Source organism: Heteronotia binoei, chromosome 4, assembly GCF_032191835.1.
Source record: "Heteronotia binoei isolate CCM8104 ecotype False Entrance Well chromosome 4, APGP_CSIRO_Hbin_v1, whole genome shotgun sequence".
In the NCBI taxonomy this organism is placed as follows: Eukaryota; Metazoa; Chordata; class Lepidosauria; order Squamata; family Gekkonidae; genus Heteronotia; species Heteronotia binoei.
The window spans coordinates 28,477,341-28,549,429 of record NC_083226.1 but is presented as its reverse complement, the minus strand read 5'-3'; the positions used below and the strand labels follow the sequence as shown (position 1 = coordinate 28,549,429).

The following is a 72,089-nucleotide window of genomic DNA, read 5'->3' as shown; positions in this document are numbered from 1 at the left end:
GTGATTGCAATAAAAAAGGCCAATGCCATGCTGGGAATTATTAGGAAGGGAATTGAAAACAAATCAGCCAGTATCATAATGCCCCTGTATAAATCGATGGTGTGGTCTCATCTGGAATACTGTGTGCAATTCTGGTCACCGCACCTCAAAAAGTATATTATAGCATTGGAAAAAGTCCAGAAAAGGTCAATTAGAATGATTAAAGGTTTGGAACACTTTCCCTATGAAGAAAGGTTAAAATGCTTGGGGCTCTTTAGCTTGGGGAAATGTCGACTGCGGGGTGACATGATAGACGTTTACAAGATTATGCATGGGATAGAAAGTAGAGAAAGAAGTACTTTTCTCCCTTTCTCACAATATGAGAACTTGTGGGCGTTCAATGTAATTGCTGAGCAGTCAGGTTAAAATGGATAAAAGGAAGTACTTCTTCACCCAAAGGGTGATTAACATGTGGAATTCACTGCCACAGGAGGTGGTGGCGGCTACAAGTATAGCCAGCTTTAAGAGGGGATTGGATAAAAATATGGAGCAGAGGTCCATCAGTGGCTATTAGCCACAGTATATATATATATATTGGCCACTGTGTGACACAGAGTGTTGGACTGGATGGGCCATTGGCCTGATCCAACATGGCTTCTCCTATGTTCTTATGTTTAAATCAAGTACGTATGTCAACTGAGCTGATACAAGGAACACTCTATGGCAGGGATGGCCAAACTTGCTTAATATAAAAGCCACATAGACTAGATATCAGATGTTTGAGAACCACAAACCATGAACAACAAATATTACAAACATATCTTTATTGAAGCTCTTAATACTTCCTTTGCACAGAAACTTAAAATACATGTGTGCACTTTACAACATGACCTTGCTAGAAGTAGACTTTTAAAAAAACATAAATTGGGAATAACAGTCTCCATAAAACCAGCATAGGGAAAGGTTAGGGATATTTTTTTGCACAGTGGAAGAAGGGAACACACATGTGCCATATAAATCACTGACCACTGTTTGAATCATTATGCTTTTCTCTTTGCCTTGACACCAAGGTTAGTAAATACAGCTCCTACAAGATTTATGAAACTGAGAACCCTGCTCAGCCCTCTTTAATTCTGTCTCTGATTCCAGTGGCTCCCTCAGCTCTTGTGCTCTCTTTCCCCACTCTAGGACTCCAGGTGACGGTGGAAGAGAAGAGCTTGCAAGCATACTTCCCCCTCCTTCAAGGCTTCACACATGGCACAAATAGTTGCCCAACTATAGTCAGTGCTCAGAGGTTGAGTGGAAGTGACATCATCAAAATGGTGGTGCACATGCAGGCCACTCTAGGTGTTTCTGGGAAAACTCTATGGTTTTCTCAGATGCTCTAGCCATTTGGGAGGTTAAAACTCTATGGTACCTATTGCACCATAGAGTTTTCCCTCCCAAATGGCTAGAGTATCCAGGAAAACCATAGAGCAGCCTGCGTGCGCACCACTATTTTGATGATGTCACTTCTGGGTGATATCATTATGCCAGCGACGCAGGGGGAGGTTCTCCCCATTGGCCCAATGTTTTGATTCCCTGCTCAGACCGGATGCTTGGCAGCCCTAATCCAAGTCTATCTGTGGTGCTGGACCTATTTGTAACAGGATGATAAAGTCTTTGAGTGATGAAAACACATGCTCAAATTGATCCATAGTATCTTCTACTGATTCTTGAAAGCTTTCCTGGTCCCCAAGCTCATATATACCAAGATTTTTTTGTTGATACTGTGTGGGATAATTAGAACACAACCATCATTTTTATGTTCAGAGGATCTATTTTCATGATTGTTTTAAAGAATTCACGATGACCCAACCTTGCTTTATGTGCGCCATAAACTCTAATTAGCGTATCTCTGTTCTGTATTCATTATGCCTTAGTTTATTGTATAAGATCGCATATTTATTCTAATGTCAAAGTTAAAAAAAAGACTAAAGTTCATACTAGAGACAGTTAATCACTCCAATTACATTTAAGAATGCAACATGTCTAAATGGCACCATAAAACACATGTTGCTAGTTTAAAATGTGGGGAGCCATAAGTAATGGAACATCTGTTCAAATGGCAGATTATGCTGTGAATGCTTCTTTAAAGGACTGTGCTAGCATTCAAACAAAATTGTGAAAAATATGGTGTGAAATGATAGAATTATAAGGACTGGCAAAGAGGACTCTTGGAATAGGTTTATTGTCAAGAAGGCTGACAGTTGCCCCTCTTATGGGGACAGAGAACAAAAGAAGGACATCTTCTCCAGATGCTGTCGAATCCCTTTGAAAATTCATCTGCTGAAGACCATAGTGTCATCTGATCATGAAAGGAAGTGTGGTGGGTGGATGAACTTTGAAGCAGACCACTGTTCAAATTCCCACTCAGCTGTGATGATCACTGGGTGGTCTCAGGCTAATTAGCTAGCACTAATTACATCACATTTGCATGACTATAACACACAGTGCAGAGTAGTTCAGGACAGTGTGCATGGATTCAAGACAGGATAAACAGAGAGATAGAGAGAGATTTCAATCAGATTGCCCAATATCATGTTACCTAGCCCAGCAGGAACTTATTTGCATATTAGGCTACACCCTTGACATCACCATTGTTTCACACAGAGCTGTTTTGTAGGGGAAAACCCAGCAGGAACTCATTTGCGTATTAGGCCACACCCCTGATAGCATCATTGTTTCACATGGGGTTTTGTAGAAAAAACCCAGCAGGAACTCATTTGCATATTAGGCCACACTCCCTGACACCAAGTCATCTGGAACTGTATTCCTGTGTGTTCCTACTAAAAAAAAAAAAAGCCCTACCTAGTCCACCTAATCCAGTTTGTTGCTCATAGCAGAGACAGGATTTGAATCACGGAATGCCCAGTCCCCAGGGATTTCCTGTTTAAACCAGATCAAAAATTAAACCAAGTTCAATGGGGGAAATACAAGATGGCTGTGAGTGGAGCATCTGTCTGGATACTCCAACTGTCACCACTACAGGGAGGGGGTCCAAAATGGCATAGCTCTTTTTTAACCCTTTAAATGGCCTTTTCACTTTCCCTGTCTATAGTGATGGGAAAGGGATGGGGCTTTTGGGCTGTCAGGGGCCCCAGCAAATCCTTTTCACATTGCACTTTTGCCCAGGTGTGATAAAGAAAAGATGGGAAGACTGATTAGGAAGCACAAGTGGTTTGGACATGCATGTGTAGGAACCCCATTCCCACTTGTTCCGATGCATCTTGCAGCGGCTGCTGTCCTTGCAGGGGTGCATTTTTACACCTCTGTGTTGATGCAGCTGAAGTCCCATGTTCAGTTTCCAGCATCTCCAGTTAAAAAAACCAAGCAGTCAGCAAGGCAAAGGACTTTGACCCTGGAGAACCACAGCCTATCAAAGCAGACAATACCAGTCTTGAGAGGCCAACGGTCTGACTCAGTAGGAAGCATGTGCAGGTGTCACTTTTACTCTGTGGTCACACTAGAGGCTTGCCACGATCCGGCCTCGCCTCTATTTGTGGCATTTTAAATAGCTGCAGAAAGGTTTAATCAGACATCCCAACCTGAACCGGCTTCACTGTGCATTCATTCCATGGTCCATCATTCAGATTGTGCAACACCCTTCCCCCACCCCCTTTCACCCATGCACATAAGTGTGTTTCTGAAGCTCCTTTTTGACAACTCTAGAATGCTAAGTATTCTGGCCTCTCTCAGCCTCTTTCCCTTCACCTCTCTTCCTTGGAATACATTGGGGGGGGGGGGGGAATGCAGATTTACATGAGAGTTGTCCCATTGAATTCAGAACATTTACCCTTGTGCCAATCACGGGAGGCTCTTAAACAGAAATTCTGATGAGAGAGGCTTTTTGGCGGGGGGGGGGCTTCACTCAAAAACAACTCCCCCGGGGACTCCTAATCCAGAATAACTGCAGTGATTGAAAATGCCAGGGGTGATTATGCACACATCACTACCTGATCCAAAAGAGGGGGGGGGGAGGAGTTAGGAAGGAAAAGTTCAGACTTCCCAACAGCTTGACTTCAAAAAGGAGGAGTTCAAATATCTGGAAATGTGGGATGAATATGCATACATCCATAAGCACTGGACTTTCTCCAGTGTCTGCTTACTCTGCATCCAACTCAAAACACAAAGGGGTGAGTTGTTGGGGAATGGGCATCAGATGTGGCTGTGTGACTGAGCCCATTTAATTCATAAGAGAACAACAACTACGTTAGGCCAAACTGCCCATCTGACTGCAGCCTTACTGTCCCAGCAGTATTACGTTGGTGCTACAAGCAACAAGAACAACAATAAACCAACTGTGCCAGATGAATTTCATATACTGCTTCGACTGTAGGTTGCTAGGACTTTCTGCAGGCAAACTGTCTTTACCTTCTTATATTGTTTTTGCAATGCTAAACCCATTACATTAATATATCTCTTGAGACATAATGGATATAATTCAAGAGCCCCTTTGGGAGGTATTGCACATTGCTCTATAATGGTTGAGCTGATCCATGGGCCAGAAGGCTGGTTTTTGAAAGGTGATACATGAAAAGTAGCCTTTTTGCTGAAATGACTTGATGGAAACACATGGCACCTCATCCCAAATTCTTTATTGCAACTGAATTTAGCATTAACAAGGCAAGAAGAGACAGAGATTTCTGTGGATGGAAAACAGATTTTTGTTCAGCTCCAGAACAGGTGCTGACATTTAAAAAATTAATATTTCACTATAGGACCACTTTTCTTCCACAATGGTGATTTACATATCTGGTATAATACATTCTTCTGCACCATTGCAAGCTTGTGGAGCAAACGATACCTAAAACTTTTTGTGTTACCAAAAAGATAAAGTCTGTGGAGGCAATTTTCAAGATCTCTCCTCTCTCTCTCCCCATCTGTTTAGCTTCAGAATTTCTAAATTCATGATTAGGTTTCTGGTTCCTAACAACCCAGCTTTGGTTTAGGCATATCCCACAAAGCTAAACAAGCTTCCTCCCATGTGATCTGCCCTCTGTGATCTGCTATGGGCCCCCACACCTTTAGGGGCCCTGGCTGGCTCCCCCCCCCCCGGTTTCCCCCCTACTTGCAGCCCTCCCAGCCTGCATGTGCAGCCAGCAACTGAGCTACTCTTTGCCCAAGTTGCCTGGTGCGGCTGCTGCTGACATTGTCACCAAGTTTGCCTCTCTCTGCCTCTCCCCCCTTCTCTTAGTCAAAGGGGCTTTTACGAAGGTGGTTGCAGGCTGCAGTGGGGGCCATAGGTGGTGGGGCAAGTGTTCCGACTGTGAGATAATATGTGAGGGGGCTTCTGAGATTTTGACTGCCTAGGGGCCTCTACAGGGTTAAATCCAGCACTGCTGTTATGATCCTCACAGAGTGAGCACAGGCCAGTCATTCTCACCCCTTTAAGACTTTCCAAAAAACCCTGTACTTAAATGACGCTGAATTTGTTTGTTCTAATTGATGTTCTTTTAATGAAGTCATTAGCTATAACATTAAGATCAGTTTCCTGAGATCTGTCTATGTCCATGGAGAAGAGCTATGTAACTGAGCCTTGCCTCTCTCTTATGCTTGACCATAAAAAAGTCAACGAAGGCATGAGAATGACCTTTCTGAGGTGCAAGAGGAAACAGGTATGATAAGGCCTATTCTGATAAGTTTAGCTAATTCTGGTAGTAGCTGATACAGACTTTTTCCTTGTTCTCCACTCACTCACTGAATAGATCAATCATACCATGAAGAGCTAGAAGTTTAACTTCCCACTCTTGCAATATCCAGAAACATATCCCAATGAAGCTGTAGTCGGGCAGCATCAAAGTCAGTTTTATAAAAGTTTAGAATGTATGTACTATCGTCCTATCTTATGGCAAACTGCTGTAGGTATTATCAATTATTTCAGAAAAGATTTTCCTGTGGAAATCCTCAGGAAATTGAAACTGGTGAGGTTTTCTGCACCTAGGAATAGTAGGCTGCTCTAAGTCTTTTTGTGACCAGAACTGTTCAAAATTATTCCTCTTTCAAGCAAACCTGTGTCTCTGCTCCCCCTTTACATCACTCTCTCCAGGCCCTTTGACTCAGTCTGCCCCCAATACTCCTAATAGAGTCTTGTGAGCGAAAATTCTACTTCATGAGCTACTGACATTAAAGTTGAGCTACTGCATGAATAAATTTGCTCTGGGGCCATTTTTCCTGAGCTAAGACAAAAATGTGTGAGTTGGAGGCTAAAAAACCGGTGAGCTAGCCCACACTAACTCAGCTTAGAGAGAACACTGGTCACAGGTGCATCCTGGGAGCCTTCCTGGAAGGCATTCTGGGAAACCTGCATTCTTTCTCTGATTCCTGCTTGAAGGGAAGGGGGAGAAGGGAGAAGCTTGACCATTTGGCTTGCTCCATTACCTTTTGTATACAGATATGTTGGAAGGCACTTGGACTTCCTTTCTATTCTCTGACTGCAGGAAATAATTTTTTAAAACTTCCACCAGGAGAAAAAGGCATTCTGTTATACTTGCCAGTGTTCTCCCTGCGCTGCACACAAGGCAAAAGAAAATTTTAAAAAGGCATCTGAGGTCCATTCCCCACCCCCCACACACTCCCCAGTCCTGTGATTCAGTTGCCATCCATTGTAACTGTCCCTCATGTGAGTTTGTCAATATTGCCTGACACTGGTTGCCTGGAGGAGGCTCAGCACCCTGCCAGCCAAATCTGGAAGGGGGGTGCTTGAGCACCTCAGCACACCTAAAGTTTACACCAATATTAAGGCACTTCACAGAGGGTTTTGGGTTTTTTTTTGTGAGGTTAATATATAGGAAGTCATGTGTATACCACTGTGAGCTCTCTGGAGGAAGGATGGGATCTTTTTTTTTAAAAAAAAAGGCAAGAGGAACAACCTCTGTGATATCACAATCTTTTATCTCTGCTGACAGTTTTTGTGTATGATACCATGCCAAAGCTATGTTCCGCCCTGGGTCCTAACTTCCTCCTTTTCCTGCCAGCTCCAGAGGATTCAGTCATTCACTGCAGATAAGACAGCTTCTGACTACCATATGTGCCCTTTAGGGCTAGAATGAATTTGCCATATGATACGGAAGCAAATGTAACACATGTGCAGCCCGGCATGACTTTGTTTCATACCCGTCTGTTGTTCTTATACCTTCCCATTACCTTCTTCTTTATTTGTTCTTCTATCAAAGCTGCTGTAGAGCTGGTATTAATGTCAATCAGATTTTTTAAAAAATGAATTGTAAACGCCAATGAAGTCTTGTCAAAGAAGGGCATGAGGGAGGAACCTGAAATGTGAGCGGGTCATTTTACCTGTGTGGCAGGAGAAAATGCACACGAGACATGTTTCATAATGGCACATGACATTATTTTATTTACTTCATATATCTATCTATCCTAGAAGATAGACAGATGATAGCTGATAGATAGACAGATAGACAGATGGATGGACGGACCAATGATCCATCCAGTCTAGCATCCTGTATCACACAACAACAAAGCCAACAAGAAAACCAGACTGTGACAGAATAGCAATCCTCTTAAAGCAATACTACATTTATAAAGCAGAATAGAAGTACACACTATGTACATGCTCATAAGAATAATACATTATACAGCAACATATTTACCACCCAACAGGTAAAGAGAAAAAGTCTCAAAAAACTAAGTCCCAAGCACTCCCAACTAATAATACTGTCCAATGCCTCTCCATTTTAGATGCCTGCTGACTTCTCTGGACCTGGAGACTCTTCTCCAAAAAATTGGGGAACAAGAACCTTGAACACAATGATCGTTTTGTCTTTTTGTTGAGAGTCCTGGTCCACCCTTCTATACAGTCTCCTTGAAAATGTTTACAGGTATTTCAAAAACGGAACAAGATAAAGCTTTCACTGTTTTCAGATACTGCAGTGCACATCCTTCTAGCCGGCTCCTTGTTCATGTTGCCTTGTGGTTGAGTTTCTTTTGTATACAGAGTGTTAAAACCGCAGTACTGCAGTCCTAAGCTCTGCTCACGACCTAAGTTCAATCCCTGGCATAGCTGGGTTTTCAGGTACCTGGCTCAAGGTTGACTCAGCCTTCCATCCTTCTGAGGTCGGTAAAATGAGTACTCAGCTTGCTGGAGGGAAAGTGTAGAAGACGGGGAAAGGCAATGGCAAACCACCCCATAAAATGTCTGCCGTGAAAACATTGTGAAAGCAATGTCACCCCAGAGTTGGAAACGACTGGTGCTTGCATAGGGCACCTTTCCTTTTTTTCCTAGAAGCCACCAATGGACCTCTCCTCCATGCATTGGCCAAAGCCCCTATGGTCTGTGCTGCACTTTAGCATCTTCACTGCAGATGGCCAGATGATGGCATTGTAGCCACCAGCTTGGGAAGTAGAAGGAAACAGGAGTGGGGCTCTGGCCTGATTCTTCAAACAGAGAAATGCATTGCTCAGGTTCAAGTAGTGCTCACATTTTATTAAGGCTGCTACCTTGTTTGCAAGCCATAACACAATCTTTATTTCACTCCAGTTTGGCGTAGTGGTTAAGTGTGTGGACTCTTATCTGGGAGAATCAGGTTTGATTCCCCACTCCTCCACTTGCAGCTGCTGGAATGGCCTTGGGTCACCCATAGCTCTTGCAGAGCTGTCCTTGAAAGGGTAGCTTCTATGAGAGCTCTCTCAGCCCCACCTATCCACACAGGGTGTCTGCTGTGGGGAGGGGAAGGGAAAGAAAACTGTAAGCTTCTTTAAAACTCCAAGTGAAGGGTGGGGTATAAATCCTATCTCCTCCTCCTCTTCTTCTTCCTTATTCATTGCTCAAGGCTGCGCCATTGTCCTTCCCAGAGCTTTAGCATCACTTCCACAGCTGATCACATCCTTCTGGTTTCTTCCTGAGCTGTGCCTTTTCATATCATTATCGTACAAAGCCTTTTTGTGTCTATATCTAACCCACTGCTACATACCTCTCGTGAGTTTCTTTACTAAGACACAATGGATGAAGAAGAGATTTTCCTTCACTTGGTGACTGAGCCACCACACTGTCAGTCCATTTTTTTTGGGGGGGGGGGTGTTATTTGGTTTCCCTCAAGCTCCTTGGCCCTGTAGTCAAAATTTTTACTACTGTTTGCAAACTTTCTGGCCTTTAACCTTCCCAGCCTTTCATACTAAATTCTCTGTATGCAGAAAATCTCATAGGCGCTTGAGAGATGTCATAGTGTTCTTTGAATCTCTGCATCTCCAATGGCCAGACAGCTTTAAGAATTTCTAACTATTTGTAGGGCATAGCCTAGTTTCCCAGAAACCACACACCACTGATTCTTAATTAATTTTTAGATTTCCCTGCCACCAAATGATCTCCTTGTTGCATCGTCACTGCTGACTTCCTTCCTGATGAGATGGGCTGTAGTCTTCCTAATAAACCACATTTCATTATATTCAAATAATGCTCTATTGGATCCTTTGGGCTGGCAAAAAAAAAGGATGCCGCTCTGCTTAGGATGGTAATATTATAGCTGCCACAGTAGTGGCTGTTCCTAATATCTGACAGGAAATGTGTGTGTGTGTGATGGCAGTTTGATGTAGTGGTTAAGAGAGTGGACTCTTATCTGGGAGAACCAGGTTTGATTCCCCACTCCTCCACATGCAGCTGCTGGAGTGACATTGGGTTAGCCATAACTCTGTCAGAAGCTGTTCTGGAAAGAGCAGTTTCTGTCAGAGCTCACAGCCCCACACACCTTGCAAAAAAGAGCCTTGTAAACTCTTGCAGGATTGGCTACATCAGGGGTGTGTGGCCTAATATGCAAAGGAGCCCATGCTAGAATTCCACTCCTGCCCATAAATGAAATTGCAGTAGCATCTGACACCATTCCTGCCCACCCCCCCACCCCCATTTAAATTCTACTGTCCACTGAGCTACAGTAGAAAGCCATAGTGGGGAACCAGATCTCCCTAGTACCAATACTTCCTTGCTAGAAATATTGCATAATATATAGAGAAAGGAAATGGTCTTTCTTCGCAGCCACTTTATAGTGGTCACCGTGTCTACTTGTGATCAACAGAAGTCCAGAATACTCTCTGCTGTTTCCTTCAATTACTCCCTAGCTGTTAAAAACAAATGCTTCTTTTTGGTCCCCCAACGACATGACTTTGGGGCTGTTCAGATGCACAGTATAATCAGTTGTCGCTGCTGTTTCATACTAGATTAAAAGTGGCTGATCAGACAGCAGCATCTGCCTCCTGGTATTAACTCGTAGTAGACCCCCCTTCCAATCCTTCTCAGAACTGGAGTATTTTGTTGCCTGCTCCCTTGTAGTGTTTTTTGAGTTTTCCAGTTTCACCTCATAGTTTCCCCGTCTGGATAGTTCTCCACGAACTTCCGGATGTCTGAAGACTGTCCCGGAGCAAAAGGAGCCTCAGACATCTGGTTTACGGTCGGCATTTTTTTTACTACTTAGTGATATGCACATAACTGCATAACCACATAATGTTTTAACATATGTGCATGCACATATGCGCATGTAAGTGGAGAAAAAAGAACTGCATGGTGCCATCATGCGGACAGCAGAAGACGGTTTCACTGTGGAGTCATTCGAATTGCAGTAAGGCAGTCTGATCAATAATATCCAGAACAAAGATATTCAGAACAGATCCGGGTCAGTTTAACACGAACTCAACACACTGTGTGAACAGGGCCTTTATATTTAGCACTACTGAATTGTGTTCCGTTCCCTGTTTCTGTGGTTTATAAGATCATCCAATTCATCCTGAATAATGCTTATTTATCTACAGAATTCAATGGGTCAAGGGCGAACACACATCATGTTATTTGTGATGTATCATGAAAAACAAGAAGTTCAGATACAAACCAAAATAAAGGGTCTTCTTCTAATTAACTGGGCTGCCAAGGTTAAACCTTCTGGAAATAGTCTTGACCTTCACCCAGGAACATAGGCCCAATCCTCTTGCTCAGAGGAGAAGAAATCCTATGGAGCAATGTTCCAACCTTTTCAAGAACTCCCATTTATCTGTGCTGCTATTACCCCATTTGCTTTAATCAACTTGCCCGGCAGGTTCATATGAGTTTGCTGTCATCATTCATTTTTTGCTCTTATCTTTTTTCATCTCAGTCCAAGCCACAGCGACTACGTTTGCTGCTTAGATTCCCCTCCAGACGCAAGCATCTTCTTATATTCATCTCTCCACACCCTGATCTGCTTTCTATCAGAAATGGTCTTTCAGCCAAACTTTCTCTGCTGGTTTCCCAGGCTTCTGAACAAACCCTCTGCTCAGTTACACTGCAGCTTGAGACCAATGCCTGCAGAATCTTGCATGTGAACCTGTTCAAGGAAATGGGCACCTGCATTTTTCTGGGGTGGGGAGGGGTCCCACGGAGGACTGAACCTGCATAGCTGGTTTAGCATTTGGCCACCTCCTCCTTACATGGATCAGATGAACCTGTAAACTTCCTGGGATCCTTACTGCTGTTGGCCCTCCTGAGGCTTGTAGTTACATGAGATTTTGTCTTTGGCTGCTTCCACACTAGGGCTACCAAGTTCCCGGGATGGTCAGGAGTTCTCCCACCCTAGAGGTTCCCAACCTGCCAGCCCACAATGGGCCAGTGGGGGGATCCTCCCCCAACATCACCGGTACAATGATGTCACTCAGAAGTTATGTCATTGCACTGGCAACATCGCATGCCGGATGCTCTAGCAATCTGAGAGGAAAACTCTGTGGTGCCAGAGGCCGCGGGGGACTTGGCAACCTTATTCCACGCAGAGGTTTTTACTGAAGCTTGGCATCCAAACTGGAGTGGATTTTTTTAAAGCTTCCAGATAACATCATCCTCTTTCACCCTGCCTCTGTATTCCCCCCACTTTGCTGAAATCTCTCCCAGGTCTAGTTTGTTAGGATATTTTTGGAATGATCACAGCCAAAGCATGTGGGTGGGAAAGGGGAGATGTTTACACCATGGTCATTCTTCCCAACTAGCTGAACAACACTTACATTTTGGATCAGATCTTGGGGCTCCTGCAGGAAGTCCATAATATTCCTTCCTTCCTTGCATTTCATAGAATGTACAAGTCTGCCCCCTTTTCAGAGGGCAACTGAATGAAATATTCCAGTTAGGGAGGCTTTTGTTTCTCTCTGTGGGTGACTCAGTTGAACATTATGGGTTGTAAAGCTTGTTATACTTTCTTCTGTACATTGTGATGTGTGGGTTTTTGTAAGCTGCCCTGGAACTATTTTGGCAATATGGGATATACATTTTTAAATGAAAGAAAAATGTTTGAGAATAGAGAGAACAGTCTTTATAAGCTTGCTGAGTCATTACGTCTACCATGACAGTTCTTCCACTGCAACATTTAGCCATATGGCATGCAGCAAACACTTGGTGCCATCCAGCTACAGCCAACTTATGGCAACTCACAGGGTTTTCCAGGCAAGAGATGTTCAGAGGTGGTTTGCCATTGTCTGCCTCTGCGTCACAACCCTGGACTTCCTTGGTAGTTGCACACCCCAGTACTAACCAGGGCTGACCCTGCTGGTTTCCCCAAATCTTCTGGAGTTTCCTCAATCTGGATTTGGCAACCCTACTTCCCCCACCATTTCCCACCAGCGACTAGGGGGAATCTGGCAACCCTACAGGTACACAAGAATTTAATAAATAAATAAATAAAACACTAGAAAGACATTTGGAGGTATAGTGGGAATGTAATACTAAGATGCAAGGGAGCTGTGACTCAGTGCCAGAAAGCTTGCCATTTCCTTTTGTTATTGTTCCTGTTCATTCCTTGCCCAGGCACCAAGCTTTTGTGTTTTCCTCCAGTCCCATTTCCTCCCTTCCCCCTCCACTTAAGGAATATTGAGGCCGAACTGGCTTTTGCTTCTCTCCTCATCAAATTGTCAGCAGTTCCTCGAGAGATGGAGGGACGCTAAGAGTTTGCCTAGGATGCCAGGAATTCTTGGACCAGCTCTCATGGTCACCCATTTAAAAAGATTGACAGAAATGCAATGTGTGTCTTTGGCATGCCTAGCTAGCACATAGGCCCATCTAACTGTTTATAACAATTGTGTTTAGAGCCTGTAAGCTGGTCAGAAAACAATGCTTGTGAAGAATAACCACCTGTGATCTGAAACACAAGCTCTCTCTATGGTTTCTTAAAAACACCCTTAATCATTACATGTGGTAATGGTAACAACAACACATGATGTGTGTGGGGGGGGGGGAATCCCCACTTTGATTTATTGTCTTGATGGACTGTACCATTTCAAATAGCAGGTAGGTGGGGATATTTTCAAACACATGAGGAAATGTTTTCTTAACACACCTGTACCTGCTTTATACTGAGGCAGACAACTGATCTACCAAGGTCAATATGGTTTATGCTGATTGGCAAAACCTCTCCAGGTTCTTAGACAGAGGGTTCCCCAGCCCTTTTGAACCTGTGGGAACCTTTGGAATTCTGACATGGTGGTGAGTGCAGCCACAAAATGGCTGCTGCAGGAGGTGGAACCAGCCACAAAATGGCTGCCATAGATTAACTTTAATCACACAGCGGGGACTCTTGTGTTTTGGTGGCAGCTGCAGCCAAAGCTACATTTTAAAAAATCTGCATAGCCAACCAAACCTCCAGTGGCCAATCAGAAGCTTTACAGAGCAAAGCCTGGCCCTGCCCACTTTCTAAAAACACAAGATGTACACCAGAAAAGGTGTCAGCAGGCTCAATGGCACCCACAGGCACCATGTTGGTTGGGATGCCAGCCTCCAGATGGGGCCTGGGAATCCCCTGGAATTACAGGTCACCTTAATGTTGCCAGGTCCCCTTGCCCATCTGGCAGGGGGATTGGGAAGGGGGTGTTCCAGGGGTGGTCAGGGACATTGCACAACATCCTCAATGCAATGATCACCTGGGAGTGACATCATTGTGTCAAGATGCTCTGTTATTTGAGTAATACTCCATAGTTTCTTCACCCTCAAAGTCATAGAGTTTGCCCAAATACCAGAGCATCCCCACGCAATGTTCCAGAAATGACATCAATGTGTTGGGTACCTTGCACAACAACATCCCTGTTTGGAGTTGGGGTTTCCCCAGCCAGCCAGCCGGCCAGCAGCAGATTAAAACCCCCAAAGTAGGGGAACCCCCAAAGGGTCCTGGAGGCTGGCAACCCTAACTCTTCTCCAGACTACAGAGATCAGTTCCCCTGGGAAAAAATGGAGTCTTTGGAGGGTGGACTCTTTGGCATTGTACCACACTGAGGTCACTTTTCTTCCTGAGTTCGACCCCCCAGTCTCTAGGAGTTTCCAAACCTGGATCTGGCAACCCTACCCCCAACCCGCATTCCCTGCAGGTGGTCTGGCAGGACCTGGCAACCCTACACCTGGGGACCTATCTTAATCTTTTTTAGTTAGAGACACCAAGGATTGCACCTGGGAGCAGACACATGAAAATATACTCCACCACCAAGCCACTGTCCTCAGAATTGACATATAAGTTGTGATAGGTGAGTCACTTCTCTAACACAACACTTTCCATGGTAGCACCTTTAAATATTTGGCCTCCTACCTGCCGTTTCAAATGCAGCAGCCCAGTTAGAGAGTGAACAGGCTTTCGGCTCACAAACGACAAGATGCATGGACATGGTCATTTAATGGTGGTTATTTCAGCATTTCCAAGCTGTGTGAATTCTGAAATTGGCAGAAGAAAGCCAGAAAGGGGAGCTTCCAGTAAAACTGACTTGTTTTGAACTGTCCAGGCAGGTCATTGAAAGGCAGACTGAGAAATGATGTTATTCAGTCTGCCAGCATTAGGAAACAGAACTTGCCTCCGGTTTTGGAAAATGAAAGCCCATAATTCTCCTGAGTGTAGAGTTCTAACATAATACCGGAATCCACATAGATATCTTCCTACATGACCTCCATTCCTTCTGAGGAGGTGTTCAAAGCTTGTGCCTGGCCCCTGGGGCTCTCTAGGGAATGTTTACCACACTGGGAAGGGGGGATGCATGTTCTCTCTTCTTACCTAATATGACGGTAAACAGAGAGTAGCCTCAGGTGAATTTTGGGAACTTGAGACACCTGGCTCTAAACCGAAAGGGCTGGCTCTTTTCACACATACCCCCTCACACACCTTTGTTTCTAAGCTCCTGTTTCTAAGAGCCAGTTTGGTATAGTGCTTAAGTGTGTGGACTCTTATCTGGAAGAACGGGTTTGATTCCCCAGTCCTCCACTTGCACCTGCTGGAATGGTCTTGGGTTAGCCATAGCTCTGGCAGAGATTGTCCTTGAAAGGACAGCTGCTGTGAGAGCCCTCTCAGCCCCACCCACCTCACAGGGTGTCTGTTGTGAGGGGAGAAGATATAAGAGACTGTAAGCCGCTCTGATTCAGAGAGAAGGGCAGGATGTAAATCTGCAATTCTTCTTCATTTTCTGGGTACGGTTGCCAACCTCCACGTGGGGCCTCAAGGTCTTCTGGAAGCACAACTGATCTCCAGACTGCAGAAATCAGTTCTTCTGGAAAAAATGACTGTTTGGAGAGTAAACTGTATGATATTATACTTCTGTGAGGTCCCTCCCCTCCCCAAACTCTGCCCTTCCAAGGCTCCACTCCCCCCTCCCAATAGCCAGGAATTTCCAAACCTGGAGTTGGCAGCCCTAACTCTGGTAAATAAACCAACCTCACATCAAGACTAGTTTTAAGGGAAGGGGGTTCTTTCATGCATCCCCTGTAAAATTTTGGGAGTTAAGTACTATCTATGTATTTCAATGTACCTGGCACTTTACAAACTAACTTTTTAAAAAAAAAAAATGGATAGGTATTTGCCTTAGGAATTTAGAATCTAGACATGGGTTTAGAGATAACAGGAGGAGGAAAGTGAATTTGCAAGCTCTGGGTTGGGTAATTCCTGGAGATTTGGGGGTGGAGCCTAGGAAGGGCAGAGTCTAGGGAGGAGAGGGACTTCAGAGATACAATCCCAAAGAATCTACCATCCAAAGTTGCCATTTTTTTCAGGGCAACTAATCTCTGTTGTCTGGAGAGATCTCCAGCCCCCACCTGGAAGCTGGTAACCCTAGGAATAGGAGAATGGAAGGAGAGAGGTGAGAGTTTGAACAGGGAGGGAAAGGATATGAATAACTTGACTTATGGAGGCATTTTCATTTCAGCAGAGGATGACTTGGTTTCTCAATCCAACATTGTATTGAATATGAGTTCTCAGTAGAAAGTAGTTTTTGTCTCGGGAAGAAAAGGAAGAAAAATTACAAGCTGACTTTTGGTAGATTTCTGACAAGCGCAAGACATCTGAACGCAATTCCTTTGTGAGTTCACTGGCTTTCATCACAATGGCTTTCATTCCATTCCTCATCTAAGGAACGAACTGACTGGCTGAACTGTTAGCAAACACAAGTGCATATTTTGTACCACCTGAGAGAGGGCTAGGATGGGATAGACCTGTCAGGAGAAAAGGTCTTGAATTCATTCATTGTGCAAAAAACTAAGAAGGAACAGAAAGCTTCAGTGCTCACTGGCACAGAGGTGGAAGGAGAAATGACTGTAATATTCTGAAGCTCCACAAGAAAGCAGTTTGCCCTCTTGGATATGGGGACCATCATTTCTTAGGGACTCTTCAATTGCTAGGTACTGCTAGAGCTTGCAATGATTTTAAAAACAGAACATTTCAATCAACAGATTTAATTATTTAGACAAAAGACGTGGCATACTCAGGACTACACCATTTCAAAATGCAAATGGGGAGATCGTATATTTAAATATCCAACCATGTGAAAAAAAAAACCCCTAAGCATGTAGAAAATTAGTGTATCAAGATAAGTATCTTCACAACTTGCTAGTTTTCAATACTCAGGGTCATTTTACTATGGGGAAGTACTGAAACGTGAGATTCCCACTCCTTGCATTTTGAATCAGTACAATCCATACCGAGAAGATTATACCCGAATGATCAAGGGGTTAGAGGAATTGCCCTGCAAGGATCAATTTAAATGCTTAGGGCTGTTTAACTTAGAAAAAAGGCAAATGAGAGGAGACATGATAGATGTTTATAAAATTATGCATCGTGTGGAGAGAGTGAGCAGGGAGAGGCTTTCCCCCGTCTCATAACATTAGAATCCAAGGTCATCCTCTGAAGTGGAAGGGTGGGTGATTCAGGACAGAGAAAAAAAGGACTTCTTCATACAACACATAGTTAAATTGTGTAACTCTTCAGTGTGACTAAGTTTGTTAGTGATGTTTTTTTCAGATAAAAAGGTAAAGGTAGTCCCCTGTGCAAGCACCAGTCATTTTTGACTTTGGGGTGACGTTGCTTTTACATCATTTTCACAGCAGACTTTTTATGGGGTGGTTTGCCATTGCCTTCCCCAGTCATCTACACTTCCCCCCCAGCAAGCTGGGTACTCATTTTACCAACCTCAGAAGTATGGAAGACTGAGTCAACCTCGAGCCGGCTACCTGAACCAGCTTTCGCTGGAATCGAACTCAGATCATGAGCAGAGGGTTCCAACTGCAGTACTGCAGCTTTACCACTCTGCGCCACGGGGCTTTTAATAACTGTATAAACACTGAAATACAGTGATGTGATAATGAACTTTTCTGCATTCTCATGTAAGTTCCTGTTTCTTTGAGGGGGGTGGGGTTTGTTCCATACATGTATTGCTTCCACTGGTGATCTATTCGCTATTACACCAGTTTGTGTCAGGCATACAAACCGGTTTAAATTTGTAGGGAGATATGCTGGACATAAACTGTTATAATATTGAATCGACCACTAGAGGGAGCAAACCATGTTTGTGGAACAGAAACACCCCCTCCAGCCCTGCCCCACTCCCAAACCAGGAACTTACAAGCAAGGAAAATGAGAATGCAGAAAGATATCCTGACAGAGCCATACAGTATTCTGTTTAATGATATGGTGGGAAGTTTCTTCAGGTCACAGCCAACATGATGACCCCATAGGATTTTTAAGGTGGATCGTGATAATGGAGATATGCTGTGATAATATAATTATCAGATCACCTGGATTGAGGTATGATCCTTTGACCTACCACCTCACCAACATAGGATTGAAGGGGACTGCCTTACAATGTGTGTCACTGCACAAATGATCACTCAAAGATCATCATTTACAGGTAAGCAACCTGGTTTTTTTCTTTCTTCCTCCAGGGTCAGGGACAGAGGGTGGGAATAGGTGACACGGTCCCCCAGAGGTACCCATTAGAATGTGGAGTGCCGCAGGAAGCAATCCTGTCGCTAATGTTGTTTAACATTTATATGCACCCCCTTGCCTCATTAGTAAAGAGATATGGGTTGGGTTGCCATCAATATGCCTATGACACCCAGCTCTATCTGTTGATGGATGGCCACCCAGACTCTGCCTCAGAAAATCTTGGCTGTGCGCTCGAGGCTGTGGTAGGGTGGTTGCAACAGAGCTGACTGAAACTAAACCCATCTAAGACAGAGGTCCTGTGTCTGACCCAGGGTGGAATAGGAACAGGAATAAGGCTCCCAACCATTGGTGGGTACTTATGTAGCCAGTGCTGAGAGTTCAGAGCCTTGGGGTGATCCTGGATGCCTCATTGTCTATGGAGGCCCAGGTAACCACAGTATAGGGTTGCCAAGTCCAATTCCAGAAATATCTGGGGACTTTGGGGGTGGAGTGTGAGGAAAAGACCCCTCTTTCCCCAATATTATAATCACCAGCATGGTTGCCAGGGCGCTTGGAGAAGTGAGCTTGCACCCGTCTGGCCAGAGAGTGCGAGTAAAGCCATCCAGGAACCAAAAGGGACTCGTTTGTACAAACAGCCTAAGTGTGCAGGCATTCTAAACAGGTACAGAGAGCTTGCCAACATGCACGGACGTTTCCCCGTCATTGCGTGGGTCCGCCATGGTAGGGAAGAAGCTGCGCCGCCACGGAGCTTTCCAGGCGACCGGTGTTGAAGCGCTGAGCATGGAATCCACTGTGTCTCGCTAACACCACTCGTAGCCATCTTCCTGCCAGGCTGGATTCCATTCTTTCATAGTGGGAAACTCACGTACACACCCTGAGTCACTCCTAGCCCGCAAGCAACCCATTCGTTCTATGAATGGATTAACAGCTCAACTGTTAGTCCTAATTGCAGAGCAATACCCTCAACAATAACTCTTGCCCAGAAGATGATGAGAAAAGAGGAAGTACATCTCCTGTCACGACTAAGTCTTTTGTCCACACCGGGGATACCTAGGCCAATATTTGATTCCCTATTGTCACCTTCCCAGATAAACCCATTTAATCTTAAATACCCAGCCATTCCCATTCTTATCCCAGTCTAACTCCATGGAGCCGCCCCAGGCCATGTTGCAACTTGGAACTCTCCAGGTCCACAGGACTAAGGTGAAGTTCATTGGTCCGAACTGGCACCCAATTAGGAGCCACCAAGGAACCCACCATTGGCTCTGTTGATGTCCAGCCTTCGTGGTCATCGCAGAACCTCCCATCTCTCCTCCCCGTCACCTCCCATCCCCTCGGGACTTAGGTGACTCTTTATAACCTGTGGACTAGCTACCCACAGGTGTGCTTCTATTCAGCAACCCACCTTCCGCTGTATAGATCCATCCCCGATTCCTGATCAGTTTCGGGTCCTCCCCCATTCCCTCAACTGTCGCCATCGGAGCCTTCCTTGGAGTCTGCGAGAGGTAAATATCGCCCTGTCTACCCTTATATGTCCCCCTATCAATCTATCTGTATTTCTTAGACCTGTGTGAATGTGTGATTGTTTTGTATTTTTATCTTGTATGAAAGAACTATTATTCTAAATAAATTACAATTGGTTTTTATTAAATTAGAGTCCTTTTATTGAGCATTTACCTTCTGGATGGTTGAGCCTGGTATAAATTGATAAAAAGATTCCTAATGAGCCAGGTGCCCACCTAACTAATTCCCCAATCTCGTTTTGAGGGCATTTGGCTTAACAGGAGCCAGGAGACTTTGGGGGTGGAGCCAGGAGATACTGGGGTGGAGCTAGGAACAAGGGTGTGGCAATCCTAATTGAACTCCAAAGGGAGTTCTGGCCATTACATCTAAAGGGAAGGCACACCTTTTTAAATGTCTTCATTCCCTCCACCAGGCGCTCTCCTGGGCCTCGAAAGTGGCGGCTTCGGCATGGTGGGGGTGGTGGCCGAGCTGCTGCAGGCTGGGCTGGCGGAGGCGCGGGGGCGGCAGCTGGGGGTGGTGGGAGGCGGCCAGCTGCTTATGAACATATGATGCTGCCTTATACTGAATCAGACCCTTGGTCCAAGACCGCACTCTGCACATGCCCCAGAGCCTCCTCCTGCTCCCCAGCTGCCAAGCATGAGCCCTTCCCCAGCTCACGGGCCGCCCTGCTCCTTGCCTCCTCATCCCCCCACAGAGCCAAGTGGCGCGTCTTTGCGGGGCTGAGAACTGAGCACCCCAAACCGTGGGCATCTCCGCCCGCCCGCCCTTGCAGCCCCCCGTCCTCCACGGCAGGCCGCCCACCCCTGCGCCCCTGAGTGCGGCACTGCACGGCCCCCCCTCCCGCTTTCACTCCGCCGACCCCCCCTGCAGCTAGGCACAGCCCCCATCGCCCACCTGGCAGAAAGCAACGCCCGGCCGCCTCCCGGGCCAGCTCTCCGTTCCCCGGGCAGCCAGGGAGGGCTCAGCGGCCGGCAGCCCGCGAGGGGCTCACACTCCCGTCCCCGGCTGGCATGCTCCCGTGGGCGGGCGGGGGCGCTGAAGACGGGCTCGCCGGCCGTAGAGGGGGTGCTGCGGTGGCGGCGGCTGCAGGCTTGCCACGCTCCTGGCCTGCCTCCACCCTTCCCTTCTCTGAGCGGGCAACGCTGCTGAGGGTGAGACGGAGCGGGCGACGCTGCTGCGCTGCCGCCTCTTCTTCGCTTCCCAATCAGAGAAGAGGCGGTAGCCGCGCAGCGGCGTCGCCGGCTCCTAGATGGGGCGGCTCGCCACGCTTTTTGGCGCCCTTCCCCCCTCCCCCCACTTCCATTTTTGGGGGGAGCGGGGGAAGAGGCTGGAAACCCTGGTTTCCCCCGCCAGGGCGGGAGGGTTGGGAAGCCTACCACAGTAGCCAGGTCTGACTTTTACTATCTATGGCAGTCGAAACAACTGGCTCCCTATCTATCTGTCCAGGATCTGGCCACAGTCATCCATGCAACAGTCACTTCCAGACTAGATTACTGCAATTCATTCTACGTGAGCTTGCCCTTGAATCTGATCTGGAAACTCCAACTGGTGCAGAATGCTGCAGCATGCCTACTTGTTGCAGATCCTATATGGGTGCGCATGCAACCAGTGCTCTGCCTATTGTTTTTATGTAAGCTGCATTATTGTTCAATAATTCTGTTGAGAATTAAAAAAACCAGTTCTCTGCCAGCTGCACTGGTTACCAATTGATTACCAGATCCAGTTCAAGGTTTTGGCTCTGACTTTCAAAGCCCTGAATGGCCTGGGACCAGCATATCTGCGAGACTGCTTCTTCCTGTATACCCCCTGGAGAGCCTTACGCTCCATGGATCAACATCTGCTGGTAATCCCTGGCCCAAAAGAAGTCCACTTAGCCTCAACCCGGGCCACAGCATTCTCTGTGTTGGTCCCTACCAGTGGAGATTAGGGCCCTGCAGGGACTGTTGCATTCTGCAGGGCCTGTAAAACAGAGCTGTTCCACTAGGTGTTCAACTGAGGTGGTGGACATTTTGTTATTCTGTGGCCTCCCTGCTGGCAGGGACCCTGATGAAATAACTCTGTTGACCCATTTATCTTATACCAGCTGGGGGATGTATGGAAGAAGTGGAAGCAATTGATACCACTAATTGCAGAACTGGAGTTTGTTTTTAGAGTGTTACATTGCTTTTAGATTGTATATTGCTTTATTATATATATCTGATTTTAACCTTATATAATTGACTGTTGTAACCTGCTCAGAGCCCATTTGGGAAAGCGCAGGCTATAAATTGAAATGAATGAATGAATGAATGAATGAATGAATGAATGAATGAATGAATGAATGAATGAAGGTAAAAGGCAAACAGGTGGTTTCCCATTGCTTTTCTCTTCATAGCAACTCTGGTTTTCATTGGTGGTCTTCCATTCAAGTACTAACTAGGGCTGATCCTTCTTAGCTTCTGAGATTGTGCTAGCCTGGCCCATCCAGGTTAGGGTGTTTATTGATATAAGAACATATAAGTGGCTATGCATGTTCAGCTAAAGTTCACCTAATGCTGCTTTCTGTTTCCAACAGGAGCCAGCCAGATGGACGTTCATGACAGGTATGAAGGTAACAGCCATTCCCCACTGCTTGTCTCCAAAGCCAGCGTGTGGGAGTTGGCAAACGTGGTGATTGCCTAGGGTGCCAGCTCCCAGCAGGTGTGGGGGCAGGCACCCCTCCCCGCTCACGCTGTCCTTGAGCCTCCACCACTCTTTTGACTCTGAGGGCTCCGAACCCTCAGAACTGAAAGAGCCACGTTTCCCTCCCCTCGTGTCCTCTGAGGGCACAGGGGAAGGAAAAGGTCGAGCGTTCCCTCAGCTTTGAGGGATCAGAGGAGTTTCTCTCGATCCCTTAGAGCCAAAAGAGTCACGTTTCCCTTCCCTCACGTCCTCTGAGGGCGTAAGGGCGCAGGGGAAGGGAAATGCCGAGTGTTCCTTTGGCTTTGAGGGATCGGAGGAGTTTCTCCCCATCTGTCAGAGCCAAAAGAGTGGCACTGAGTGCCCAGCATGATGATGTCACACTGATGTTATCATGGCGTGTGTGCACTTTGCACGTGCAAAAGTTTTAACATGGGGAGTGCACGTTGAGATTATGCCTTGGGTGGCAGAACCCTACACACTGGGCCTGCTTGCCCTTGGCATCTTGTGTTCAAAGATATGCTGCTCTTATACATGGAGGTTTATTTAGTTAATAACTTTGGACTGGCTTATCCTCCACAACTCGAACTCTTTTAAAAGCAGTCGTCATAGGAGAGCCATTGTCTTACTTATGAGCTTTGAAGAAGATAGGTGGCTACCAGAAACAGAGATGTGGACAAGATAGAAATTGGAGTGCGATCCATCAAGACAAGTGTCACATTTTTGCCATTAAAAAAATATCTAGCAAACTTTCAAGGTGTTTTGAACATCCCCCAGCATTAAGTATTCACTAAAGAAAAGAGGGAAAAAATGGCTTGCAAGAGCATTTGATATGTTACTGAATAGGCTTCTTATGGCTTGCAAGAAGCCAATGTCAAACCACAGCCTTCACCTACAAGCCTTGGGTGTTATCCTCTAAGGATGAGATGCCAAGTGGTCTTTTGTTTGTGCCATTTGCTGCCGACACCAACAGAGCCAGGGGTTGCTCGCCTTCCGTTCACAGCACATCCATATTTAATGACTGTAACAAGAAATGCCCATATGAAAATGTGACACCAATTACTTGGAGATTTATTATCAGGAGTAAACAATGCCGCGGCAAATGGCGGGGAAAACACAATGACACAACACATTCCAAAGCATGAAATGCCTCCGACTTCCAACTTGTTTTTCTATTGGCAGAAATGTTATCTGTTTACATCAATCTAAAAATACAATTATTTTAAGCTAGCAAGATATTCATCAGGATTACATGGGGAGCCAGGGCAGGATCACCACAAGGCCCCTGAAGTAATAGAAGACCCCATGTTCAGCGGTGGCCAGGTGACACCAGCAGGGAATAGGGTGCTCTTGTAGTCAAGTTGCAGCCAGTTTATGGACAGAGATGGTTTGCCATTGCCTATTTCTTCATAGCAACCTTGGCTGCTATTGCTGGATTTTTTCAGCTCCATTAAACCTCCAGCTCCATTATAGTCACTGGTTTCCATAGGGTATAATGGATAATTGATCCAGGGTATCTGGAGCTCTGTGGAAACTGTTTTTTGAGGCAAAGGCACAAATTTGCAGTATAGCTGCTGGTGCTCTCCTTAAAAAAGACTCAAGTTTCAAAAAGATTGGACCAGGGGGTTCAATTTCAAGGGCCCCAGAAGAAGGTGTTCCCATCTTCCATAGTTTCCAATGGAAGGAGAAAAAGGCATTTAAAGGGAATGTGGTCCCTTTAAAACCCTTTTGCAAGCCACAGCTGAACATCAAAGGCATTTAAAGGGATCACAGTCCCTTTAAATGCCTTCTCCAAGCCACTGCTTCACCTGGAAAGTGTTTAAAGGGACTGCAATCCCTTTAAATACCCTTTAATGCTAGCTATCTGGAAGCCCTGAAAAATCCCAGATATTTTCAGGATTTTTCAGGCTCAGCCATATCTGATAGCTGGATAAATGCCCCATTCACATCCAGCATTCCCCATTCACATCCAGCATTCCCCTCCAGCTTTGGTAAACCAAATGCACATCCCTCATGCAGATGAAAATCCCCACACCCGCCAATAAGATCTGCACAAATCCTAGAATCACAAAATTTCAATCTAGAGAGTGAACAATCAAGAAAATGGATGCAATGAGTTCCACCTGATATCAAAACCAGATAAACACCAATGAGCGGCACACAGGATTTGACTTGCCATGTAAAGTATGAAAGACTGCTAATAGAATACAAACAGGCTTCGGCAGCTGTGGAGGCTTATTGTTGAAACGGGGCAAAATATCAGGACCTGAATCTGATTGTGCTGCAGCCCGCCAAACCATTTTCCAACTGTCACAGGAATGTGAGTGTCATGCTTTCCAGGAAGATGTGATGGAGCTCTTTGAATTCTCCCCAGGTGCGATTGAGTGGACTGAAAATTTAGACATTAGTATTTAGGAGGATTGGCCAGTTGGTCTGCATACTCATTGCAACAACTTGGTTACATATTTTGTATTATTATATGCTTCCTGTGTATAACTCGACCATACAATAAATATGTGTGTAACTCTGCCATACGAGGTCCTTTGGGCCACCTCTCCTGGTCTAACTCTGGAAGAGCATTATGCTCAACAGATCAGAATGTCCTGGTAGTCCCCAGCTTAAGAGACATCTGGCTGTCCTCAACCAGCGCCAGGGTATTTTCCGATGGAACTCTCTGCCAAGGAACATTTCTACCCCATGGGAAGTATTGCAGTTCCGCAAGGTGTGTAAAGCAGAGATGCTCCACCAAGTATTCAGCTGAGGACAGTGATGGTCCCGTCTTGTCTCTCGCACCTCCCTACCCTTTTCCCCATGAGATAATGGCATTGTTGGGCTTTTGCGCCATCTTTAGTTAGACTGCTGTGTTTTTCTATTTTTAATCTGCTTTATGTAATGTTTTTGTATGCTCATATTGTACACTGCCCTGAGCCCAGTTCTTCTGGGGAGGGCAGTTGATGAATTCAAAAATAAATAAATAATAAATAGCACAGAGTGCTAACCATTATACAATCACAGCAAGCTACAGGAGAGGTTTCTATTTACATTGTAGCATGTAAAACCTAGCAAGGCACAAGAGCCATTACTTTTCTGATTACCTGCTTGTAAATGGAGAGCAGGCAGGCATCCTGCTCACTGGACCTGAAATGAATTCTGGAGAGCTGGTGTAACAAGCTGACTGAGGATATGGGCCATGAGCCAGGAATTTCGTCCCTGGCTGAAAAATCAACTCGGGCATGAACTAAACTGATGGCTTTAGGAAAAATGATATTTTCTCTGCTCATTTGCAAGAGATGGGGGACATAGTACTACCTTACTCTTTAAGGCAGACCTCTTAGATAATTTTTGAAAAGCTTTGACCACTTGTCACATCTTCTATCAAGGGATCCCGTTGGGTTTTGAAGGCAAGAGAGATTCAGAGGTCATTTGCCATTTCCAGCCTGCACATAGCAAACTTCTTTGGTGATCTCATCCAGGGCTTTTTTTTGTAGCAGGAACTCCTTTGTATAACAGGCCACACACCCCTGATGTAGCCAATCCTCTTGGAGCTTACAGTAGGCCCTGTACTAAGAGCCCTGTAAGCTCTTGGAGGATTGGCTACATCAGGGGGTGTGGCCTAATATGCAAAGGAGTTCCTGCTAAAAAAAATAAAGCCTTGCTCAAATCCAAGTAGTAACTTGGGCCAACCCAGCTTAGTTTCTGAGATCTGATGAGATGGGGCTAACCTGGGCCATCCTGGCCAGCGTATATCAAAGGTACGCAATCTTTTCAGGTGGAGTGGTAAAAACATGACTACCTGTGAAAATGGTGGGGCATGGGCAGACAATGTTGGGGAAAGGAGATGAAGTATGAACTTGGTCAGATAAACTGGGATCCTACTGAGCCTCAGTGGCTGTGCCAGCAGTTCAGGGGCATGCCTCAGATCTGGAAGTCTATGAAAGCCCAGGAAGCGATAATGGGCATGAGCCATGTCAGTTGCCCTCTTGCACACTGCCAGGTCCAGCAGTACTGGCAGCATCTCAGACTTGTTTTGATTGCTTGAGCAGAGAAGCAGCCCTATCTGCCAAGGGAAATACTCCAGTGGAGTATGATTAGTCATCCATGTTGGGGGTAGCCTATCCTTCAGTTATAAAAATTCCATGTTTTTTTTAAAAAACAATAAAAAATAAAAACAATAAAAACTGCTCAAAATTTCCAGTTTCACCATTCAAAAATCAAATGAGACTTTTCAAACAGAACAGAAACCCAGCAGCACCTTGAAAATAAGGGGTAGAAAATGTCTAGTGCAAAATTTTGTGAGTCTGAAATCCCTTCATCAGATGCTCTGACTTGTAGAAGATACAGTCTTTTATGCATCTGGGTTTTATTGGCTGTCTTTAAATGATTCTTAATTATTTTACTTTTTTAAAAAATTATCTTGTTTTATTATAATTAGCCCCATATAAAATGTTTTTAGTCAATCAGCTGATCAGGTCAGATACCTGAGTCCACCTAACACCCAAACCCCAGCAGGAGAGAGGAGTTCATAACCAGGAGGATATAAAATGTGGGTTCTCAGTCAGTAGCTAAGCCCTACTACTCAGTGTGAGCAGAGAGATAGGGTGGCTCAGATCCCTGAGTTCACCTAACACCCGAACTCCAGCAGGAGAGAGAAGTTCACAATCAAAATGAAGGTCTTTAGCTGAGGACTCAGTATCTAAGCCCCTCTGCTGGCATAATCAGTGAGATGGGGCAGCTCAGAACCCTGAGTCCACCTAACATGCCCCAGCCAGGGAGAGGAGTTCACAATCAGGAAGGAATCAATGAATGTGCTCTGCTAATCTCCTTTTAACGTTCCCTGCCTCTCTGACAGAGGGGTAGATCTGAGCTGAGAGTATATATAGCATTCTTATCCCATACAGCAGAATAGGAACTATTATTGGCAGACAGCAGTACCTGTTAAGCTTTGGAGGGCTCCTATTGATGTTTCCAAGGCTTCAGAATTCTGCCTTTCCCATTGCTTTGGTGTTTAATTTAGCAGAGACTAGCTGGAAATGTATCCATTCACGAACTTCCATGAACTGTCATGAACAGCACCAAAGTTTGTGGAATGTTCATGTTGGTTGCCCTTCCATGAATATTGCTTTGCAAAGCATGAGGTGGCCAAAATTCATGATGAACTTTACTTCATGAGCTGGTTTGTGCCCATCCCTGAATGAGACATGGATATATCCTGCCCTTGGGAGCCCTAAGTGGATCCATAAAGTGATAAGGTGATGCAGATATCTTAGGTGACAGATGTAAGGCAATGGAATGAGATAATTAATTGGAGAAAAATCCACCAGGAAGGTTTGCTGAGTAAGTCCCCCTAAAAGAAATAGCAGCTGTAGAAGAAATAGTGCTCTTTTGCAAGGGTATACATGAACCTACGAAGCTGCTTTCTACTGAGTTCATTTCAAGACAGCCAGTGTGGTATAGTGGTTAAAAGTGGAAGACTCGAAGCCAGAGAACCGGGTTTGATCCCTCAGCTCTCCACATGAAGCCTGTTGGGTGACCTTGGGCTAGTCATAGTTCTCTTAGAATTCTCTCAGCCCCACCTACCTCAAGAAGTGCCTGTTGTGGAGAGAGGGAAGGAATGTGATTGTAAGCCACTTTGAGACTCCTTAGGGTAGAGAAAAGCGGGGTATCTTTTCTTCAAGGTCAGTATTATCTAACTGGCAGTAGCTCTCCTTGCCTTTCCCAACACTTACTAAATAGTCCTTTTTAAAATAGAGAAGTTGGGGATTGAATTTGGGCCCTTCTGCATGCAAAACAGACACTCTCCCACTGAGCCATGCCCCCCTCTCTTTACAATCATTTCAATAAGTCTTGTATAGCCTTCCTGGTGGATTGTACCCCATAGTTAGATTTTCTGCCTCAGACTCCAAAATATCTTGAGCCAAGCCTATATAATTGGTTAGATGGATACAGATTATTGGCATCACTTAGCTTTTGGAAGAAGTTTTCAAATGTGTAAATATTTATTTTGCTGCACAATTTCTGCCTTTCACCGCAGGAACAAGGCTGCTTGGAATTACACTATTTTGCTACCAACATGTCAAGTTTGGGTAATTATTGTGCCCTTGGAGAGCAACTCATTATGTGGGTATTGCTGTCTTCCAAAAAAAGAATTGTTATAAGAGCGGTAATAATGCTAGAGACCAGGATAAACAATCTTTGATTCATCTGGCAATGAACCTTAAAATGGTGATTATGAAGTAAATTTGTTAAAATAGCTTGACGCTTTCAAATGCAGTTGACTGATCATATGAGTTACAAAGCACGACAATCATCTGTTTGGTAGAAAAAGAGGAAAGAGGGGTGTACTAAATTCAGTCCCCCTCCTCCTCAAAAATGCTGCTATGTAGCCCAGGCAAACTCAGTTTCATCAGGTCTCAGAAGCTAAGCAGGATCTATCCTGGCAAGTACTTTGCTGGGAGACCTCCTTGGAATGCCAGATATGCTTTTTTGTAGCAGGAACTCCTTTGCATATTAGGCCACACACCCCAATGTAGCCAATCCACCAAGAGCTTACAGGCCTCTTCTTACAGGGCCTACTATAAGCTCCAGGAGGACTGGCTACATCAGGGATGCTACAAAATAAAGCCCTGGATATGGTTCTTTCACAAGAGTGTTCCGCAATCTACAAGCAAGAACCTTCACTTTTGGTGCAATCCCAACCGTGTTTATTCAGCAGCTCTAGTTTATTCAGTGGCACTTACTCCCAGATAAACACTTGTAAGATTAAACAGCCCTAGGCTTAACAATCTCCTAGGGATATGTCTCAATGAATAAAATGAATAAGCAGAGTTCTGAATAAACGTGGTTAGGATTGTCCTCCCTAGTCTTCGAAAGACATAAATATTCTTCAATGTGATACAGTTAGGATTGCCAGCTCTGGAGTGAGAAATACCTAGATATTGTGGTGGTAGATTCTGGGAAGTATGGTATTTAGGCAGGGGAGGGACCTCAGAAGGGTATAATGCCATACAGTTCACCTTCCAAAGCAGCCATTTTCTCTAGAGGAACTGATTTATGTTGTCTGGGAACCAGCTGTAATTCAAGGAGATCTCCAGCTACCCCATGGAGATTGGCAACCCTATTAAGTGATATTTTGATGCTAGCCCCATAAACAGAGAGCTGTCATTTCTTTCTGTCTCATCTCTTCCTTCCCTCCAAGTCAAAATCTGCCTAAATTCATAGTTAGAGTCAGCATTGCTGTCAGATGGCCATCTAGCCTCTGTTTGAAAACCTCCAAAGGACAGCCACTACCTCCCCTGTTCCACTGAGGAATCGCTCTATCTATCAGGAAGTTCTTCCGAATGTTTAGATGAAAGGTCTTTTTATTTAATTTTAATCCATTGGTTCTGGTTCAACTTTTTGGGGCAACAGAAAACAACTCTGCTCCATACTCTATATGACAGCCTTTCAGCTACTTGAAGATGGCTTTCATATCACCTCTCAATTGTCCCCCTCCAAGCTAAGCATGCCTAGCTCCTTCAACTTTTTCCTCATAGGACTTGGTTTCCAGACTTGTCACCATCTTTGTTGCCCTCCTCTGGACACGTTCCAGCTTAGCAACATGCTCTTTAAACTGTGGTGCTGCAAACTGAACACAGCTTTCCAAGTGAGGTCTAATTAGAGAAGAGTAAAGTGATATTGTCATTTTGTGTGATCTGGACACTATGGCTGCTAACAGACCGGCACTTTGGGTTGACTCAGAGATGCCTTTGAGATCAACCCAAAAAAACCCTTCAGACGGCAACATCTGCTGCCCGCCCCTGTCCTGTACTCACCCCATCCTCTAGGCAGATCCGCCTGGCTCAAAAAGGCACCACTTTTCGCTGGGGCGCCTCTGAGGCACCTCCCGGCTGTCTGGAAGACCGAGAAGCACCTGGAGAGCGCCCAGGGAGCCACGGATGGGACAAGTGAGCTTTCCTGATGCTCCCCGGGCACCCACAGTCCACCCCTTTCCCCGAGATCTATCCGGAAACTCCAGGGTGCTCTATTTCCCGCCGGCTAGTATCACCTTATATTTCTGTTGATGCAGCCCAAAACAGCATTTGCCTTTTAGCTACTGTATTTACTAGGGTTTCCAAGTCCAATTCAAGAAATATCTGTGGACTTTGGGGTGGAGCCAGGAGACATTGGGGCGGAGCCAGGAGCAAGGGTGTGACAAGCATAATTAAACTCCAAGGGAGTTCTGGCCATCACATTTAAAGGGACAGTACACCTTTTTAAATGCCTTCCTTCCATAGCAAAAAATGAAGGATAGGGGCATCTTCTTTTGGGGCTCATAGAATTGGACCCCCTGGTCCAATCGTTTTAAAACATGGGGGGTATTTTGGGGAGAGGCACTAGATGCTATACTGAAAATTTGGTGCCTCTACCTCAAAAAACAGCCCACCCAAAGCTCCTGATACCTCCAGATCAATTCCCCATTATGAGAATCGATCTCCACATAAGGAATAATGAAGCGCCCAGCAGACATTTCCCTCCCCCCCACCGCCCCCATTTCTGGCGACTCTGAAGCAAGGGATTGGCATCTCTACTAATGAGTTGCTGCCAACCTTCAAAGTAACACAGACACACCATCCCAAGAGGAAGCCTTTCCAATCGGAGACTGAAGCCTCTGGAGGTGGAAAGTCACATGGTGGCTGTAGGGGCAGGGCTTTTTCCCCGCCGGCCAGCTGACTGGGGGTGGGAAGGAGTCTGGGAAAGCAAGAGAATCCCCTCTGGGACCTGGGGATTGGCAAGCCTAGTATTTACTGATCTCACATTCAGGGTATGATTTCACACGCGCTACTACCAAGTCAAATCTCCACCCCCCCCCTAATCCTAAAGCTATTTTTCTTATCCAAATTTGATTTCCCTATCTAAATGCAGAACTTTACATTTATATCTGTTTCCAGCCTGTCAAGGTCATCCTGAATCATGATTCTGTCTTGTTCTGTGTTTGCAACCCCTCCCAGTTTGGCCTCATCTGCAAATTAACCTTTCTCCTGTCAAATGTTTGTTTTAATTTATTCATTCAAAACATGTTTATGGTACATTTCTCCCAAGCCACGGTCTCCAAACACTGTCAAATATGAAGATCAAATACCACAGAGAGATTAAATATTGGGAAGGTATTTAAGAACTTATGGTGAATATTCAGCACCATCATTTCCTGGAGACTCTGGTGGGAGCAAAGTTGAGTTCCAGCCCTAGTTGGTAAGGGTGCTGTTTGCTGCTGGGAAGAACCAGCTCCTTTGCATTCCACTTCCCAGGGTAACCACACACCACCAGCACAGGAAACTAGAGCTACTGGAACTGTGGGCTGCGAAAATAAAGCAAGGCCACTTAAGCAGCTGCCAGCCTGTCGCCTGAGCCGTGTATCAGGTAAGCTGCTCGAGAGTCCTAGAACTAAGCACTGCCAGGAAGGAGAAACAACAAAGGGAAGGTTTCTAGGCAACCATAAATTCTGAAGCAATAGGCTATTAGCCTTTTCTGCTCAGCTGCATACATCCATCAAGCCAGCATCCCAGGAGGGTAGGAGCTGGGGGCAGCCCATGTATATTCAATGTTGCTCTCTGGCAAAATATTTACCTGCTAAAATGTCACCTTCTCCTTTGATCTGCGGCCCTCAGAGGATCTGAGTTTGCTTCTCTCTGCTCAAAGCTCGACATGCCGTATAGGTGGGACTCTTTGGTTAGCAAGAAACGAGCTGTGCCAGACCATTGCTTCCTGTTTTTCATAGTTTGGCATATTTTGAGAAGGAAAGCTGAGGTGAGTGGATGCTGCTCTCTTCTACAAGCGTGTCAAGGCCCTTTCACCCATATTTTTCAGGTACATTCCTAAGATATTTTAAAGTGTATGCTAAAAATGCAAAGTCTGAATGTAATAAACATATATTTTTAATCAGGTGTCATAGATCTCCATTCTTGTTTGAGTCTGTGGACACACTGGGAATTTTGATAAAATATACGGGTGACACCACAAAAAAAGGCCATCATGGCAAGTAGGGTTTCCAGGTTCCTCCTAGCAACCCGTAGGGGATGGTGGGGGAGTTATCATAAGAAAGTAAGAGGTCCAGGCCACATTGCCAGCACCACACCAGAAGTGATGTCACCATGCCAGTGACCTCTTGGTGAACACTCTGGAATTTAGGCACAAACTCTATGGTAAAACTGGCCAGATACCAGAGCATCACCTGGAAGTTTCTGTTGTGATAGTGTGTGACACTGTGTGTGACACTGGCAATTGGAGTTTCTGCTACAAAAAAAGCCCTGCATATGGCATGCTCACATTCCGCCAATCTTGCATAGAGCAGGGCACTGGGCCAGCATTCACATTCTCCCTTTCCATGCATTGACTTCAGTGCTCAGTAGTCTCATTTGTCAGTTCTCTGAGAAGAAAATGCACAGTCTGTAAGTGTAGCCAGTCCTTCCTTCTTCTCTGACATCCTTAACTTTGGTCTCACCTTTCCATTTGCACACCCAATGGGAGAGCCAGGATGTGTCATAATGCTGAATAAATGGAAATAAATAAGAATCTATTAAGGGAGCTGTAGGAATGGCTGGCATCACTGAAATAGGAGGCTGGGTATCCAAGGGGGACTGACGGAAGAGAAAAAATTAGTCAGGAGTTCTGAGGAATCACAAAACTGGGACTTGAACTTGTGGCAATACCTTCATAAACAGGAAGTCCTCCATTCACTCCTCTACGTCAGCGTACTCATTTTCTTGAAAACAACCACAACATCCTGAGTCAAAAAGCAGAAGATGCATTACTGACACTGTGCCCCAGCCATGGTTTTCCTGTCAGTCCCGGTGAGCAGAAAGCTGTTTATTCTAACAGTGCTGACTTTTAAGCAGCGCCTGAGAGAAGACGAACAATGATTTCATATTGCCCTATGTGTGGAAAGCCGGTCTACTTTGGTAAGTTTATTTGGCTGAATCAAACAGGCTTTTAGGTTGGACTGAAGCATTTTTATATCTCCCACATAATAGAGTATTATGGTTGAGTGCTGCATGTGGGTATGTCAACGCCACAGACTTAATCCACTTCACTAATCCCTCTCTTCCCTCAGGGAACTGAGATTCTGGATGTTTGTGTGTGTGTTTTTTTTGGGGGGGGGTGAGGCCTCAGACATGGAGCTGATGAGCAAAAAGAACTGGGGGTGGAGTGTCACTCAGTAGTAGAATATCTGCTTTGTATCGCAGGAGGTCCCAGGTTCAATCCTTGGCATCACTACTTAGTCGTAGGCAATGTGCAAAGACTATCCCTGATACCTGGAGAAATGCTACTTGTCAGAATTGACAACACTCACCTTGATAGACTAAGGGCCTGAGTGAGTAGAAGGCAGCTTCATGTGTTCAAACTAAGCAGTGTTGCACATCAGCGTAGTCTAACAGTTAAGAGCCATTGGGGTCGGTGTAGTGGCTAAGAGTGGCAGACTCTAATCTGGAGAACTGGGTTTGATTTCCCACTCCTCCGCACATGAAGCCAGTTGGGCAGGGTAACCTTGGACCAGTCACAGTTATCTCAGAGCTCTTTCAGCCCCACCTGCCTCACAAGGTAACTGTCATGAGGAGAGAAAGAGATGGTGATTGTAAGCTGGTTTGAGATTCCTTAAGGTAGAGAAAAGAGGGGTATAAAAATACTCTTCATCTTGTTTCAAATTGCTAAACACACAATCCTATCAGCCCATCACTACAACACGCAGCTGAACTATGCATCTCTGAAACGATCACATTGCACATATAGTGACTGAGGACTTGGTTTAAATAGTCATATTTAATTTCATCTTGCCTGCCAGTATTATGCTTAACCAGTGTCTTAAAGAGAATTCTCAGCATTCTCAAAGCTACAATTATCAAGATTCTTTGAGTAAAGTTAAGAAACTCAGTGTCAATCCTTAACAGAGTTACTCCCCTCTAAGGTCATTAACTTCAATGGATTTAGGAGGGTCTAACTCAGTTCAGGACTGCATTGTTAAAGTACTGTAAAACTAACATAGGCTTGGGATACAGGAATATGCCTCAAAAGAAGATGTTTTGTATGTGGTGGTGGAGCTGTATCCTTGGCTGAATGTCCTTAAGGGTTCAAGGAAAGTAGGTGAATCTATTGGATCAAAACCATACAGCACAATGGAGCCAGAAAGCCCTAAGAGAGACAAGTTTGAGAGATAATGGTTAGAATGCTGGACTAGAGCCAGGCTAAGTGAGCAGGGGTCATGAGAGGGGGCTGTGGCTCAGTGGTAAAGCATCTGCTTGACATGCAGAAAATCACGGGTTCAATCCCTGTCATCTCCAATAAAAAGGACCAGGCAGTAGGTGATGTGAAAGACCTTCGCCTAAAACCCTGGAGAGCCGCTACAAGTCTGAGTACACAATACTGACCTTAATGAACCAATGTTCTGGTTCAGGCAGGCAGATTTGTGTGTGTTCAGGTTCAGGTTCGAATCCTGATTTACCCATTGTGCTCATTGGGTGGCCTTGGGGCAATCATTCTCTGTCAACCAAGCCTACCACTCTGGGATGTTGTGAAGATAAAATGGAAGGTGAAAGACCCACGTACAATGAAAAGGTGGGACGAAACTCAGATATGTCAAAAATAGGTATCTAAGTATTTTTAAGAATTGCAATCCAACCTTTTCTCTCTACATGCCAAATCAAGTAGGCTAACAAAAATCAAGATGTGAAAACGTAGTAAAAACAAGCAATATCAATTAAAAAACAACAGTAAGTAATCTTTCCAATTATAAGTATAAAAGTGTTGTAAATGTTTGCTTTATCCCGTAAGGTTTTCATTTGCTTTCAAAAACTGTAGCAAGGCAGGGCTTTTGCTGGCCTCCCTGGGAAGGTATCTCCAAATCTGGGGTGCCACAACAGTAAACTTAAAGTGCACCAGCCTAATAGAGAATGGTATTCCTATCAGGGCCTCAATAATAAGGGAGGGGGGGCGGTGGCTCAGTGGTAGAGCATCTGCTTGGGAAGCAGAAGGTCCCAGGTTCAATCCCTGGCAGCTCCAAAAAAGGGTCCAGGCAAATAGGTGCGAAAAACCTCAGCTTGAGACCCTGGAGAGCCGCTGCCAGTCTGAGAAGACAATACTGATTTTGATGGACCAAAGGTCTGATTCAGTATAAGGCAGCTTCATATGTTCATATATGTTCATAATTCCTTGATCATTCTTGATGTGTGGTTTTCAAAGAGTTGCTAAATGTTTAAAAGCTTGTTGCTGTACCCTATCAGAAACTGAACAGGTGTAACTTTTCCTGTCATGGAAAGAGACGGATGGAGAAAAGCTCCCTTTGTTTAACAAGCCTTTGCAATTTCTACTCCTCCTGAAACTGTAGGCCTTAGATGTTTGTGATAGGTAGGCTAAAGATTAAGCTCCCTGACCTGGATGGCCTCAGCTAGCTTAATCTCATCAGATCTTGGGAACTAAATGGGATTGGCCCTGGTTGGATGGGAGACCACCAAGGAAGTCCAGGGCTGCTAAGCAGGGGCAGCAGGCAATTGCAAACCACCTCTGAAGGTCTCTTGTTTTGAAAATCCTTCGGGGTTGTTGTTCGCAGCAACTTGATGACACTTTCCACCACCAAATTTAATTGTGTATATAACATCCATTTCTCTGTTTGTCGGTAGACTCTTTCCCACTTCTGCTTCTGTGGATTAAAGTTGAGACATTTCACACTGAGAACGTCTGAGCAAAAGAGCAAATTTCACATGACCATTCTTGTGAATTTCAGAGATCTAGATTGCGTTAGTAGAACTGCTTCAGTTTTCTCATGATCAGTGTACATCCTGTCGTAACTCTGAAGCATTTAGGATGGTTTTCATGGTCTCAAAAACAAGCTTCTTCCAGTTAGCCTCTTCTGCAGACTCTCTAGTGTCCCCAGTCTCCTGCTGGGGGTGGAGGGATCCACATCCTCAATGAGCTCCATCAGCACCCAATGTGCCCAGCATGATGACACCTGGAAGTGACATTGCACCAGGCACATCGTGCAGGGGATGCTCTAGCATTTGGGTAAAAACTCTATGGTACCAGAGTTTCTTACCCAAATAGTAGAGTGTCCCCTGCACAACGTGCCTGGTGGAATGATGTCAGTTCTGAGTGACATCATATGCGACGCACAGCTGCTGTGGGGAACACGAGTTACATCCAGGGAATCTGCACCCTTTAAAAAAAAATGTGATGCTTAGTTGGCCCTCAGTGCATGGCTGACATGGAATTTGAACCTGGCACTTTCCCAGAGCACTAGTGACTCTTTCTCTGTGTTGACCTGTTTAGCCCAGAGGGGAATTGAGACTAGGTGTGGCATTTGTGTAAAGTGTGGCTGAATGTTCAGGAAGCCAGGGCATGCAAAAGGTGATGAGTTATGAGAAGAGGAAGTGCCTAGCATGGTCAGAGGCTTTCAGTAGCTCAGGAAGCACATGGCAAATAAGCCACAGAGAATCAGCCAAAAGGAGAGCACTAAACACCCTGCAAGGTGTTGAAATGGTACAACTGGAAATGGAATTCGTAGGAAGTGTCTTGCAGTTGTTGCCTATTTCCTAATAATCAGGGCCTTTTTTGAGCAAGAATGTACAGGAATGCAGTTCCAGCTGGCTTGGTGTCAGAGGGTGTGGCCTAATATACAAATAAGTTCCTGCTGGACTTTTTCTACAAAAAAAAAGCCCTGCTAATGATCATTGTCTATGGATGCTCCTGAGATAGGGTTGCCTGCCAAGTCCAATTCAAGAAATATCTGTGGCCTTTGGGGGTGGAGTCAGGAGACTTTGGGGGTGGAGCCAGGAGGCACTGGAGATAGAGCCAGGAGCAAGGTTATAACAAGCATAACTGAACTCCAAAGGGAGTTCTGGCCATCACATTTAAAGGGACCACACACCTTTTCAATGCCTTCCTTCCATTGGAAATAATGAAGGATAGGGGCATCTTCTTTGGGGGCTCATAGAATTGGACCCTATGCTCCAGTTGTTTTGAATCTTGGAGGGCCTTTTGAGGAGAAGCATTGGATGGTATGCTGAAAATTTGGCCTCTAACTGCCTCTAACTCAAAAAATAGCCCCCCCCTCGAACCCGTGGATCAGTTCTCCATTGTACCCTATGGGAATCAGTCTCCTTAGGGAAAAATGGAGTGCCAAGCAGACATTTCCCTCCCTCCCTCTCCTTTCTGATGACCCTGAAGCAGGGGGAGGGCCTCCAAAGTGGGAGATCCCCTGCCCCCACCTGGGGATTGGCAACCCTATCCTGAGAACTTAGTCGTCATGTGGCAAAGGGAACTGTGTGGTTACACACAGATGGGGGTGACATTTGCTACCTTCCAGTCCTCAGGAACGGAGGCAGATTTCAATGAAAGATTACATATTTTTGTCAGGAGATCCACAAGTTCAACTTTGAGTTCTTTCAGAACTCTTGGATGTATGCCATCCAGACCTGGTAGATGAATTACAAACTAATAAGTCACCAGGTCCAGATGGCATACATCCAAGAGTTCTAAAAGAACTCAAAGTTGAACTTGTGCATCTTCTGACAAAAATATGTAATCTTTCATTGAAATCTGCCTCCGTTCCTGAGGACTGGAAGGTAGCAAATGTTACCCCCATCTTTAAAAAGGGTTCCAGAGGAGATCTGGGAAATTACAGGCCAGTCAGTCTGACTTCAATACTAGGAAAGTTGGTAGAAACCATTATCAAGGACAGAATGAGTAGGCACATTGATGAACACGGGTTATTGAGGAAGACTCAGCATGGGTTCTGTAAGGGAAGATCTTGCCTCACTAACCTGTTGCATTTCTTTGAGGGGGTGAACAAACATGTGGACAAAGGAGACCTAATAGATGTTGTTTACCTTGACTTCCAGAAAGCTTTTGATAAAGTTGCTCATCAAAGGCTCCTTAGAAAGCTTGAGAGTCATGGAATAAAAGAACAGGTGCTCTTGTGGATCAAAAACTGGCTAATTAATAGGAAGCAGAGAGCTAATTAATAGGAACAGTCTTCGCAGTGGAGGAGGGTAAGCAGTGGGGTGCTGCAGGGCTCGGTACTGGGTCAAATGCTCTTTAACTTGTTCATAAATGATTTGGAGTTGGGAGTGAGCAGTGAAGTGGCCAAGTTTGCAGATGACACTAAATTGTTCAGGGTGGTGAGAACCAGAGAGGATTGTGAGGAACTCCAAAGGGATCTTTTGAGGCTGGGTGAATGGGCGTCAATGTGGCAGATGGGGTTCAATGTGGCCAAGTGCAAAGTAATGCACATTGGGGCCAATAATCCCAGCTACAAATACAAGTTGACGGGGTGTGAACTGGCAGAGACTGACCAAGAGAGAGATCTTGGGGTCGTGGTAGATAACTCACTGAAAATGTCAAGACAGTGTGCGATTGCAATAAAAAAGGCCAACGCCATGCTGGGAATTATTAGGAAGGGAATTGAAAACAAATCAGCCAGTATCATAATGCCCCTGTATAAATTGATGGTGCGGTCTCATTTGCAATTCTGTGTGCAATTCTGGTCACTGCACCTCGAAAAGGATATTATAGCATTGGAAAAAGTCCAGAAAAGGGCAACTAGAATGATTAAAGGGTTGGAACATTGTCCCTATGAAGAAAGGCTAAAACGCTTGGGGCTGTTTAACTTGGAGAAACGTTGACTGCGGGGTGACATGATAGAGGTTTACAAGATAATGCATGGGATGGAGAAAGCAGAGAAAGAAGTACTTTTCTCCCTTTCTCACAATACAAGAACTCATGGGCATTCGATGAAATTGCTGAGCAGTCAGGTTAAAACAGATAAAAGGAAGTACTTCTTCACCCAAAGGGTGATTAACATGTGGAATTCACTGCCGCAGGAGGTGGTGGCAGCCACAAGCATGGCCGCCTTCGAGAGGGGGTTAGATAAAAATATGGAGCAGAGGCCCATCAGTGGCTATTAGCCACAGTGTGTGTATATATATATATATATATATGTGTGTGTGTGTGTGTGTGTGTGTGTGTATAACTTTATTTTTTGGCCACTGTGTGAAACAGAGTGTTGGACTGGATGGGCCATTGGCCTGATCCAACATGGCTTCTCTTATGTTCTTATGTAACCTTTCAGTTGATCCACTCCCATTTGAGGTTTATATCATACATACAGGAAGAGCTGGTAGCTCAGCTTCCTGTTTGGCAAGATGGTTGGCATGGCAGATAGGTGTCATCAGGATTTTTTTTTTTTAGCAGGAACTCCTTTGTATATTAGGTTACACAACCCTGATGTAGCCAATCCTCCTGGAGCTTAAAGTAGGCCCTGCACTAAAACCCTGTAAGCTCTTAGAGGATTGGCTACAACAGGGGTGTGTGGAGTTCCTGCTACAAAAAAAAGCCCTGGGTGTCATATATGTGAATGATACTTGCATCTGTATATTATGGCTCACATTCCATGGGGATTGGGTCCAGACACACTGAAACAGGATATGTTCTTATGCAGCCCCCCAGATCTCTAGCTCTCTCCCTCTTTCCCCCATCCATTCCAGTCTGAAAGGCTCATATTTTATTATGAGATCATGCAATGCTTAATGAACTACAGCAACAACAATAACAAGAATTGACATTTATATAGCACCAGAGAGTGTTCAAGGCAGTTTGCCTACCTGTCTCAATAATCCTTAAAACAACCTTGTATGTTAAAATTATAACTAGGTAGAGAAAAGGACAAGAGATCAGACTCCCTAGTGAACTGATGGTAAACTCAGCATTTGGGCTGAGTTGCTCCTGGTATATGATATTATCCTTACAACCTCTTCATAAACTTGCTCTGCCCAATGGACATTGACCTATAGAGTTCCACAGGATTCAATCTTATCCCCCATGCTATTTAATATTGATGTAAAGCCACTGGAAGACATCACCAGGAGGCTTGGGCTGCAGTGTCATCAATATGCGGATGAAACCCAGCTCTACCTTCCTTTTCCACATAATTTCAAAGATGCTATTAATATTCTGAACCTGTGCTTGGAATCAGTAATGGGCTGAATGAGGGTGAATAAGCTGAAACTTTTAATCCTGACAAGACACAGGTTCTCTGGGTTAGTAGAAAGTCAGACCTGAGACAAGTCAGACCTCTCCTGTCTTGGGTGGGTTTATATTCCCCTTGAAAAGCCATGTTCACAACTTATGAGGTTGTTGAGATAAAATAATATATCTGTAGCACTGTTCGCATTTAAGAAAGTACTGCATAAAAGTTGTTTTCCCCCAACAGGCAAATATGCTGACACTGTAGTGGAGCACCTGGTAGAATGTATATTAGCTAGTTTTCCATAGTCTAATTTTAATGAAGAAACTTTTTGATTCACTGAGTTCCAGTTAAAGGATAACACTCAATTGGCTTTCTTTCTTTCTTTCTTTCTTTCTTTCTTTCTTTCTTTCTTTCTTTCTTTCTTTCTTTCTTTCTTTCTTTCTTTCTTTCTTTCTTTCTTTCTTTCTTTCTTTCTTCCTCCCTTCCTCCCTTCCTCCCTTCCTTCCCTTCCTTCCCTTCCTTCTGAAAAAGACAAGCTGTAACAAAAGAGAGTATGGCTAAACAGAAGGATATGTGTACCATCAAGTAGTTTCTGATGTATGATGACTCCATAAACAAATGTTCTCCAAAACATCCTATCACGGTCATTCTCAGGTCTTGCAGATGGAGGGCCATGGCTTCCTTGATTGAGTCAACCACCCATTTAATGTTCAGTCTTCCAAAGTATGATAGCCTCAGCTGAGTCATTTTAACTTCTAGGGAGAGTTCAGGCTTGATTTGATCTAATCCCACTGAATTGTTTTTTTGGTGGTTCACAGTATCTGCAAAACTATCCTCCAACACAGGGACCGGTTTCATGGAAGACAATTTTTCCACAGACTATTGGGGGGAGCAGCACCGGGGGTTTTTGCCACCCCAGGCTCCCTCATCCCTGCCCCCCATGGGGGTCTTTAAATGGGGAGGAGACTGGGGCTGTTTCTGCCTCCCCCTCCCATTTAAAGAAGATGATGATATTGGATTTATATCCCGCCCTCCACTCCAAATCTCAGAGTGGCTCACATTCTCCTTTATCTTCTTCCCCACAATAGACACCCTGTGAGGTGGGTGGGGCTGAGAGGACTCTCACAGCAACTGCCTTTTCAAGGACAACTCCTACAAGAGCTATGGCTGACCCAAGGCCATTCCAGCGGGTGCAAGTGGAGGAGTGGGAAACCAAACCCGGTTCTCCCAGATAAGAGTCCACACACTTAACCACTACACCAAACTGGCTCTCAGCTGAACGGTGGAGGTCTATAAATGAGGGGTAGGCTAAGGTCACAGCAGTGCTGCCCCTTCTGCCGGCCCAGGACCTGGGTGGATGAAAGAGGCAGTGTGGCGTCACTCTGAGGTTGCCTTCCCTGCAAGGGCTGTGCCTCCCCTTTAGTCCAGGGTTGCTCTGCCTCACTCTGCGGCTCGGTTGCTAGCAGGTCACGGCCCGGTACCGGTCCATGGCCCAGTGGTTGGGGACCCCTGCTCCAACACTACATTTCAAAGGAACCTACTTTCTTCCTGTTAACTTTCTTCATTGTCCAACTTTCATACCCATACATGGTAATGGGGAACATTGTGGCATGAATTTAACTTGCTCTTGGTCAGCAGTGACATATCCTTAGGATCTTTTCTAGCTCCTTTATGGCTGCCCTCCCCAATTTCAATCTTCTTCTGATTACTTGGGTGGAGTCTCCCTTTTGGTTGATGATGGATGTATCCCGATCTCTAGAGACTTTACCCCAACGTTTATCCAACTTTTTAGCCTGCTTGGTGTAGTGGTTAAGTGCGCAGACTCTAATCTGGAGAACCGGGTTTGATTCCCTACTCCTCCACTTGCAGCTGCCAGGTGAACTTGGGTCAGTCACATTTCTCTCGGAACTCTCTCACCCTATCTACCTCACAGAGTGTCTGTTGTGGGGAGACAATGGGAAAGAGATCGTAAGCTGCTCTGAGTTTCTGAGTGAAGGGTGGGATATAAATCTAATCTCTCTTCTCTTCTTCCTCTTCATTCTGGCATCCATGAGTGAGCTGGAATGTTTTCATAACCAGAACTGGCACATATATACCACTTCCTCAAAACTGTGACCAGTTTATAGGTGAATCCAGCCAGCTTTGTTTCCCAGTCTCATCCCATTCTCCTCCTTACTACAGCTCCTCTCCCTCATGGCTTTTGTCTAGGTAGGTCCTGTAACCTCCAGCATAGACCTTTTTGAATGGCCCAGGGGGAACCCTCTTTTTCATTTTTCTTTGGTTATGAAAATATAGGCTTAAAGTTTTCCCACACCACATATATCTGATGGAGTGAGATTTGAATGCTTATGCTGGAATAAACTTGGCTAGTCTTTAAGGTGCCACTGGTTTACTTTGCTGCAGTAGACTGAGAGCCAAACTAAAAGTTATATTTTACTGAAGAAGAAGAAAGAAGAAGAAGAAGAAGATGATAATGATAATGATATTGGATTTATATTCCACCCTATACTCTGAATCTTAGAGTCTCAGAATGGTCACAATCTCCTTTACCTTCCCTCCCCGCACCCACAACAGACACCCTGTGAGGTAGGTGGGGCTGAGAGATAGCTGCTGCCCTTTCAAGGACAACTCCTATGAAAGCTATGGCTGACCCAAGGTCATTCCAGCAGGTGCAAGTGGAGGAGTGGGGAATCAAACCTGGTTCTCCCAGATAAGAGTCCGCACACTTAACCACTACAACAAACTGGCTCTCAGCTTGAGAAGGTGGGTTCAACTCACTTTCCTTGCAGTCACAAACAGCCAAGGAGAAAGGCATTTTTAAGTCCCAAGGAGCCCAACTGGGCTTGATACAATGGTGCCTTCTTCCTGGGCCGTTTTCTCAAATTGAAACAACTGCAAAGAGCAGTATTTCCACCCCCCCCCCCCCCATTTGCACATATGCAGAATACTGTGGGGAAAGTGAGTTGAGCCCAGGAACCTCAACCAAACTAATCAAAAAACGTAACATGTTGTTTGGCTCTAATACAGCTATCCCTCCGGAATGATTACCAAAGGACAAACTGTTTGGCTCCCCCTGAATGTTTGTACATGGCCATCCACTGCTGGCAAAATGTGATGAGAAGACAGTTAGTGATTATTGCTAACAAGGTTGAGTGCTCTACACAGGACAGAGAGCCAGGAAACGGGGAAGTCATGTAGACTAAGGGCAGAGTATTCGGAGAGCCAGTCAGGACCAAGGACCGTAGATGATACTCCAGTGAAGATCATTAATTTAATAAACCCTAAAGTATTCCTCAGTGGCACAGAGTGGTAAAGCTGCAGTACTGCAGCCCTAAGCCTCTGCTCATGACCTGAGTTCGATCCCGGCAAAAGCTGGGTTCAAGTAGCCAGCTCAAAGTTGACTCAGCCTTCCATCCTTCTGAGGTTGGTAAAATGAGTACCCAGCTTGCTGGGGGTAAAGTGTAGATGACTTGGGAAGGCAATGGCAAACCACCCCGTAAGAAGTCTGCCATGAAAACGTTGTGAAGCAGCATCACCACAGAGTCGTTAACTACTAGTGCTTGCACAGGTGACTTTTACCTTAAAGTATTCCTGCAGACAGGTTGATGAAGCAAATTTCACATGGTTAGTGAAAGGCAGCTTCAAGCAACACTACTTTGGTCATGAGCCATATGCTCTGATATATATGAGATAATAAGAAATGATCTCTTGAGCAATCTACTGTCCTTTCTGGATATCATACTGAAGTTGAATATGAAGAATTCTAGACCATGATGAGATCTTCTGAAAGGAAAAGTTGCCAAGTCTTGGAAAATGCAAGTGGAGACATATTTCTGGGAATCTGTGAGGGGTGCATGCCCATCATGGCTTTCAGCCGTTATGAACATCTCCGCACACACCCCAGTACACAAAACCAAGTAAGACCCAGCAAAGATCTCCCTTCAACGAGTAGTTCCAGAGCACACCTCTTGAGCTGATGTTTGAGTTATGACATTCACTATGTGTGTAAAGTGCTGCTAAGTCACAGCTGACTTATGTGACTCCGGCAAGGGCTTTAAAGGCAAGCGAGAAGCAGAGGTGGTTTTCCATTGGTTTCCTCAGGAGAATCTTCTTTGATGGTGTCCCTTCTAAGTGCTGACCCTCCTTTGTTTCTGAGTTCTGATGAGTATGGGCCAGGGGTGGAATTCTAGCAGGAGCTCCTTTGCATATTAGACCACACACCCCTGATGTAGCCAATCCTCCTGGAGCTTACAAAAAAAGAGCCTTGTAAGCTCTTGGAGGATTGGCTACATCAGGGGTGTATAGCTTAATATGCAAAGAAGTTCCTGCTAGAATTCCACCCCGGTATGGGCTATTCCATGCTGCCTTCCTTTTCCATGACATTCACTGCAGGTGTAAGAACTAATGGAATGTGCCCATTTTCAGGTACATTTCTAAAAATAAATAAATAAGGATGGGGTATAAATCGGCAGTCTTCTATAAAAAATAAATATTTATTCAATACATTTAAAAGATGCACATAATAAAATGAGTATACATAATAGGTACAAGGCATGTTCAGGTACAGAAATTAAAGACACTGTTGCTTAATAGTGGTGGTAATTAAGTTCTGATGGCTATGGAAATGCCTACTTGTAGTGATATCCCTATATCAGTAATCACATATATGAGTTTCCCACTAACACAATAGTTATTACCACTGCTAATAATTGCTGTGGTGTTTGGTCAAGTAAATACTCCTGACAGGTGTAATTAATACTGATGGCATACTAACAGGGCAAACAGCGTTGTAAATGCTGTCAGAAATGACTGTGTATTTGAGTCCTGGCTGTGAAATCCCTTCCACTAATGAGTGTTTATGGGCACAACGTGACCTTGAGAAGCTTGTTTGCTTGCCAATATTTTGAGTTTGCCAGGAGGGAATGTGGCAGGAGAATATTTAGGGTGATGGAGAGGAGCAAAAGGAGGAAGAAATAAACTAAACTGACCGTTGATATTGGCCATTTAGGCTCGGATATTTGTGCCGCTGGAATATTTGCCTTTTCTCCTCTTGTAAACATTGGATTTGTTTCCTCTTTCACTTTACCTCTTTGTTCTTTCCATATTATATTTGCTTGGATGCACTTTTCTGTTGCAAGTTAACTAATCATCGGCTTGCAGTTTTTAAAAAAGCATAATGTGAGAAGGAGAACATTGAAATAAAATGGCCGCTCTGCAATTATACATTCCAAAGAGCTCAATCACACATTCCAAAGAGCTCAAGAAAAGAGGGTGCTGATTTCTGCCAATACCCCATTTCCACTGAAGACTCTCTCATTTTGCCCCCAATGCTGTTCCTAGGGTCCCATTGACTCCTAGGAACATATATGCCCTTTACAAAACTGTGTGGCTGAATACAGGCCTATATCTAACAGCAGTCTTTCCTTATTGCAGACTTCAGCAAAACATGCCCCAACTATACTGTCAGGGCATGTTCAGTTTTACATTTAAAGATACAGTGACTGTATCTGATTCAACAATGGTAAAATACTTGTCAGGAGTTCAGCCAAGTACATGTGAAACTAAGAGGGTCTGAAATGAAAGACAGAGAGAGAATAAATCTAGTTAACTCTAGAAACAGGAAGAGTTCCTTCAGTTTTTTCTAATCTGTAGCAATAAATTCTGATCATGCATAGCACTTCTTCACCCAGAGAGTAATTAAATTAAGGAATTTGCTACAGTACATGTACTGATGGCCACTAGCAAAGATGGCTTTAAAAGGAGATTTTGGCAGATTCATGTCAGTGGAAGAAAGGTCCATCAATGTTGCTAGGAGTCAATGGAAGAAACGTCCATCAATGTTCCTAGGAGACAACATCAGGGAAGGCTTTAGCATCTATGCATTGTTTCTTGGCCGTATGCAAAATAGGCTGTTGAACTGCTCTGCTCTAAGCGGCCTTCTCTCATGTTCATACAGTTTACATTTCTTCAGCATGCCCTGGTCCCTAGATCATTTTGACAGTGATCATGTGAAGCAGAGGAGAGAAACATTCCTGGGAGAATCTGTTTTTTTCCTGGGATACTTAATTTCTTGTTTTATGACAGGGTTGCCGGACCCAATGGTCTCGGCAGGGGCTTCTCACTTTCAGGTGCTCCTCTATCGCCCCTGAATTGCCCCCTCATAACCTCAGAGAAGCTGGAAATAACCACAATGTGCCTACACGTCTACAACCACAATTTGTAGCTAACTCTACCACAGAGTTTTGCCCAAAAACCAGAGCATTGCCACCTGACGTCCCAGACACGCCTACCTCACTTCCAGATGACAAAGACACATTGCAGCACTCCTATATTCTGATGTTTACGAGTGGAAGTGGAGTTTTTCTGGCCCCAGATGGTCAGACAAGAACCAATGGGTTGAAATTAAATCAGAAGAGTTTTCAACTAAACCTTAGGAAGAACTTCCTGACAGAATGGTTTCTCAGTGGAACAGGCTTCCTTAAGAGGTGGTGGGCTCTCCTTCTTTGGAGGTTTTTAAACAGAGGCTAGATGGCCATCTGACAGCAATGCTGATTCTGTGAACTTAGGCAGATCATGAGAAGGAGGGCAGGAAAGGTTGCACCAGTGTTTAGTTCTTATGGCTCTTTCTTACACACCCAGAGAATGCTATTTTATTCAATAGTTTTTGCTTTTGACTTGTACTGGTCACTGGGTGAATAAATTGATTGAATCACCACTGCAGCAATTTTTCTCTAGGCCAGTTTTGCTAGGGATCCTGACATTTCCTCTGTGGAACAGGCTTCCTTAGAAGGTGGTGGGCTTTCCTTCTTTGGAGTTTTTTAAACAGAGGCTAGATGGCCATCTGACAGCAATGCTGATTCTGTGAACTTGAGGGCAGGAAGAGATGCATCAGTGGTTAGTTCTCGTGGCCCTTTCATATACAGCCAGGGAAACGTTCTTTGCTCCTTTGGCTACAGGAAGCAATTTTTCTCCAGACCGGTTTGGCCAGGGATTCTGGAGATTTTTTTTTTTTTTTGCTATATTCTGGGTGCAGAACAAGTGTCATTTGAGGGGTTGGGGGTAGGGAGGTATTGTTGAATTTCCTGCATTGTGCAGGGGGTTGGACTAGATGACCCTGAAGATCCCTTCCACCTCTGATTCTAAGTAAAAGTTAGATTTCGCCTCTCCCATTTTCTCCTATCCCCACCAAAAGTTGACTATTAGGATTCCCTTTCCATTTATCACACTACCTACAGACTTGGTTGGATTGGGGCCAACAGATTCACATGGAAAATAAAATTTAAATTTGATAAGTGTAATACATTTCCACTTCTCCACAAAATATTTCTGTTTCCCCTCTTGCTGAAAAAAGGGGAACATTCCTTTCACCTAGCTTCAAAAAAGCCAGAAATGTTGCCCTTTTAATCTCAGCTCAGCCTAAACAAAACCTGGACATTCTGTTTGGATCCTATTTGGATTTCTCTTTTTTCATGGAGAGAATTGTATGGGACTCTGTGGACTTGGCCAAACTGAGAATCAATATCTTTCTGTGCAAGATGTTTATTCGATAGGTCGTGGAGCCCTCTACAGCTTCCTGATGTGAATGAGCAGCCAGTGAGGGAAGCACTCACATGCTTACTAATGCTTCACCTCAGGAAGGACACCGTAGCATCCAGCTTGTTTGGAACTGCCTTTTCCCTCCGGCTGGGAGAACGTCCTGTGCTGAGAGCAGAGGGCCGCAGCATGCCTCACAATTGAGCTAACGAAGGGAATGTGGTTTTAGTGTGACTGATGTGTTGTGCATTTAATAAGTCCCAGTGCATCCTGCTGGAAAGGGAATGGGACAAAAACGCTGACAGATTTATTTTCTGGTATCAGATGACTCCATTATTAATCAGAGAAGGTACATACCAAGGGAACAAAGGAGACAAACGATAAAATAATCTGGAGAACTGAGGAAAGTTTTTTCTGCCTTTCTCTCTGAGTTTTCAAACATTAAATAAAAAGCAATTTTAAAAACTCACTTATGTGCACCATGTATACCTTTGTATTTAACATGGCCCTAGAGTGTCGATTAAAAAATACAGATACCAGTGTGTGTGTGAGAAAGTCTGGAGGAATCCCCAGGTTTGCAGAAAAATATTCAAACCTTTAAAAAGTGGAGGTTTAAAACCTCCCCAAACTGAAGAACACAGACCAAGAGCTTGTGAAATATCACAAGAGCATTGTTGGCATAGAGGGGTTGCCTAGCAACCAAAGCACAAGAGCCTTGGCCTATGCCACCCCCAGCATAACTTCTAGTTTGGGGGGGAAGGAGGAGCAGAGGGTGAGGAATGGAGACAAATGGAGAGGGAAGGGGAGAGAAATTGGCAACCTGCGAGGAAGGGGAAAGGGAGAGAGGGAGAGACATATTTTGTTTTTAAAATGTTTCAGCCACACAAATTTTTACTCCAGGAAGTGGGTTGCTCAGGAACCCATCCAAGATTGGAGCTGACAACCATCCTCCTTTTATTTATTTATTTGCACTTCTAAGAGCCCTAAAGCCACCAGGATTTTTTAATTGGAAACAATAGTAGAAGGTGAAGAATGTACATTTTTAAATTGGGGACCCAAATTCATACAAAGAACATCTGTTGGACTGGAGCACAACATTTTAGATTCTGGTTGGAAGGAGAGAGAAAGGACACTGCTGCAAGTTGGCCAAAGCCCTTGAGAGGCTGGGCTGACCTAGGGCGCCCAAATTGGGGACCAAATTGGGCTGGTCAAGGGTTGCCTTAGGGGACCAAATTGGGCACTTCCCCCTCCTGGTGCCCTAGGCAGATACCCAGGTTGCACAGCGACCAGTAGCTTTGCTTCACCTCCCTCCCAATCGAAAGGGAGGTGAAGCGAAGCCAGCCAGCTACTGCACAGCTGCTGGCTTTGCTCCACCTCCCTTCTGATTGGATTACAGGAGGCCAGCTAGATGACTTGCGCACCTTCACCTCCATTCCCGGGTGCCCTCCCTGCCTTACTTCACCATGTGGACAGTAGAGGCGTGGTGCCACAGAGTAGCACTGTGGAAAAGGGGACAGTGAATCTGCCTGGAGTGCTGCAAGCTCTAGGGCCAGCCCTGTTGAGAGGTGTAGGATCTCTGTCCAGGGACAGGATATGTGTAGGGTTTCTAACACTGCTGTGGAGCGGCCAGTTCAGGAGGGTGGGCACAGTGGAGAGTACACACTACAGATTACCGACCACCACGCTTGGGATGTGGTTCTGGTGCACCACTTGCCCTGGAAGCTGCCTGCAGGTGACAGCTTGAGGATCAGGAACTAGCAAATTGCTGTAGACCAGCTGAGTCAGTGCAAATAGCTGCTGAGTCACCACTGGGAATATTTTAGTTCATGTGCAACCACTGGAACTCTGACAAATTGCCAAAGATTTGCAATGAGGTTTGTTTCTTACTTTATCATAATGAAGTTCTAAACATATATATGCCTAGAAGTAAATCCCATTGAGTTCAGAGGTACTTACTCCCTAGTAAGGGTCTAAAGTAGCAGCAGTAATTTATAATATATTAAAAGCATGAATGATAACAGTAACCAAATTTAACCATTAGAAATTTCTGTAATGAAATTTGACTTGTTTCTGTTTTCACTTGTAATATTTAAATCATTCTTAAACAACAGCTTAAAGAATTTGTTCTGAAATTTTGACAAGGCTATGGTAATAATCTTCTAAAAAGCTAATTTACGCACTAGTCAAATGTAGACTCTGTCACAACCTTAATGCTATTAGCTCTTTTGGCCCATGAAGTTGAATTTTTGCTCACAGCACTCCACAGCTTAGAGAAGGAATGTTGAACTCATTTGTCGAGGGCCAGATCTGACATAAATGAGAGCTTGTCAGGCCAGGCCTTGTGTGCTGTAAAATGTAAAGAGATATAAACTTTACAAAGGACACAGACAAACAATACAATTATTTTTTTTAAAAAAAACCCTTAAAACATGCTTAAAACATTAGCACTTGGTCTTAAAGGTGCTTCTTTTGTATCTCTCCCATGGGATCCAGGGAACTGGACAAAGGAAGCTCTGGTTCTTTCCTTCCTTCCTCAGGGGACCAGGAGGGGGAGGAGCCTCAGCCAACAGAAGGAAGAGAGGCTTGACTCAGTAGCTCTGCTGTGTAACTGAGAGAGCCTGGCAATGCAACCTTTCTTGCTCTGTAGCTCCTGCGTGATTAAGAGAGCCTGGCAAAGCAAGTTCTCCCTTCCCCCCTTCCTCCCCAAGAGATGAATCTCAGCCAATGGAGAAAATAGAGGTTTTGCTCTGTAACTCCTATGCAATTGAGCAAGCCTGGTAAAGCAAGCTGTGATCCAGAAGGAAGCAAGAGAGAGGGAGAAAGAAACAAATGACAGCCAGTTGCTGGCGGGCCTGATAGGAGCCCTCTGGGGGCCTGATTTGTCCCCCAGGTCATATGTTTAACCCCCCTGGCTTAGAGGGAACATCAGTCCCTGTCCTTCCAGGCTCCACCCCCAAATATCCAGGAAGTTCCCAAGCTGAAGCTGGCAGCTCTGCGTTGCCAGGGAGACCTGGCAACCCTGCAGCAGCCCTGGCTCAGAATAAATGAGGAGTAAGGAGAAAAGAAAATGAAGTACTTCTTTGTGAACTTTTGCAACCTCAACCCACATTTCAGTAGCAGTGGTATATTATTCTGCTGCATAAATTAATTTTTAAATATTGTGTCGGAGACCATGAGATGACTTCATGCTTTTAAAAATATTGCACTTCCTGGGGAGAGAGAGAGACTGAGTGGGGGAGGGGGGAGAGAGAGACAAAGAGAGGTGGGAATATCTGATTTACTAACAATACAGTCCTAGGCAGAGTTCCTTAGACTAAGCTCAGTGATTTCTGTGTAGTACGACTTTGCGTTAAGTGCAACAGTTGGGATATTTCAACTGAGTAGATAGGGATGAAGAGAAGGAACTGATGCCTGCTTATGCGTCTTGCTGAAACGTGGAATCGCAGGCCTTGTCAGTCTCAGTGGTTGTAACAACAACAGGTAGAAACAGGCCCCCAAAGACTCATTGTTAACAACATCCCACGTCATCATGATGTCATTTCTGGCTTAGAGCTGTGAACACACACACACACACACACACACGAAGGCTGAATTCAGACAGCAAATCTGAGCCAATCTAGGCACGGCCCCTAGGCGGATTAAAAAAGCAAGGTCAGACAGGCACAGCTGCCGCTGGTCCTTCTCTCACACACCCACCCTGTCCTCTGAAGTCTCTAAGACTGATCAAATAACTACCACATGGGAATTTGTAGCAAAGTCTTCTGCCACACTCCATCCGTCTTTCTGGGCGTCTGAATGTGGAAGCGCAGGAGCACCGGTTTTCTTTTTAAAAAAAGAACTGCCCAGAGCAGATCTGCACACGAGTGCACGAGCACATGGCTACTAAAAGTGTAAGGGAAAAAAGAAACCCACACTGCACTAAGGGGATGGCACATAACCACCATGTGAATGCACCAAAGAGCCCCCCTGTGTGATATATGGGTGCATCACGCAGGAGCATCTTTTTGGGATTTGACTGTTCCAGCTTGGGGTAGCACAGTTTTGGGACACCTCTAGTGTTCAGGAAGCTGCCCATCTGTACCCAGCCTAAATAATGAAGAAGAAGAATTGCAGATTTATACCCCGCCCTTCTCCCTGAATCAGAGACTCAGAGCGGCTTACAATCTCCTATGTCTTCTCCCCCCACAACAGACACCCTGTGAGGTGGGTAGAGCTGAAAGGGCTCTCACAGCAGCTGCCCTTTCGAGGACAACTCCTGCGATAGCTATGGCTAACCCAAGGCCATTTCAGCAGCTGCAAGTGGAGGAGTGGGGAATCAAACTTGGTTCTCCCAGGTAAGAGTCCGCACACTTAACCTCTACACCAAACTGAATGCACTTTCGATCCACTTTCAGCACACTTTCCAACTTGATTTTACATTGGGCGTTTTCGCACTCACCTTCAGCCGGCGCGACCCCCCTCTTCACCGCGCAGGATCTGCGCGGATTTCGCACTAAACGCCGTGGAGCAGCCGGAAGAGCCGGAAACTCCCGGCGCTTTTGCGGCGCAAACCGAAACCGCCAAAAAGCAGTTTGGCGTTTGCGCCGCAAAAGCGCCGGGAGTTTCCGGCTCTTCCGGCTGCTCCGCGGCGTTTAGTGCGAAATCCGCGCAGATCCTGCGCGGTGAAGAGGGGGGTCGCGCCGGCTGAAGGTGAGTGTGAAAACGCCCATTGTGAACTAGGAAAGTCCCGTTGGAAAGTACATTGGAAGTGGATTGAAAGTGCATTATTTAGTGTTTGTGACTGCAGTCCAAAAGTGATGGCACTGCATTTCCAGAGTTTCTAACATTTACTTGAAACTCAATGGAAAACCAGGCGAATGCTAGAGCATCAGAGAATGTGGTGATGTCACTTCCACAAGGGTGGACAATGGGGGTGAGGCAGTAGTACTTCTGGGACTTTTTAAGGCTGGGGAAATAGTGCAAAGAACAAGGCCTCTCCACAGGCACCACAGTCTTGATCCTAACTGGCTCCCTGAATGGATCCTTGACTTGACTGATAAATGTTTGGGCCTCCAGTGATTATGGCAAGGGGAGGTCAAGTGTCCCAGAGCTTGAACTGGGACTCGTACAGGTCAGGTCTGAATCCTCCCTGCTCTGTGCATCACTGTGCAACCTTCAGGCAGTTCAGTCAAGAACACAAATCCCTTGGACCCAATTTGCCTAGATCCTGAGAATCAGGTGACCCTGAACAGCCAGTTCTGTGGCATTGCTTAGCTCCAAGATCTGCTGCAGTCCCCTAACGGAAAAGGAAGTCACAAGATTGATTTCCCAGGGTTTCTCTGTGCCTGCTTCCTTCCCAGGGCTTGTGTCATTGGCTTGGATTCCTCTTTGGCTGGGTACAGATGGGCAGCTTCACATGCACCAGAGGCGTCCCAAACTGTGCTGCCCCGAAATGGAGCAGCCAGATACCAGATGATCTCATGCGATGCACCCATATATGGCACGGGGTGTGGGGGGCTTTGGTACATTCACATGGTTATTGAACGCCATCCCTGTAGTGCAGTTTAGGTTGCTTTTCCCCCCTTATATTTTAGTAGCCATGCACTCATGTGCTCTGGGCAGTTTAAAAAAAAGAATACCAGTGAGCATCTAAAGTGGATTGGTGGGTTCACACCACCAATCTGCCTCACTTGCGCACTCTTGCATTCAGACATCCAGAAAGACAAATGGAGTGCAGCAGAAGAATTTGCTACCACTTCCCCCTATTTGATCATCTCTCAGAAATGTGGAAGGACGGGGCGAATGCGAGAGTGGGATGGGCGGCAGCTGTGCCTGTCTGACCTTGGTTTTTAAAATCCGCCTGAGAGCTGTGCCTATGTTGGCTCCAATTGGCTGTCTGCAGGACTTTTTTGTAGAAAAAGCCCAGCAGGAACTCATTTGCATATTAGGCCACACACCCCCGGATGTCACCATTGTTTCACACAGAGCTTTTTTGTAGGAAAAGCCCAGCAGGAATCATTTGCATTTTAGACCACACCCCCTGACACCAAGCCAGCCAGAACTGCGTTCCTGTGCGTTCCTGATCAAAAAAAAGCCTTGGCTGTCTGAATCCAGCCTTTGAGTGGCAAACCATCCTGGCTCACTTCCACTTCTCTCAGGTTTTGACATCCTTTCTGGTCATTGGGATCTGATGAGGGATGCCAGTCTTCAGGTGGGACCTGAGGAGCCCCCCGAATTACAGTTTATCTCCAGACCACAGAGATCAGTTCCCCTGGAGAAAATGGATGCTTTTGAGGGTGGACTCTGAGACATCGTGTCCCGCTGAGATCACTGTCCTCCCCATGTGCTATCCTAAATCTACAGGAGTTTCCCAATCTGAGGCTGGCAACCCCACCCTAAATCTAACCCCAGCTGTACTCAAAACTGGGCATTGGACAGCTGAAAAGAAGAAACCTCTCCTTAATGGGGCAGCTAGCTGGAATTTGAGAGTGCTTTGTGGCCGTCTTAGAAACAGTCTTCCAGTGGTGGCTGGAAATCCTCTGAGATAAATGCATTCTCCAAGCTGCCAGCTTGCTTGACTTGGAGAAATGGTTTAAAGAGAGAGATGCTTTCTCCAAGGCAGTCAACAGGGTGGTGGGGGCTTCAAGAGTCACATAATACATGTGAAAGAACCACATGTGGCTCCTGAGCCACAGTTTGGCTACCCCTGCTGTAGGTGTTTCCTAACCCAGAGCTGGAAACCCTACTTAGAAATGATGTAAGCCACCGAGAGAACTGCTGCCTTCTCAGGAACCAACTATCTAAAATATCTGTCCAAAGGTGTAAAATTTGGTGCTTTTGACACCCACTTCTAATTTTCACTTTCCATCCCAGAAGGCCAGTGTTTACAGCTTGGAAGCATGCCTCTAGTAGAACACTCTGGGGCTCTGAGGAATTCCCTAGACAATAAGGTGCTAAGTGGCCTCTGATTGAAAACTCAGGTCATAGGAAACCAGCCAGGTACTGACAGTCTTGGGGTGGGTGTCTCCTTCCCAGGTTCAGGTTCAGCTGTATAGACAGACACGCATATCACGTATAATAACATCATCTGATTTAGGATAAAGAAAATCTTGCAGAAGATGGCCAAATATAAAAGTAAAAAAAAATATGTTTGATTGAAGTTCAGATGAAAGCTTCTGGCAAGGTTTGAAATTCAATTTTGAATAGGTAAAGTTTGAGCAAACTTCAAAAGGATGTATGTTGGGAAAAAATTGAGGTGCAAAACAGGAGGAGGGGGAAGAATGCCAAATTGTTCCTGCATTAAAAGATTCAACGACTCCTTTTCTTCTGAAAATTACTTTGGCAAGGAACTCCGGTGGATCAAAGCAGCATTCCACATATGCTTCTCTATTAATGAGGTGCTCGGAGCATAATTACTCATACCTTTCCCGTCTCTTAACAGCTGAGCGGAAGCGTTCTCTCGGCAAAGACTACCATCCCCTTTGTCTGAAGTGCTACCACTGCAAACGGCAACTCAGCCCTGGCCAGCATGCTGAGGTAGGGGGGAAAAACACAAACCCCATCACCCCATCTGTCTCCTTCAGTGACTTCCTACAAGCTGACAGCCATCAGAGGACCTTCCAGCTTTTCAAAGGCTCCTCTTAGGGATTAGGTTGCACCAAAGACTGCTTAGAAATGCTCTAATGTGATGGCAGGGGAGAGAGGTGGGAGGGGAAGTGGAGAGAAGAACACGGCTGGTTTAAGGCTGCCTGGAAGCTAGCAAAATGGCTGTCCCAAGAATGGGTGGAGTGCATGGGAAAGGGAGAGCTGGATATAGCTAGACTGCCAGATCGGAACATGGGCCTGTCGGAAAAGATAGGTATTTTGAGGCACTGAGCCACACACTGTTCTTTTTAAAACAGGAAATTTTGGGAACTAGGGTTGCCAATTCCCAGTTGGGGCAGGGGATCCCCAAGTTTGGAGGCCCTCCCCCCACTTCAAGGTCATCAGAAAGTGGGGGTCAGGGAGGGAAATGTCTGTTGGGCACCCCATTATTCCCTATGGAGACCGATTCCCATAGGGTATAATGAAGAATTGATCCATGGGTATCTGGGGCTTGGGGGGGGGGGAGACTGTTTTTTTAGGAAAAGGCACCAAATTTAGGAGTTGGGGGGGGAGACTGTTTTTTTTAGGAAAAGGCACCAAATAGCATCTGGTGCCTCTCATCAAAACATACACACACATGCAGTTTCAAAAAGATTGCCCCAGTGAGATTGCAAAAGTGTGGGATTGTGAACTGTTTATTTTGGCTGCTTTTCAGTTTGTCTTTGTGTGTGTGCATTCATTTCATTTAGTGAAAGTGCAGCTACTGGGGAACAAGAAAGTGCAGCTGCTGAGAGACAGGGAAATGAAGGGGAACTGCTCTGCTGTTTATTTATTTATTTATTTTGGGGAATGGGACAGTCTCCTGGTTCCACCCCAAACTCTCCAGGCTCCACTCCCCAAAGACCCCAGATATTTTCTGAGTTGGACCTGGCAACCCTGATTGGTGCATGACAGAAAAAGACAATACAGGGTTACTAGGTCCTCTCTGGCCACCAGCAAGGGACTGAAGGAGGGGGAGGGGGGGAGGTAGGGTTGCCAGATACAGGGAAAAGCCTTAAGATTTGGGAATGGAGCCTGGAGAGGACAGGGATTTAAGTGGGGTACAAAGCCAGAGAATCCATTGTCCAAAGCTGCCATTTTCTCTAGAGGGAGTGATCTCTGTAGTCTGAAGATGAGCTGTAATTTTGGGGAATTTCCAGATCCCACCTGGAGGCTGGCATCCCTATGAGAAACCACAATATGCTCAAACAATCTGGGATGAAGGGTTAGGGCTTCTGTACTGCCCAGAGGGTGTGGAAGATGTGGCATATAAACACATTAGACAACATTGCCTCTGCTTCTGCTGCTGTGATTTGCCAGACTTCAGATCTGGCAGTTCCCACCCACTGTTAGAAATTAAGCACTCCGTCTGACTGGCGTGAGGGTTGTTCATCTGAATAAAGTTCCTCCACCCACTCCTAGTCCAGAATACAGTTCAGGCTGCCCTCTTGCCCTTTCAGTTTTGGAAACCAGGTCTCCCTGGCCTGGCCAAGCGAGAGAACTTTAAGGGCCATGCCCAAAGAGTAGGGTTGCCAAGTCTAACTCAGAAAATATCTGGGGACATTGGGGGTGGAGCCAGGAGACTTTCACATCCCCTAAAATAAATAAACAAAAATACAGCATTGCAGTTCCCCTGAATACAGTCTTCATTTCCTCATCCCCCCAGCTGCTGCACGTCCACTCTCCCCACCTCACATGCACACATACACAAAGCATCCAAAATAAACAGTGTGCAATCCCACACTTTTGTGATTTCACTGGGGCAATTTACTCATCATGAGAATTGTTGAATGTCTGCTGTATTCAACCAAGTTCTTCAGTCTAACACAGGAAAACCAAAGGTTCTAGTTTACTCGTTACTCTCTATTTTACTGTGCAACAACTTCTGAAAGGAATGTAACACAAACCCTCCGTTTGTTGTGCTGCTTTCCCTTCCTTTCTAGCACTTAAGTAGGAACAGCCACATTGAACTGCTGGCTCGCCCTGCCCCTATTCAGCCTGGCTCTTACAGATTTAAAGGCACACACACCTTCCAGAAAGCAAGCAGTTTCCAAGCTTTTTCTAAGCCTTCCAATGTGGAAAGGCATATGGTGGCTGTTGGAGCAGGGCTTCCCCCCACAGGCTAGCTGACTGGGGGTGGGAAGGAGCCTTCAAAACTGGGGGATCCCCTGCTGGGACCTGGGGATTGGCAAGCCTACCAAAGAGCAGTTAAACCGTCAGCATTGGTCCATGTCCATTTCTGGCTCAGTGCTCTAAAAAGGCAAACATGAGTGGAACGAAATGCAACAGTAGTCTCAGATGAAGCCTATGCGAGCGTTCGACACTCCATTCCCCACCGGGTTCTCTGATCTCGTCCCATTCCTGCTTTACACAGCTGCATATTTTGCTCTGCTTTATTACACCTACATTGCTGCCAGAGTTTCAAACCAATTAACAAGAACGTTTGGGGGAGGTATAATGACATGCTTCCATTCCTGCACTTGTAAAGACTTAAGCCTCAAAGTGTGTTTGGAGGGATCTTTAATAAGACAAGGTTGTCTCTCCTACTCTGTAAATATTGGAAGAGCCTTCCTGTACATACTTAATGCATGCATTAGAAATTATTTTCTATCAGCACCGGGTTTAAGATTAATTTGTTAAGCTTCAAGGGGGTGATAACACAGCCAGGCTGAAAAGTTTCTGAGATAAGCAATGGGTTATGCGGATACAGGGCCTTTTTTTTTTAGCACGAACGTAGTTCCGGTTGGCTTGGCATCAGGGGTTGTGGCCTAATATGCAAATGAGTGCCTGCTGGGCTTTTTCTACAGCAAAGCCCTGTGTGAAACAATGGTGATATGATGGGGTGTGTGGCCTAATATGCAAATGAGTTCCTGCTGGCCTTTTTCTACAAAAAAAGCCCTGTGCAAATGTGTCTTTCATGGGGTGGTGTTGAGCTGAAAAAAGGCAAATAAAATTGTTTGTTAATGGTCAGTCTCCAGTTTGTACCTGTGATTGCCAAACTTTAAGTGGGGCCTGGCGATCCCCCAAAATTACAATTGATCTCCAGAATACCAAGATTAGTTCCTCTGGAGAAAATGGCAGGTTTGGTTCATGGATTGTATGGAAGTGTGCCCTGCTGAGGTCCTGTCAAGCCCACCTCATGCTTCACCTCCAAGTCTCCAAGAATTTCCCAACTAAGAGTTGGGAACTCTCTTGGCACCCCATTTACATAAACATATGTCAAGTTTACAATACAGCTCCTGCTTCAGCCTGGCTAGCAAAAATTCAAAATTATAAACACCCATTAAGATGTTACAGTAAAATCAGTTAAAGATTAAAGTGTAGCGTAAACAAACAATGGCCGCTCTGGGTTCCATAAAATGTCATTTCAGTCTGGAATAAAATTCACCTTTCACTGAACAGTTGGTGGAACAATATGGTCTCTTGATCATAAAAGCGAAAACTAACAACAACAAAACCCCCCAAACCCTTGCAACCAAAACTCTCTAGCAGAGGTCTCCAATGTGGTGCCTGCCAACATAATTTCCTGGTACCTGTCAAGTACTTTTAGACAGTGGGAGGGGCTATGTGGGGCACTGGCTCAGCAGGGTTTCTGATTTGCTCTGCAGATTAAAAAGTATACTGTAAAACAGAGCTTCTTCCTGATATATCTGTTACTGTTGGAATTACATAACCAGGGCTTTTTTTGAGCAGGAATGCACAGGAACACAGTTCTGACTGACTTGGTGTCAGGGGTGTAGCCTAATATGCAAATGAGTTCCTTCCCGCTGGGCTTTTTCAACAAAAAAAAGTCCTGCAAATAACCTCACTCACTGACATTTTGTGATTGGCTTCCCCTCTTGTGGCAGCCATTTTGTGATAGTGCTCATTGCCCTGTGTCAGAATTCCAAAGGCGCTGCAGGCTCAAAGAGGCTGGATGGGACCCCTCCTTTAGGGACAGAATTAGAAAGCCATGGTGCCTGCTGTAAGGTGTAATGGTTAAGTGCGCAGACTCTTATCTGGGAGAACCGGGTTTGATTCCCCACTCCTCCACTTGCAGCAGCTGGAATGGCCTTGGGTCAGCTATTGCTATCGCAGGAGTTGTCCTTGAAAGGGCAGCTGCTGTGAGAGCCCTCTCAGCCTCATCCACCTCACAGGGTGTCTGTCGTGGGGGAGGAAGGTAAAGGAGATTGTAAACTGCTCTCTCTGATTCAGAGAGAAGGGTGGGGTATAAATCTGCAGTCTTCTTCTTTAACATAACTGCTATGTGAAGGCATGTCTGGACATGTTGGGTAGCACATTGGAACTATAGGACTGAGCTTGAGGTGCATCACAATAGACAGGTGCATCCTAGGATCTGTCAATGAGGAAGCATATTCTAATGAAGGATCCAAAACCACAATCACAGATGAGTTTCTGCTTCTCGGAGGCTGGGGTGACGTTGCTTTCACAACAGAAACTGGTATTTAATAATAACAATATACAGGTTGAGCAGATGGGAGGCAAACGCACACAGGCAGTGTGAGTCTCAATCTCCCCCTAAAGCCTAGAAACTGGACTTGCATCTTATCAGTTTTCCCTTAGCAAGATCTAAATTTAAACTTTCCTGCTGGTGTTCAGATTGCAAAAAACTATTGAACTTGGCCCAAATGGGATAGAAGATAAATTCAAGGCCATGAAGTAGCCACTGACAATCCGTGGCCAAAGATCAGGATTCCCTATTTTCTACCTTCAATTGTCCAACTTAGAAAACCCAGAGGAGAGGTCTTCTGTGTTCATTGCTTGTCCTGTGTTCTGCTTCTTTCCTTTGATCCTTGGGTGTTATTTAAATGGTTGTCAATGAGTTGGTGGCATCTCCTACAACACCTGGCATGCTAGTCACTGATAAATGAAATGTTGTTAGCAGAGGTGCAACAATTAATCTCTTTTTCCCTCCCGGTCTTCTTTCACAGTATGATGACAAACCCTATTGCTCCCGTTGTTATCTTCAACGCTTTGGGCCAAGAGGTAAACGTCTCTAAACATCTGTAGCAAAGGACTGCTGTTGGGGCAAGACATTCCTGATTGAGAATTGGCTGTTAGCTGAAGCTGTAATGTTGCAGGTGGAAGTATTATAACTGAGGCATACAGAGGGAGTCGAAGTAAGAACATAAGAACATAAGAGAAGCCATGTTGGATCGGGCCAATGGCCCATCCAGTCCAACACTCTGTGTCACACAGTGGCAAAAAATTGTATATATACACACACACACTGTGGCTAATAGCCACTGATAGACCTCTGCTCCATATTTTTATCTAAACCGCTCTTGAAGGTGGCTATGCTTGTGGCCACCACCACCTCCTGTGGCAGTGAATTCCACATGTTAATCACCCTTTGGGTGAAGAAGTACTTCCTTTTATCCGTTTTAACCTGGCTGCTCAGCAATTTCATTGAATGCCCACGAGTTCTTGTATTGTGAGAAAGGGAGAACAGTACTTCTTTCTCTACTTTCTCCATCCCATGCATTATCTTGTAAACCTCTATCATGTCACCCCGCAGTCGACGTTTCTCCAAGCTAAAGAGTCCCAAGCGTTTCAACCTTTCTTCATAGGGAAAGTGTTCCAGCCCTATAATCATTCTAGTTGCCCTTTTCTGGACTTTCTCCAATGCTATAATATCCTTTTTGAGGTGCGGCGACCAGAACTGCACACAGTACTCCAAATGAGACCGCACCATCGATTTATACAGGGGCATTATGATACTGGCTGATTTGTTTTCAATTCCCTTCCTAATAATTCCCAGCATGGTGTTGGCCACTTTGTCTCCCACTTTGGCAGGGAAGTCTCCCACTTTGGCAGGGGAAAGGCTTGCCCTCTGCCAGCTGTGCCCACCACCACTCAGCTGAGCATTGGGAAGAGAATTCTGGGAGAAATGGGGGGGGGGGGGGATCAGTGTTGCATCAACGTGATGATGTCACTTTTAGCATGACCCAGAATAAGATTAAATCAGTGGTCTCACCCATGTGAACTTTCAGCACCATGGGCTTGATGCTGATTTATATTACCATGTGCTGCCCATCCCAAATTAAAAGAAAGGCTGGACTGGACTGAAATAATCTACAGCTGATCATTGGTTCATGAGCGCTTAATGTCCCCATTTAATGGGACTCTCAGGGTTCCATAATGCGGTTGGGCAGTTTGAACAGCCCCCTGTGGGACGCTTTTCTTCCTTGCCCCGACAGCAGTCCTGGATAATCTCTAGCATAGCACTTTCCCAAAAAACCCAAAAACCTTTGCAGCCTCCAGGAGCAAGGGAAGACACTTGGCTTCGCTGGCATCAGCTTGGCAGGGAGCCAGTTTTCTGTCTGTGCTTGGCGTCTGGCAGAAAGGGGTGAGAGAGGTGAGATCGCAAGAGCTGCTAATTCCCTCTTCATACCGTGTGCGCCTGCCACTGAGTCAGCAGCAAGGCCTTTCCAAGCTCAGGCCAAGTGGAACATAATACCGTATGTTGCTTGTCGTTTGTGAGTAGAAGAGACCAGGAGGAAGGGGGAGGGCAAAGGGATGAGAGGCATTTCTTCTTCTGTCCAGCATCCAAACATCCTAAAACTGTGATGGCCCATTGGAATGTTGCAGGGTGCGTGATGCATGTACTTAAAATCATGGTAACTCCATTTCAAAAAGGTAAGGTAAAGGTGCAAGCATCAGTCATTTCTGACTCTGGCGTGACATCGCATCACGACGTTTTCACAGCAGATCTTTTTACAGGGTGGTTTGCCATTGCCTTCTCCAGTCATCTACACTCCCCCCGCCCCCCCAGCAAGCTGGGTACTCATTTTACCAACTTCGGAAGGATGGAAGGCTGAGTCAACTTTGAGCCAGCTACCTGAACCCAGCTTCCACCGGGATCAAACTCAGGTTGTGAGCAGAGAGCTTGGACTGCAGTATTGCAGCTTTACCACTCTGCGCCACAGAGCTCTTCAGAGCTAGATTACTGTAACGCATTCTACGTGGGGCTTCCCTTGAAGATAATTTGGACAGTTCAGCCAATCCAGACAACTGCAGCCCATTTGTTTTTAGGGTTCACCTGTCAGAACCACGTTACATCAATCCTAAATTCTCTGTTTTCTATTCTGGGGTCATGTGTAAGAAAGGCACTAGTGCTTAGCTTTAAATCCCTTACTGACATGCAGTCCACATACTTGAATGAATATCTCTCCTTTTACAAACCACCGGTGCCCTGAACCACCTAGTCAAGTCTGGATGCAGACCTATGCATGTCTGCTCAGAAGTAAGTCCCACACAATTCAATGATGTTTAAGCTATTGTACACTGTAAAGCCACAATACAATGGTGTGTGAGATATTCTGCAATGTAAAGCCACCATACTGCAAATTTACTCCACTACTTTGGGTGAAATTTGCAGGGCATTAGAACTTCCAATGCAATGACATCATATCACACATTTTCATTTAATGGCCATTACAAGGGTAGAGTCTATGAGGAAACACAGAGGTGCTATTTTAGGCGGCAGCTGTTTGTCGGCCATATGTCTAGCTTTGGTCTTGGGTCACTTACAGTATTGATACATGTAACATTACACAACACCAGTGCAATCTCTTGCTGTCTTGCCCGGTTATATTAGCTGCGTTTGGATGGCCTATCTAGGGCTTGTATGTCAAACGATAGGAATAATTTTGGGGTTTATGTTCATTTGGTTTTCTCATGGGACCAAGAAGTTCAGAGCCAAGTCTAGGTTTTAATTGAACACTTTGGCAAGGCTTCCGCAGAACTCTGAGCTGGTTTAATGTCCTGGCAAGAAGAATCTTTTATAAGGGTTTCAAAGGAAGTTCTGCAGTTCAGGTCCAGACAGCTTAGATCTGAGTGTTAATTACCCAGTTCTTGAATTCTGACTCTGATCTTCTCTTTAGGGCCATATTTCTTTTGCCCCCCTAACATTTCTTTAACTGTTTTAAAGGGACAAGACCATTAACAAGTCGCTCATCCTTTGGTGCATCTGCTTCATCTAAGGTTCCAGCTGCAACCCGAAAGACCTCTTAGATGTCCTGTTATAAAGGTGGGGCAGCAATACATGCAACAAGAAGCAAGATCTGCATTTTCACAATTTCAGTCATTGGAGAATATTGCTTGAACATGACGACATAACATTGGAACTTGAGACAACTTTCCAAAGAAAGTTACTCCTCTTGTTGACTAAAATGGTACCTGCGAATAATCTATTTTAATAGGTTATAGGTTATTTTAATAGGTTAATACCTTCTGGAGAATGGAGAATATTTTCAACTGTAGTTTGATGAAGAGATGTGCCAGTTTGGTACATGTGAGCAGCATGACAACCAAGGTCCAGTTTAGATATTAAACTTTCTTATTGTTTTCTAATATGACGATTGGAGTGTGCATAATGAGTTACAAAATTATGTATTTCACTGTGAGGCCTTTTAAAGCTATTTTTTTTTTCCGTTCAGAATAATTTTATTTCAGAAATCATATACAAGATAACAAATATACAAAGCCAAAATTGACAGTTTACAAATAGATTGTTACATGTTAATATAAGATATAAAAATGATTGCTACTAATGTCTTGTGATGCTGCAGGCATTTCCTTCCCTATTTGGTGACTCTGAGGTGTTGCCTCATATGTCTTCTATAGTATTCCAAAGGAAGTTGATGAAGTTCTGTTCAAAGCTTCTGAGTTAACAGAAAAATCTGGAAAAGGAAGCCTGTTCCCTCTAGATAGATCCAAGAGGGCAGCCGTGTTGTTCTGAAGCAGTTGAACAAAGCAGGAGTCAAGTGCACCTTTAAGACCAACCAATTTTTATTCAGAATATAAGCTTTTTTATTTTACACGAAGGCTTACGTTCTAAATAAAAATTGGTTGGTCTTAAAGGTGCCACTTGACTCCTGCTTTGTTGAAGCTGTTCCCTCTGTGAGCAAAGATTACACTCACGGAGTGAGAATAATCTTTGTGCCCATATTTGCAAGTAGTACAGATGTCCTCAGGACTCAAATAGATGAGATGTCTCAGTCTTTTCATAAAATGTGAATTGCAGGTTTATGCAGCCTCATTTCCCCTCAGTGTCATGCGGGGAAGAAAGAGAACATTTAAGCCTTCGACCTCCAAGAGCCAGTTTGGTGTAGTGGTTAAGTGTGCGGACTCTTATCTGGGAGAACCGGGTTTGATTCCCCACTCCTCCACTTGCACCTGCTAGCATGGCCTTAGGTCTGCCATAGCTCTGGCAGAGGTTGTCCTTGAAAGGGCAGCTGCTGTGAGAGCCCTCTCCAGCCCCACCCACCTCACAGGGTGTCTGTTGTGGGGGAGGAAGGTAAAGAAGATTGTGAGCCGCTCTGAGACTCTTCGGAGTGGAGGGCGGGATATAGGTAAATCCAATATCTTCTTCTTCTTCTTCAAACAGTTTTGCTATTCAAAACCCACTTTCCCCAGTCTTGTTAGCATTTTGAAGAAGAAAGTACTGTTTTAAAACATTCCGTCTTTTCTTCTTTTAAAGTGCAAATAGCAAAATAGGGGAACTTGTTTCCATTTGAAACGGCGTGGGAGTTGAAGGGTTAAACTCTCTCTCCCTGAGCAGACCCAAGGCAAATTGGGGCTGTATACACCTGCAGTTTTCGTTTGATGGGGAGACCAAGATGTGTAATCTTTATCATTTTTGACTGAGACCCCCATTCACAGAAACAAAAGCATGCCGAAGTGTCACAGAATTCTAAGTTAGATTTCTATGGTGGAAAGCAAGAATCTAAACATACTAGTCATATGTTGAGCAAGTTGGAAAAAAAGAGAAAATTATGTGGTACATGTAACCTCTGGACTGGAGCCCAGGTTTATTTTTTAAACCAGCATTTAGGAAAACAAAAGGCTGAATTAATGTTCACTTTAGAGATCCATGGCCAGAGATCTTGCAGGACTGTCCCAACTTTACACAAACCCATACTTTAACTTGGAAATCTTTAAGCCTGGCTCTTACATTTAGCACAGTTAAATGATCTAGTTTTTCTTGGATGCTGCAGGTGGGCAGCTCTTCATTGAAATGCCCTCCTACCCCAAGAAACCTTGAAAAATGAGTGGGACTTTTCATGAGGCAGCAGAGGTGCACATGGGCACCATCAGCCTGCTGTGAGACAGCTTAGGAAAAATGTTGCCCCTTGACTCCACTGCATACATTTTCTGCACCTCCAAACTTTGATGGTGCTCAATGAGAGATGAGTGTTCCAGAGTCCGTGGCAATGTCACACAGATGCTGGAGCCCAAGTCTTGGATCATGTACAGCAGTGGACAATCCATGAGCTACCTCCCAGCATGACTGCAACCCTCCAAGGGATCTTGAGCACATTTTATTGCCTTGGATCCGGTGAAACATTTCTGCTGCCAGGCAGATTTCTGCTCACAGAAGGCGACTTTCTTGCCTGACTCCTCCCACTGCAGCCCCAAATGCCCCCTGAAATGCTGTTCCTGGGAGTCCCCCATTGCACTCTATGGGCAGAAACCCTGCTGACTATGGAAACACGCCAAGCTTTGGGTTGCGTAATGTGGGAATACGTCTTGAGAGAACCTGTCTGGCTGTTTTGTATCAAAATGAAGAATCCCAGCCCATTCTCTCAAGAGGAAAACAAGAGGCAAGATATCATTTGAATAAATACTGAATGCAGCCTTCTGCATCTTGATTGCTTTCAAGAAAAGGGTCATAGGACCAAACAAAAAAAAAATGTAATGTGGATTTTCCATAAGTACATTTTAAAGAAGGGGATGAATAATGTAGATTAACAATAAAGACTATCTTATCTCATTGAATACTGCAGCTGGTTTTTTAAAACAGGCATCAAACATCTTTTTGCTACTTGGGAAATGAACAATAACACTGCCAGCTTCTTTCAGAGCTTTAGCCAGATGATTTCTATGCGCCAGAATGGGTTTTAATATGTGTACTTCCTTACTCCATGATGGAGTAGTATTAGACTGGAAGTGATACAATGGTGCATCTGCAACCATGCATTTGCACATGTAAGTACCGGTACTCCCTTGAGGCTGCAGTTGTAGAATCTGTATGGGTTTTTCCACATTATTATTTTCCAAGTTTCTGTTTCTATCAGGGGAAAGGGTTGTGTTCCACATATGTTCTGCTCCCTCTAGTGCGTGATGCAATATTACAGTGGTTTATGTCAAGCATAAAAATAGGGTTGCCAAGTCCAATTTAAGAAATATCTGAGGACTTTGGGGGTGGAGCCAGGAGACATTGGGGTGGAGCCAAGATCAAGGCTGTGACAAGCATAATTGAACTCCAAAGGGAGTTCTGGCCATCACATTTAAAGGGACGGCACACCTTTTCAATGGCTTCCTTTCATAAGAAATAATGAAGGATAGGGGCACCTTCTTTTGGGGCTCATAGAATTGGACCCCCTGGTCCAAACATTTTGAAACTTGGGGGATAATTTGGGGAGAGGCACTAGATGAAGTACTGAAAATTTGGTGCCTCTACCTCAAAAAACAGCCCCCCCCCGAGCCCCAGATACCCACAGATCAATTCTCCATTATTTTCTATGGGAATAAATCTCCATAGGGAATAATAGAGTTCCCAGCAGACATTTCCCTCCCCTCTTCCCGCTTTCTGATGACCCTGAAACGGGGGGAGGGTTTCCAAACTGGGGTATCCCCTGCCCCCACCTGGGGATTGGCAACCCTACATAAAAACCTGGAGTTTAAATCTGCAGGGAGATATGCCAGACATAAACTAGTGTAATACTGAATTGACCAAAATAGGAGTCGATTGAACCTTTAAGACCAACTTAGTTTTATTCAGAACGTAAGCTTTCATGTGCATGCACACTTCTTCAGATGAGGAATGAGGTACAGTAAGCAGAGCTACATGTAGCTGGTGGGGTTTGGAATGCCAGGTGGTACAACATTAAAAACCAATAGCAGAAGAGTAAAATTAACAAATTCAGAAAACCTTTGATCTGGGTTGCCTTAGCGTGGGAAACCATAAAACAGTAACATGTCAGAATGTGAGAATGCCTGTTAATTAATTACAGGCATTAATAACAGGCATTCTCACATTCTGACATGTTACTGTTTTATGGTTTCCCATACTAAAGCAACCCAGATCAAAGGTTTTCTGAATTTGTTAATTTTACTCTTCTGCTATTGGTTTTTAACGTTGTACCACCTGGCATTCCAAACCCCACCAGCTACATGTAGCTCTGCTTACTGTACCTCATTCCTCGTCTGAAGAAGTGTGCATGCACACGAAAGCTTACGTTCTGAATAAAACTTAGTTGGTCTTAAAGGTGCAATTGACTCCTGTTTTTTTCTACTACTTCAGACCAACACGGCTGTCTATTTGGATCTATTGAATTGACTACTAGAGGGAGCAAAATGTGTATGAAACAGATCCCCTCCCCTGGAAGAAACAGGAACTTACATGTGAAGAGAAAGAGAAAGCAGAAAAGCCCTATGTCGTAACCAGCTGCTACAGAAGCTCTTCCTGCAGAGAGCCATGTTATATGCTATTTGCATTTTTTCCATAAATGGTTTTGGATAATCATCCTGGTAGGGCTTATTATACTTATCCAGCCAGGTTTTTTTTAAAAAGAAAAATAAAATTTGCCGATAAGTATGGGGAGGGTGTGGAATGAAGCATTTTGGTGCTGAAACAAATTGGCCTTTTCAAAACAAATTGGCCTTTTCGGAAGAAGTTGACCTTTTCAAAAACTTTTCACACCACAAAAAGCCTGCACATATGTTTATTACCTTAGTAAAATCAGACTGTGACGCTTCAGTGTTCAATCATGCACTTTGAGATGACCAATCAACTGCTCTAAAAACTTCAGCCCAAGCCCTGAGCTATCAATAAGAAGTATTTATTCACTGTATCTGAGGAAGTGTGGAGAGTGCATGCACACAAAAGCTGATACTGTGAATCAGGGCTTTTTTTTTTTAGCAGGAGCACACACAGGAACATAGTTCCGGCAGGTTTGGTGTCAGGGGTGTGGCCTGATATGCAAATAAGTTCCTGCTGGGCTTTTTCTACAAAAAAAGCCCTGTTGTGAATAGAACTTTGTTGGACTCAAACTTTCTTCTGCTGCTTCAAACCAACATGGCTACTCACCTGAATCCATCATTTCTTCAGACATTGAGAAAACTGAAGGTTAATGCATTCACACGACCCCTTGGAGATGTTGAAATGTAGGTTAAGTGAATGCAAGTTGAACTCTTCCAGTTCAGGGGCCAGTGATGTGCTGGACTGGCTGGAGAATTTAACAGACATATGGAAAGAGTGAAAAGATTTTTCCCTCTTCGCAATCAGTACATGTGCCCAAAGCACATTTTCATTGCAGCAGGTAATAAATACAGTAGGGTTGCCAGGTGTGACTCAAGAAATATCTGGGGTCTTTGGGGGTGGAGCCAGGAGAATTTGGAGGTGGAGCCAGGAGCAAGGGTGTAACAAATGCAAATGAACTCAGAAGGGAGTTCTGGCAATCACATGTAAAAGGAACCACACACCTTTTAAATGCCTTCCCTGCATTTGGAAATAACGGATAGGGGCACTTTCTTTTTGGGGTTCATAGAATTGGACCTCCTGGTTCAATCTTTTTGAAACTTGGGGGTTGTTTTGAGGAGAGGCACAGGATGTTCTGCTGAAAAATTGGTGCCTTTACCTCAAAAAAACAGCCCCCTCCCAAGCTCCATAGATCAATTATCCATTATGCCCTAGGGGAACTGGTCTCCATAGCATATAATGGAGTGCCCAGCAGACATTTCCCTCCCTCCCCTGCCTTCTGATAACCCTGAAGTGGGGGGAAGGGCCTCCAAACCGGGGGATCCCCTGCCCCTAACTGGGGATTGGCAGCCCTAGCATACAGTGTTATCTGCTGAGCCATTTTTTTTGCCAGTACAGTAAGGATATATGTCCCATAAATAACTCAACATATGTACCACCTTCCCTGTTGCTGAGGTATTTAACTTGTCTCCAATCTAAGTGACCAGTTATGTTTCTAAAACCAATATTTATGGGAATTAAAGACAGCAAACCAACCCCAAATGTTTGGCTGTGAAACAAGTTTAAGTTCACCTGGGCAACACACATCCAAAAACTGATTCAAAGGATTACTCATATGATTTACAAGGTTGCTGCAAACTTTGCAGCAAACACATTCGATAGGTGAATTGACTGTGTCTGGCAGCCAAAATCACTTGTGAGCTAAACATCTGATCTCTTCCCTTGCCCACTGTCTGCCTCGAACGGCTATTGGATAGCTTTGCATCTATTTGCGGAGGGGGTTTTGGCTTTGTGGTAGAGCATCTGCTTTGCATGCAGAAAGGCCCAGACTCAATCCCTGGCATCTCCAGTTAAGCCTTTGGGATACACTGAGCTGCAAAACTTAATCAAATAAATTCAGTGCTGTGAAAACAAAATGGATGCCTAATTCCAGCAACTGGAATCCAGTAAAGCCACTTCTGATAGCTGTGACACTCAAAACTTTCTTCTTCTGAATACCAGTGCTAGGAGGCAACATTGGGGGACACCTTAGCCCAGGGGTGTTGAACTCATTTGTTATGAGGGCCGGATCTGACATAAATTAGACCTTGTTGGGCCAGGCCATGTTGGGTTGGGCCGGACCATGTGTGTATATCTATTTAAGATTAGGTAGAAAAGATTTAAACTTTACAAAGGATACAAACACAATTAAATATATTTTTAAAAAACTTAAAACATGCTTAAAACGTTAGCACTTGTTAGTCTTAAAGCTGCTTTCTTTGTATTTCTCCCATGGGATGCAAGGTACTGGGTAAAGGAAACTCTGGCTCTTTCCTTCCTTCCCCAGGGACCAGGAGGTGGAGGAGCCTCAGACAATAGAAGGAAGAGAGACTTGGCTCAGTAGCTTGGCTGCGCAATTGAGAAAGCCTGGAAAAACAAGCTGTGCCCCCCTTTCTCCCTAAAGGAGGAGCCTTAACCAATGGAGAAAATAGTGGTTATGCTCAGTAGCTCCTGTGCAATTGAGCAAGCCTTGCAAAACAAACTGTTATGCAAGATATAGGGAGAAGGAAGCAGATGACAGCCAGTTGCTCGGGGGCCTGATAGGAGGCCTCCAGGGGCCTGATTCGGCCCCCAGGCCACATGTTTGACACCCCTGCCTTAGCCTCTGTGCCCAGTTTGTTGGTCTTCTAAATATGGTTGCTATCTGTGGATTGGAAAACACCTGCAGATTTGGGAGGGGCGGAGCCTGGGGAGGGCAGGGTTTGAGGATGGGCAGGAACTCATTTTGGGTACAGCACCATACAATGCCCCCCAAAGCAGCCATTTGCTCCAGGGGAACAGATCTCTGACACCTGGAGATCAGTTCGAATTCCAGGAGACTCCAGGCCCTGCCTGGAGGTTGTGCAACCACATAGAGAATCACAAAAAAACAGATATAGAGATGTAAGCCACAAGGCTTCCACAATTACCAGCCTCAAAAAATAATTACAATTAACATATAATAAGTAAGACTCTTTTAAATATATGATTCATGAAATATCAAAACCTCTCAAACATATTAAATACCAGAATGTCCATTCCACCAAAACCAAAGTCCTTAATCTTTTTAAGACAGTCTAATACAATGCTTCTTCAAATGAAAAGGTCCAGGTGGTAATCCAAGAAGTGAATGAAAGTCTCTGAAGTCCAAAAATTCTGACTGCAATCCTTTAGAATGCAGCAAGCATAATATTCCAACACAATGAGGTCGTACCTGATCCCTTGTTTCACTTCCGCTTCTTTCAGCTTTACAAAGACATTTTCAGAAACATGGTAAGAACACAGATTCCATTTGCTTCCAGATGCTGCAACAAATAGTCTATTTTTTGAGGCTTGTGGCTGGAGGTTGGCAGCCCTACCTCTAGAGCAGCTGCTTGGCTCCTGTGTGAAACAGTATGCAGGACTAGATGTTCTTTGAGTGTCAGTTTTAAAAATAAAACTAGCAGTGATACACAATCAGCATCAGTGAATCCATACGAACATAAGATGTTCATCTTGCCTATGGTCCATTTTGCCCAGCATCTGGTCTCTCAAAGCTGTTGCAGCCAAGCATATTGAAAGAGGTAGTCCTTCAGATATGGGGGACCCGGAACATGAAGGGCTTTATAGGGAATGACTTGAAACTTGCATTCAACCTTGGAAACTGACCAGTAACCAATGGAGCAACTGTACATACGAACATATGAAGCTGCCATACTGAATCAGACCCCTGGTCCATCAAAGTCAGTATTTTCTACTCCGACTGGCAGAGGCTCTCCAGGGTCTCAAGCTGAGGTTTTTCACACCTATTTGCCTGGACCCTTTCTTAGTTGGAGATGCCGGGGATTGAACTTGAGACCTTCTGCTTACCAAGCAGATGCTCTACCACTGAGCCACCGTCGAACGATAACCTGTACATTTTGGCTAGCTCCTGATAGCAGTCAAGTTGTGGCACTCTGTAATGGCTGAAGTTTCCCAGTAGTCTTCAATGGCATTTAAAGTCCATTCCAAATGCCATCCTTCAGTGCTCTCTTGCCCTCCAGTGAAGAGTCTTGTCCCAAGCTCTGTACAGGGTTGTCAGCTCCAGGTTGTGAAATACCTGGAAATTTTGGGAGTGGAACCTGAGAATGGTAGG

At 45.0% G+C, this 72,089-nt stretch overlaps 1 protein-coding gene and 1 non-coding gene across 2 annotated transcripts; both read left to right on the top strand.

The window, feature by feature from the left end:
• Positions 1-33,138: 33,138 nt before the first annotated feature.
• On the top strand, positions 33,139-63,665 carry LOC132569930 (cysteine-rich protein 1-like). Its single transcript, XM_060236369.1, has 4 exons — positions 33,139-33,280; positions 55,289-55,383; positions 60,402-60,456; positions 63,404-63,665. The coding sequence occupies exons 1-4, from the start codon at positions 33,238-33,240 to the stop codon at positions 63,484-63,486; spliced, it is 276 nt and encodes a 91-aa protein (XP_060092352.1). The 5' UTR covers positions 33,139-33,237; the 3' UTR covers positions 63,487-63,665.
• Positions 34,585-34,657, top strand: TRNAV-GAC (transfer RNA valine (anticodon GAC)). The gene has a single exon. It is a non-coding gene; the product is annotated as a tRNA-Val (tRNA).
• Positions 63,666-72,089: the final 8,424 nt, after the last annotated feature.

What these genes read in the sequence shown, in the direction of transcription:
- LOC132569930 (XM_060236369.1), top strand. Translation starts at nt 33,238, where the DNA reads ATGATTTCATATTGCCCTATGTGTGGAAAGCCGGTCTACTTTG. An exon ending in TGGAAAGCCGGTCTACTTTG is followed by an intron (nt 33,281 to 55,288) that starts GTAAGTTTATTT and finishes GTCTCTTAACAG; the next exon opens with CTGAGCGGAAGCGTTCTCTC. An exon ending in GCCCTGGCCAGCATGCTGAG is followed by an intron (nt 55,384 to 60,401) that starts GTAGGGGGGAAA and finishes CTTCTTTCACAG; the next exon opens with TATGATGACAAACCCTATTG.